Source organism: Mustelus asterias, unplaced genomic scaffold (genome assembly GCF_964213995.1).
Source record: "Mustelus asterias unplaced genomic scaffold, sMusAst1.hap1.1 HAP1_SCAFFOLD_1869, whole genome shotgun sequence".
Classification (NCBI taxonomy): Eukaryota; Metazoa; Chordata; class Chondrichthyes; order Carcharhiniformes; family Triakidae; genus Mustelus; species Mustelus asterias.
This window is the reverse complement of record NW_027591814.1, coordinates 9,222-73,176: the sequence shown is the minus strand read 5'-3', so window position 1 is coordinate 73,176 and position 63,955 is coordinate 9,222. Positions and strand designations below refer to the sequence as shown.

At 50.9% G+C, this 63,955-nt stretch overlaps 1 protein-coding gene across 1 annotated transcript; it reads left to right on the top strand.

Annotated features, from left to right (window-relative positions):
• Window positions 1-3,388: 3,388 nt before the first annotated feature.
• prkcsh (PRKCSH beta subunit of glucosidase II) lies at window positions 3,389-61,374 on the top strand (the record flags this gene model as incomplete). The annotated part of the gene is made up of 9 exons (XM_078206905.1): window positions 3,389-3,484; window positions 6,805-6,862; window positions 8,305-8,422; window positions 16,122-16,251; window positions 44,590-44,674; window positions 47,013-47,091; window positions 50,773-50,859; window positions 53,192-53,377; window positions 61,290-61,374. Coding segments are annotated over 9 exons (924 nt in total), but the record flags the coding sequence as incomplete, so codon positions are not given.
• Between the last annotated feature and the right edge of the window lie 2,581 nt (window positions 61,375-63,955).

The window sequence follows — 63,955 nt, the reverse complement described above, 5'->3', positions numbered from 1 at the left end:
AAGAGCTGACGTTCCGAGTCCAGATGACCCTTTGTCAAAGCTCATCTGTTCCCGAAATGTCAGCACTTTTCTCTCCTTACAGATGCTGCCAGACCTGCTGAGATTTTACAGCACTTTCCCTTTTGATTTCAGATTCCAGCATCCGCAATAATTTGCTTTAACTGCGCTCCCCCCTCCACCCCCCCACACATGGGATTCCCCATCCGCCATGGGATTTCCCTCCATTCCCTGATGCCCCACTACCTCCACAGGACTACCTCCGCCCTTGGGTGCGAACCATAGCCCCGACCCTGCTGGACGCCTTCACCCCCCCCCCCCCGACCCTCACCCCAATTCCAGCCATCGTCTCTGTTCCCTTCCCACAGATGCTGTCAGACCTGCTGAGTTTATCCAGCATTTTCTGTTTTTGTTTCAGATTCCAGCATCCGCAGTATTTTGCTTTTATCTTAGAGTTAATGAGAAAAGTTGCCTCACCTTGAGGAGGGTGAAGCGTTTGACATCACTTTTAACAAGTCACGAGTATTTACGCAAGTGATCCATTATCACTTAAAGTTTTTTTTATTACATCGAGGGACATGGGCGTCACTGGCTGGCCAGAATTTATTGGCCTTCCCTAAACTGTGGCGGTTACTTCTTGTCATGTCCTTTTACATGAGATTTCATATTTTTCAAGCTTTTATTGATTAGTGTCACAGGGCGGCACGGCGGCACAACGGGTTAGCATTGCTGCCTCACAGTGCCAGGGTCCCGGGTTCGATTCCCGGCTTGGATAACTGTCTGTATGGAGTTTGCGCGTTCTCCCCGTGTCTGCACGGGTTTCCTCCGTGTGCTCCGGTTTCCTCCCACAGTCCGAAAGACATGCGGGTTAGGTTGATTGGCCGTGCTAAATTGGCCGTTAGAGGGGTTACTGGGGTAAATATGTGAGGTTACGGGGATAGGGCCTGGGTGGGATTGTTGTCGGTGCAGGCTCGATGGGCCGAATGGCCTCCTTCTGCACTCTAGTGATTCTATAATTAACACTGTAATGAAGTTACTGTGAAAATCCCCCATCATTATGACTGGGATCTTCCCTATCCTTCCTGCAACTCCATGTTTTTTAGGTTATTTATTAGGGTCACAAGTAGGCTTACATTAACACTGCAATGAAGTTGCTGTGAAAATCCCCTCGTTGCCACACTCCGGCGCCTGTTCGGGTACACTGAGGGAGAATTTAGCACGGCCAATGCACCCTAACCAGCACGTCTTTCGGGCTGTGGGAGGAAACCGGAGCACCCGGAGGAAACCCACACAGACACGGGGAGAATGCGCAAACTCCACACAGACAGTGACCCAAGCCGGGAATCGAACCTGGGTCCCTGGCGCTGTGAGGCAGTGGGACTAGCCACTGTGCCACTGTGCCACCATGCCGTGCCCCCCACCCACCCCCCTGATTATGTTTCAAGTGTTCATGGGACAGCACATCATTAAATTATTTGCTCAAATCGCAATTTGTTTCATTCTGACTGAAATCGCTCTGTCCGTTCGCTCCCCCCTCCTCCCCTGCTTCCAGGAAACCTGCTGTCGTGCTGTTACCTTTTGAAGTCTAAATTGAGTAATTATGTTCCGTCCAAAGGGCAGAATGGAGCTTTAATAGGCTGTCGCTGCTTGGAAGAATAGATTTAATTTACCCTCAAGCTTGCAGTTGTATCGATTTTAAACTTAAACACAGTCCGGATGCTCGGGTAGCTGAACTGACAAGTGCAAGTGATTTGTTTTTTTTCCTGACTGGCCTCTTGCCTGGAGCATCATAGAATCCTTATGGTGCAGAAGGAGGCCATTTGGGCCATCGAGCCTGCGCTCACTGCAATCCCACCCAGACCCTATTCCCGTCACGTCACCCCACACATCGCCCTGCTCAGCCCCTGACAATTTTAGCATAGCCAATCAACCTAACTCGCACATCTTTTGGACTGTGGGAGGAAACCGGAGCATCCGGAGGAAACCCACGCAGACACGGGGGAGAACTTGCAGACTCCGCACAGGCAGTGACCCCAAGGCCAGAATTGAACCTGGGACCCTGGCGCTGTGAGGCAGCGGTGCTGACCACTGCGCTGCCCAGTCTCTTGAAGTGCTGGCACTGCACAGCTACAGCGGGCGTCATGGGGAGGAGTTCGACTATGTATCTGTGTTGCTCCGTGGGCCTCATCATTTGGTCGTTCACAATGGATCATCGGTACTCTGCTTAGAATCAGGTGTACTGTGTACTTATGCTGCCACCTACCTGTCAGCCGCCCTAACTTCAGCAACAAGACACGTGCTAATTAATTCGGTTCATCGAATTCCTACAGTGCAAAAGGAGGCCACTCGATCCAAGAAGCCAGCACTGACAACCAACCCAGGGCCTATCCTCGTAACCCTACGTATTTACCCTGTTAATCCCCCTGACATGATGTGGAGATGCCACCATTGGACTGGGGTAAGCACAGTAAGAAGTTTAACAACACCAGGTTAAAGACCAACAGGTTTATTTGTTAGCAAAAGTCATCCCCCTGACACTCGGGGGCAATTTAACATGGCCAATCGACCTAACCTGCACATGTTTTGGACTGTGAGAGGAAACCCACGCCGACACGGGGAGAACGTGCAAACGCCACACAGACGGTGACCCGGGGCGGCCCAGTGGTTTAGCACTGCTGCCTCACAACGCCAGAGACCCGGGTTCGATTCCCGGCTTGGGTCACTGTCTGTGCGGAGTCTGCACGTTCTCCCCGTGTCTGCGTGGGTTTCCTCCGGGTGCTCTGGTTTCCTCCCACAGTCCAAAAGACGAGCTGGTTAGGGTGCGTTGGCCATGCTAAATTCTCCCCCAGTGTACCCGAACAGGTGCCGGAGTGTGGTGACAGGGGATTTTCACAGTAACTTCATTGCAGTGTTAATGTAAGCCGACTTGTGACACTAATAAATAAACTTTTAGAACATAGAACAGCACAGAACAGGCCCTTCGGCCCACGTTGTTGTGCCGAGCTTTGTCTGAAACCCAGATCAAGCTATTTCCTCCCTATCATCCCGAAGTACTCCATGTGCCTATCCAATAGCTTCTTAAATGTTCCTAAAGTTTCTGACTCCACTATCACTGCAGGCAGTCCATTCCACACCCCAACCACTCTCTGAGTAAAAAAAAATTTTAAGCTTTAAATGGCCGCCTCCTGCACTGTAGGGATTCTATGAACAGTGACTACATTTCGAAAGTATTTGATTGATTGTAAAGTGCTTTGGGAGACCCTGAAGCCCTGAAAGATGCTACGTAAATGACGGTCAGCTTGTTTCCTCTGTCTGGCAGGTGCAATGGTTTGCTGTGCTGTATAAATGAAAGTTTTTCCGCTGACTGTCTTGGCTTTCTTTCCCCCCCCAGGAACATCTGCCTGTCCGAATGGTAGCTTCCACTGCACGAACGCTGGCCACAGACCCCAGTACATTCCATCCTCCCGAGTGAATGACGGCATTTGCGGTAAGCGCTGTTGTGAAATGATGGTATTGTGTGGCCAACTGCGATTGGGTCTCTTGATGAAATGGCTGGCTTGCCACATGTGGGGGTTGACTTTGGAGATCTGCTCTTTTTCATCAAGGACAAAGAAGCCCCGGGATATTATCGGTAGACTATTAATCCAGAAACTCAGCTGATATTCTGGGGACATGGATTCGAATCCCGCCACGGCAGATGGTAGAATTTGAATTCAATAAAAAATATCTGGAATTAAGAATCTACTGATGACCATGAAGCCATTGTCGGAAAAACCCATCTGGTTCAATAATATCCCTTCAGAGAAGGAAATCTGCTGTCCTTACCCGGTCTGGCCTACTTGTGACTCCAGAGCCACAGCAATGTGGTTGACTCTCAACTGCCCTCAGGCAACTAGGAATGGGCAATAAATGCTGGCCCAGCCAGCGACGCCCATGTCCCACTCATGAATTTTTAAAAAAGGGTTTTGGCACAGCTGTAAAGCATTGCACAGAGTTTGATTGCTTATTAATTACAATGGTCTTTTGAAGTTGGGCCCTCCCTTTAGCTTGCGTAGTGGAAGGGCCTAGTTCGAGGAGCTGATTCGGTTGGGGAGATTCCGGTCGCTCGTAGGTACAGACATAATTGTATTTGCAAGTTTGGCCTCCCTTTAGACTACAGTCAACACAATTGTGGTCTGGACACAGTGTAGAGGGGCAGATCTTTCCTTTTGTTTTCAGTGTGCAAAAGCATTCTGCCAAGTATTTTTTAAATCATGTTCTCTGCAGTTATAAGCAGCTTTGTTTTTTTTTCATTGTGTCACCGGCTGCCTGGTTAGATGTCTTTTTATTGCTACTTAAATGGGGTTTTGTTTATTTTTAATCTGGGCCTAATGCACTTTCGTGGGGGGGGGGGATGTGGTGGGGGGTGGGGCACTGCAATTGGAATCGGGGGGTCCCTGGAGTGGAAAGCAGCCCCATTCCTGATCACTGTTCAGTGTTGGTGTCTGGATAATCTTCCACCCGTCTGACTCAAACATTTTCAAGGAAGGAGAGGGGAATTAGAAAAAAAAATCCACATCTGACGTGGGAGATGCCAATTTGCCGCTTGATATTAGCTACGCGTGCAATATACAGATCTGTACAATGGCAAGTATGCTAAAAGCTTATATTGATGGGCCATACATAGAGGGTGGCACGGTGGCACAGTGGTTAGCACTGCTGCCTCACAGCTCCAGGGACCCGGGTTCAATTCCCGGCTCGGCACACTGTCTGTGTGGAGTTTGCACGTTCTCCCCCGTGTCTGTGTGGGTTTCCTCTGGGTGCTCCAGTTCCCTCCCACAGTCCAAAGATGTGTGGGAAAAGTTAACTCCACCCTAAATAGTAGGTTTGCTTTAGGCAGAGATAGATACCACCTCCCGCGATAGAGACTGGGCGGGGGGGGGGGGAGAGAGGGGGAGCAGGAAGTACTGCCCAGGAACTTGCACAGGGGAGTTGGCCATGCTAAATTGCCCCTTAGTGTCCCGGGATGCGTAGGTTAGACGAGTCAGATTCATAGAGAGGGGTAAATATGTGGGATGAGGGGCCTGGGTGGGATTGTGGTCGGTGCAGGCTCGATGGGCTGAATGGCCTCCTCCTGCCCTGTAGGGATTCTGTGACACTTCCTCCCAAATGAGGGGAATTGCAGAGCTGTGATTTGTACCGATGAAGTGCGCAGTTACAGGGGTGCCAGGCTGAGCTATCGGCTGCAAAAACCCCTCCACCCACCCAGTCCAGCTCCCTTCAGGCTGTCAGTGGAACAGAGTGATGGGAGGATTGGGCCTGCTATAGCAGTGCTGGAGCTTAATCCTTCAGCAGCTCAGCTACACTTTGACAAATTACCCTCTTAATATCGAGAAAACTAATTTATTAGTGTTGTTTTGACTTCTCATTATTCAGACCCAACTTATTTGATTAAGTGACCAGATGTTCATGTGCCTGCTGCCAAGTTGGGCTGTCACCACATGTGATAATTTATCTCCTTTTCCTATTTTAATATCCGTTGTCTGTCTCAGTCCCTTTCTGAGCTCCCGAGCGATGATCTCCCCTGTGCAAGTTCCTGGCCAGTACTTCCTGCTCCCGCTCTCTCCCCCCCCCAGTCTCTATTACGGAAGGTGGTATCTATCTCTGCCGAAAGCAAACCTACTATTAGGGTAGAGTTAACTTTTCCCACGTTTGTGCTTTAGTCTGAAGCCGTGGGTTTTGCTGGTCTGTGGGGTTTGGTGCTACCCAGCTGGGACAGAAGGTGCATCCGATCTTCTTGTGTGAATTCGCAATGGCCTAGTGGTATTATCGCTGGACTGTTAACCCAGAATCTCAGCTAATTGTTCTGGGGGACCTGGGTTCGAATCCCGCCACGGCAGCTGGTGGAATTTGATTTCAATAAAAAATAACTGGAGTTAAGAATCTACTGATGACCATGAAACCGTTGTCGGAAAAACCCCATCTGGTTCACTAATGTTCCTTTAGGGAAGGAAATCTGCCGTCCTTACCTGGTCTGGCCTACATGTGACTCCAGAGCTACAGCAATGTGGTTGACTCTCAACTGCCCTCCAAGGGCAACTATGGATGGGCAATAAATGCTGGCCCAGCCAGCGACGCCCATGTCCCACGAATGAATTAAACAGTCCTTTTCACGATAGGGGGAACTTAAAAAAAAAAATAAAGCTAATTCATTAGTGTCATAAGTAAGACTTACATTAACACTGCAATGAAATTACTGTGAAAATCCCCTAGTCGCCACACTCCGGCACCTGTTCGGGTCAATGCACCCTAACCAGCACGTCTTTCAGAATCTTAGAAACCCTACAGCACAGAAAGAGGCCATTCGGCCCATCGAGTCTGCACCGACCACAATCCCACCCAGGCCCTACCCCCATATCCCAACATATTTTACCCATTAATCCCTCTAACCTACGCATCCCAGGACACTAAGGGGCAATTTTTAGCATGGCCAATCAGCCTAACCTGCACATCTTTCGGACTGTGGGAGGAAACTGGAGCACCCGGAGGGAAACCCACGCAGAGACGGGGGGAGAATGTGCAGACTCCGCACAGACAGTGACCCAAGCCCGGGAATCGAACCCAGGTCGCTGGCGCTGTGAAGCAGCAGTGCTAACCGCTGTGCTACCGTGCCTCGCCTGCTGGCCTTCTGCGGCTTCAGTCAATTTGATGCATCTTCGCCAGAAAATCATGACAGACTTGAATCCCCCAGAGCTCCCGAGCATTGTCTTGTTTGGAACATTATTCTCATTGCTTCAGCACAGTGTTCCTTTCTTGTCACCTGTGTAGATTGCTGTGATACTACGGATGAATACAACAGCGGTATTTCGTGTGAAAATACCTGCAAGTGAGTATAATCATGATGATCCGTCACTGTCAGCAACAATGTAAAAGACTTGCTTCCGATGGACTACCAGAATGCTGCATTTAGCTGGATTCAGGGAAGTCCATATTTGGACGTTGTCCCAAACACTGTGGACTTTCAACTCGCACCATTTGGAGCCACCTTAATTATTTATTAATTTTTATTTATTAGTGTCACAAGTAAGGCTTACTTTAACATTGCAATAAAGTTACTGTGAAAATCCCCCTAGTCGCCATACTCCGGCGCCTGTTCCGGTACACTGAGGGTGAATTTAGCACGGCCTAACCAGCACCTCTTTCGGACTGTGGGAGGAAACCGGAGCACCCGGAGGAAACCCACGCAGACACGGGGAGAATGTGCCGACTCCACACAGACAGTGACCCAAGCCAGGAATCGAACCCGGGTCCCTGGTACTGTGAGGCAGCAGTGCTGTCCATTTAGAGGTCCCTTTGCTGATTAGTCAGACTCGTAGAAAATAGAAGCAAAGAAAGCCATTTGACCCTTCCAGTCTGATTCACCATTTATTTTGACCATATCTGTATAATAAACTTGACTGCTTGTCAACCCTGCCATTTGCTATGTTCCCGTCTTGGATGTCTGTTGCTTGTTCAGACCAGGATATCACTGCAACTCTTCCATGTTCTGATTTTGCATGATTAAATGCCAGAGAGTTGAAAAAGCTTTCTTCTTTAAATTAGGGGGACGGCACAGTGGGTTAGCACTGCTGCCTCACAGCGCCAGGGACCCGGGTTCAATTCCTGGGCTTGGGTCACTGTCTGTGCGGAGTCCGCACGTTCTCCCCGTGTCTGCGTGGGTTGCCTCTGGGTGTTCTGGTTTTCTCCCACAGTCCCAAGATGTGTTGGTCAGGTGGATTGGCCATGCTAAATTGCCCCTTAGTGTCCAAAGATGTGCAGGTTGGTTGGATTAGTCATGGTAACTTGTCCTTTAGTGTCCCAAATGGTGTAGGTTAGATGGATTGGCCATGGCACATGCATGATGACAGGGATTGGGTGGGTGGGTGGGGAGGGCTGTTCTTTCAGAGAGTCAGTACAGACTCGATGGGCTGAATGGCCTCCTTCTCCATTGTAGGCCTTCTATGGGATAGCTCAGTTAATCAGTGAACTCTTGTAACTATCAGGGGCATTTATAGAAACTCTGTTGAGTCCAGTATTATTGGGGTTGTGTAACCGGACTATGAATGAATGCAGGGATAAACAGGAAAGCACAAACGCAGAAACTGATAGAAACACCTTTCAGGTTTTAGAGAAGATTGTGACTGCGGGCCCTTTGGGGGACGATAGCTCTGTAACTTCTCTGTGCCCCATCTCTGCACGTGAGAATTGTAATCAATGCAGTTGAACTGTTGGCCTCTTGTGTCCTGAGAACCGAATAAATCTTTTGTGCGTTCTTCCGCCACCAAACAGGGAGCAAGGACGCCAAGAGAAGGAAACCTTGCAGAAAATGGCGGAGATCGCCAAAGAAGGATTGCGACTCAAGCAGCAGCTCATCGAAGAAGCAAAGAAAAGCAGGGAAGACAAACAGGTTCGCTCCTTTACTCTGCACTTAACAAGTAACGGGCAGAAACTCTGTGCCCTTGGACTTTGAGATGTGGATGTTGAAATGCTATTTAAGTAGCTGAGTTCCAGAATAAATAAATAACCAGTTGGTGAGCAGAGTAAATTCCTTGTTTCCAACCCTGCAATTTTTTCCCCTCTTTAAAATTCCACACATTCACGTGTGTGTGCCCATATTTGGACGAACATTCATCATAAGCATTTCGTGCAGCTAACGTGCAGGTTCAGTCGGCAGTTAGGAAGGCAAATGCAATGTTAGCATTCGTGTCGAGAGGGCAAGAATACAAGAGCAAGGATGTACTTCTGATGCTGTCTCAGGCTCTGGTCAGACCACATTTGGAGTATCATGAGCAGTTTTGGGCCTCATATCTAAGGAAGGATGTACTGGCCTTGGAGAGGCTCCAGAGGAGGTTCACATGAATGATCCCTGGAATCAAGAGCTTGTCGTATGAGGAATGGTTGAGGACTCTGGGTCTGTACTCGTTGGAGTTTAGAAGGATGAGGGGGGGACCTTATTGAAACTTACAGGATACTGAGAGGCCTGGATAGAGTGGACGTGGAGAGGATGTTTCCACTAGTTGGAAAAACTGGAACCAGAGGGCACAACCTCAGGCTAAAGGGACGATTCTTTAAAACAGAGATGAGGAGGAATTTCTTCAGCCAGAGACTGGTGAATCTGTGGAACTCTTTGCCGCAGAAGGCTGTAGAGGCCGGGTCATTGAGTGTCTTTAAGACAGAGATAGATAGATTCTTGATTAATAAGGGGATCAGAGATTATGGGGAAAAGGCAGGAAAATGGGGATGAGAAAAATATCAGCCATGATTGAATAGTGGAGCAGACTCGATGGGCCCAGTGGCCTAATTCTGCTCCTATGTCTTATGTTCTTCTGCTTCACTTGAAACACAGTAAGAAGTCTCACAACACCAGGTTAAAGTCCAACAGGTTTATTTGGTAGCAAATACCATAAGCTTTCGGAGCAATGCTCCTTCGTCAGATGGAGTGGTCTCTGTTCTCAAACAGGGCACAGACACAGAAATCAAATTACAGAATACCGAATAGAATGCAAATCTCTACAGCCAGCCAGGTCTTAAATGTACAGACAATGTGGGTGGAGGGAGCATTCAACACAGGTTAAAGAGATGTGTATTGTCTCCAGACAGTACAGCTTGTGAGATTGTGCAAGTCCAGGAGGCAAGCTGTGGGAGTTACTGATAATGTGACATAAATCCAACATCCCGGTTTAGACCGTCCTCATGTGTGCGGAACTTGGCTATCAGTTTCTGCTCAGTGACTCTGCGCTGTCGTGTGTCGTGAAGGCCGCCTTGGAGAACGCTTACCTGAAGATCCTAACCCCCACAGCTTGCCTCCTGGACTTGCACAATCTCACAAGCTGTACTGTCTGGAGACAATACACATCTCTTTAACCTGTGTTGAATGCTCCCTCCACCCACATTGTCTGTACATTTAAGACCTGGCTGGCTGTAGAGATTTGCATTCTAATCGGTATTCTGTAATTTGATTTCTGTGTCTGTGCCCTGTTTGAGAACAGAGACCACTCCATCTGACGAAGGAGCATTGCTCCGAAAGCTTATGGTATTTGCTACCAAATAAACCTGTTGGACTTTAACCTGGTGTTGTGAGACTTCTTACTGTGCTTACCCCAGTCCAACGCCGGCATCTCCACATCATCACTTGAAACAGACATAAATGATCATGACCTGTGTCGCAAATGGTTTCTATAAAGTATAGGAGCAGAATTTGGCCCATCGAGTCTGCTCCGCCATTCGATCATGGCTGATGAGTTTCTCATCCCCATTCTCCTGCCTTTTCCCCATAACCTTTGATCCCCTTCCCAATCAAGAACCTATCGATCTCTGTCTTAAAGACACTCAATGACCTGTCCTTCACAGCCTTCTGCGGCAATGAATTCCACACATTCACACCCTCCAGCTGAAGAAATTGCTCCTCATCTCGGTTCTAAAGGGTTGTCCCTTTACTCTGAGGCTGTCCCCTCGGATCCTAGTCTATCCTACTCTCGGAAACATCTTCCTCACGTCCACTCTATCCAGGCCTGGCAGTAGAATACAAAAGCAGGGATGTACTGCTGTAAGTTTCAATGAGTGCCCTCTTCATCCTTCTGAACTCCATTGAGTACAGATCCAGAGTTCTCATATGACAAGCTCTTCATTCCAGGGATCATTCTTGTGAACCTCCTCTGGACCGTCTCCAGGGCCAGTACATCCTTCCTTAGATACGGGGCCCAAAACTGCTCACAGTACTCCAAATGTAGTCTGACCAGAGTCTGATAAAACCTCAGCAGTACATCCCTGCTTTTGTATTCTAGTGATAAAAGATTTGTTAAAAAGTGCTTTGGTTCCCCTCCTGCTCCCCTTGCAGTTCTGGAAAATGAGTCTGTTGAGGAAATTTACCTGTCAGTTAATTATTTTTTGAAATTTTATTCCATATAAATCCTCTCCGCCCGTGCCTACTTTTCTCCCGAGGATGAGAACTCATTATCGTATGTCATTCCATAGGTGTTTGTTAATTTTTAATTTATTAAATTAATTAATACCCCACAGTATGTTACAGAGCCCGACTAGACCCCAACAGGTTCTCTATTTTTGCGTTGGTGTGAGGATAATGTGTTTCACTCCAGGTGTGATTCTATTGACACACTAGGAAGCTTTTATCAAAACAACTTTATATTAACAATACAATTTAACTATAACGAATGAATTAGCTTAACATTTGCTAATTGAAATACTTAAGCATAGAGTCAGAGGTTTACAGCATGGAAACAGGCCCTTCGGCCCAGTCCATGCTGCCCGTTTTTTTTTTAAACCACTAAGCTAGGCCCAATTGCCCACGTTTGGCCCATGTCCCTCTATACACATTTTATCCCTGTAGCTGTCTAAATCCTTCTTAAAAGACAAAATTGTACCCGCCTCTACTGCTACCTCTGGCAGCTCGTTCCAGACACTCACCACCCTGTGGGTGGAAAACATTGCCCCTCTGGACCCTTTTGTATCTCTCCCCTCTCACCGTAAACCTATACCCTCTAGTTTTAGACTCCCCTACCTTTGGGAAAAGATGTTGACTATCTAGCTGACCTATGCCCCTCATTATTTTATAGACCTCTATAAGATCACCCCTCAGCCTCCTACGCTTCAGGGGGAAAAGTCCCAGTCTATCCAACCTCTCCTTATAACTCAAACCATCAAGTCCCGGTAGCATCCTAGTAAATCTTTTCTGCACTCTTTCTAGTTTAATAATATCCTATCTATAATAGGGTGACCAGAACTGTACACACTGTTCCAAGTGTGGCCTTCCTACATGACAAAATACAATTCTTAACTGCTAACCTATCTCTATTAGTTCCAGTTCAAACAATAGGGCGGCACATTGGTGAGCATTGCTGCCTCACAGCGCCAGGGACCCAGGTTCAATTCTCGGCTTGGATCACTGTCTGTGTGGAGTTTGCACATTCTCCCTGTGTCTGGGTGGGTTTCCTCCAAGTGCACCGGTTTCCCCTCTCAGTCCAAAGGTGGATTGGCCACTCTAAATTGTCCCCTAATGTCAGGGAGACTAGCTAGGGTAAATGCATGGGGTTATGGGATAGGGCCCGGGTGGGATTGTGGTCGGTGCAGACTCAATGGGCCGAATGGCCTCCTTCTGTACTGAAGGATTCTATGAATCTTCATAGACTTAAACTCGTCCTCAAACCCAGTTAGTAATGCACTGGCTTATGTGCTTGTACTTGGACTGCTAGTCCTCGAGCTTCCAGAACACTTCTGGAGACAGACAGAGACCTTCTCTCCTAGCAGGACCTAAGCAGTAGCCTGCAGCCTCTTGCTTGTTTCAGAACCCGGCAGTAACAGCCTGCTTTTTAACCTGTAAGCTTAGGTTCGCTCCTTAAGCCCATTACTCCATCAGTCAGTCTAATCAAAACCCTACTCTGAAACCCCAGTGGGGAAAACCAAACAAACAAAAGTGCATTAACTCAGATTAGAACCAACACATTCCCTAGCTAAAATGAATCATTAGCCCGCTTTCTCTGCATGTGAGCTGCCCATTTTGCAGACAAATTGGCACCGTGTAAAACAGAGCTGAATTTTAAACATACCCCCTCACAAGAAACATGATATGAATACATTTCTTAAAGGCACAGTATCGTCACATAGTGCCAACAGACCATATGATCATTGCAACCCCAGTGTTAAGATGCTGCATCAGAAAGAATGACCTTTGGGCTTTTTTCATGAAGGTTGCTCATTGATGGGCTGTTGATGGCATTTTCTTGTCCATGACTACACTCAGACTGCCATATTTAAGTTTAAATAATGAACTTCAGTAGGCTCTGTGTGGTGGACGTGCTGAGTGTTTGGCGGGGGGGGGGGGGGGGGAGGGGGGCGGTTTGCGTGGGGTGGTGGGGGCGTGGAACTGAGGGAGAGGACCCATGATCCTGGTTTTGACGTTTATAGAATCCTACAGTGAAGAAGGAGGCCATTCGGCTCATCGAGTCTGCACCGACCACAATCCCACCCTGACCCTATCCCCATAACCCCATGTATTTACCCCAGCTAGACTCCTGACACTAAGGGACAATTTAGCACGGCCAATCCACCTAACCCGCACATCTTTGGAAACGAAGGGGCAATTTAGCACGGCCAATCCATCGAACCCGCACATCTTTGGACTGTGGGAGGAAACCGGAGCACCCGGAGGAAACCCACACAGACATGGTGGGGAAACGTGCAAACTCCGCACAGACAGTGACCCAAGGCCGGAATTGAACCCAGGTCCCTGGCGCTGTGAGGCAGCAGTGCTAACCACTGTGCCACCGTACCACCTGTTGCATTTGAAAATTCATCTTATGTAATTGACATCTCTTGGATATCCCGAATATCTTGCGTTTTCCATAGAATTTACTGTTTCGAAGTCCTGTCACAGTTTGTTGAATCACAGAATCCCTACAGCACAGAAGGAGGCCATTCGGCCCATCGAGCCTGTACTGACAACAATCCTACCCTGGCCCTATGTAGGGTCCATTCATTCCTTTCAATAGACGTTTTCTGGCATTCATCGCTGGCACGATGAATTTCTTTTATTGGACAAAACTTAAAATCGACATTACAGAAGCGAAAAGAAAGAAGGCAATTGGGATTGGCTTTGACTGCCAGCCCCTGCACAGAAACCATGTACTCGGGTACACAGAACTGGAAAACAAACTGCCAGGCTGAACACACCGTTCCAAACTAATTTCTATCTCATTATTGTGAGTGTCCTTGCAGTCTGACTCTGTCAAGAGAGAACAGGTTTTGCAGCTGTTGTTATCAAAACTTGTTTTGCTTGCTGTGTACTTTTCAAGAACTTTCAGCTAACCCATCGCGCCTTCTGAGATTTAAAATGTAGTCGAGTTTAGCAGTGAGTTTTGTTTTTAAGCTTAGCAGAGTTAGTTACGTAGGCAGAAATATCTTAAAACGAAGTCTTTGCATAGATTGAAGCAAACAGGGCTAAGCATCCATAGGATCTCTCACCCTATCCCCGTAATCTCATCTATTGACTCTGCTAATTCACCTTGCGTGTGTTGTTCTATTGTGGCAGTGTTGGTTGAAGGATTAATGTTTTTTGCTTTGGGGCCAGGAGAGCTCCCCGCCTCTCTCCTGATAGTAATGCAGGGGATCCTTTGCATCCACTTTTTAAAAATCCCTATGGTGCAGAAGAGGCCATTGGGTCTACACTAACTCTCTGAAAGAGCAACTTAACCAGGCCCTCTTTCCCCCATCCTAAACCCGTAACCCCACACATTTCCCAGACCTAATCCATCTAGCCTACACATCTTTGGACACTAAGGGGCAATTTAGCACGGCCGATCCGCACGGCCTACACATCTTTGGACTGTGGGAGGAAGCCGGAGCACCCGGAGGAAACCCACGTAGAAATGGGGAGAATGTGTAAACTCCGCACAGATAGTCACCCGAGGCTGGAATTGAACCCGGGTCCCTGGGGCTGTGAGGTGGAGATGCCGGCGTTGGACTGGGGTAAACACAGTAAGAAGTTTAACAACACCAGGTTAAAGTCCAACAGGTTTATTTGGTAGCAAAAGCCACACAAGCTTTCGAGGCTCTGAGCCCCTTCTTCAGGTGAGTGGGAATTCTGTTCACAAACAGAACTTATAAGACACAGACTCAATTTACATGAATAATGGTTGGAATGCGAATACTTACAACTAATCCAGTCTTTAAGAAACAAAACAATGGGAGTGGAGAGAGCATCAAGACAGGCTAAAAAGATGTGTATTGTCTCCAGACAAGACAGCCAGTGAAACTCTGCAGGTCCACGCAACTGTGGGAGTTACAAATAGTGTGACATAAATTCTGATTCTAGGATCGCATGATAAAGACTCAGGAGGAAAAAAGCAGAAATATTTATGTGAAATAGTGTGACATAAACCCAATATCCCGGTTGAGGCCGTCCTTGTGTGTGCGGAACCTGGCTATCAGTTTCTGCTCAGCGACTCTGCGCTGTCGTGTGTCGCGAAGGCCGCCTTGGAGAACGGTAGCAGTGTGAGGTAGCAGTGCTGACATGTCATGCAAAGGTGTTGGGAATGTGATGAATATTAAGTCAAAGGAGCATTGCTGTAACATAAGAACATAAGAAATAGGAGCAGGAGTAGGCCATCTAGCCCCTCGAGCCTGCCCCGCCATTCAATAAGATCATGGCTGATCTGAAGTGGATCAGTTCCACTTACCCGCCTGATCCCTATAACCCCTAATTCCCTTGCCGATCAGGAATCCATCTATCCGTGATTTAAACATATTCAACGAGGTAGCCTCCACCACTTCAGTGGGCAGAGAATTCCAGAGATTCACCACCCTCTGAGAGAAGAAGTTCCTCCTCAACTCTGTCCTAAACTGACCCCCCTTTATTTTGAGACTGTGCCCTCTAGTTCTAGCTTCCTTTCTAAGTGGAAATAATCTCTCCACCTCTACCCTATCCAGCCCCTTCATTATCTTATAGGTAACTACAGGTAGATGCTAAAAGTGTGTAAGCGTTTGTTGCGGGCTTTGACGTCCACTTTTTAATTGATCACAAATTTACCCTTCAAATAACCAGACCAAGTCACGGAGTTCTCTTAAACACTATTTTAATCAAACTGGAGCTCGGACCCTGCAAACTCACAGGTCGCAGTCTATAACTAGCCAGAGTGCGGAATTTCGAAATCTACAAGCACTTGTAGTTTCAAATTCGATTACAAGTAATTAGCATATACCAATCGTGTTTTAGGGGTTATCTTAGTTACTAAGGTTACATCATTCAGATATTAAAACCAACCACAATCACCTTATGCTTGCTTAATTATAATATCCAATCCTTAGGAAGAGTTAATCCATCATGGTTACAAGTTATCATTGCCCCAGTTTGTGTCGGTGTATCATTCCCTTTTTCCAGTTACAGATTTAATGAATTTTCTTAGACTAATAGCCTTGATGCTTATCTGTGAAGACCCTTTTTTTTCCATTGCAGCTTATGTGAATTTTAAACGTGGGTGGTGATGAACCCATTTCACCGTTCCATTGCGGAACAACAGCATCACTTGACTTCGGTGAAGCAAAAGTTGCCAAATAGAAATTGAGGTGTGCTTTATCTGTTGTGTTGTCAACAGCAAACCCTCACAGACTTACAGACGAAGAAGCAGATCTGGGAAGCGAATGTGGAATCGCTGAAAACGGTGAAGGAAGCAGCAGAGAAACCGGAACAGGAGGCAAAGGAAATTCACAAGAAAGCATGGGAAGGTAATGTATCCTATTTTAGTTAGATTGAATGAATTGGATTAAGCCCTTCTTGTCAGTTAACTGTTCCCTGGTGTATTCTCCATGGTAACATGATCAAAATGAATGGTGGAGCAGGCTCGAAGGGCCGAATGGCCCACTCCTGTTTCTCGTTTCTATGCTTTAATCTCTACCAGTCAGAGTCCATTTGCCAGCTCTCTTCTCGTGCAGTATAAATTATTGTTCTTTTGCAATTGATGTCCTTGCAAATCTAACCTGATAAGTGCAAGATGATCAGCTTTGACACTGTGGGCCATAACTTCTGGTGGGGTGGCAATCAAGTCAGTTTGTAGTCGGGGTCTCCCTGGTGGAGGGGAGGGGGAAGGGAAGGGAGCAAAGAATCCTGCTGGGGAGAGAGGTGGGTGTCAGAGGAGCTGGCTACCATAGTTACCCAGAAGTTATAAATCTTTGATGGAAAACAGTTGGGCAACACGGTGGCGCAGTGGTTAGCACAGCTGCCTCATAGCGCCAGGGACCTGGGTTCGATTCCCGGCTTGGGTCTCTGTCTGTGCGGAGTCTGCACGTTCTCCCCGTGTCTGTGTGGGTTTCCTCCGGTGCTGCGGTTTCCTCCCACTGTCCAAAAGACATGCTTGTTAGGGTGCATTGGCTGTGCTAAATTCTCCCCCTCAGTGTGCCCAAACGGGGGATTTTCACAGTAACTTCATCGCAGTGTTAATGTAAGCCTTACTTGTGACTAATAAATAAACTTTGAAAACCTGAACTATCTAGGGCTTGCGGTTTAGATCGCATTTTGGATGGTTCCTGTTGCAGGACAATTGGCATTCGGAAGCTTGACTTTTCTGGCCAATGGCCATGCAGTCCTTATCTGGGAACCTTTGGCGAGGCTGTGTGTGTGGGGTTGGCGGCGGGGGGGGGGGGGGGGGGGGGGTGTGTGGTTGGCGGGTATGTGTGTGTGTGTGGTTGGCGGGTATGTGTGTGTGTGTGGTTGGCGGGTATGTGTGTGTGTGTGGTTGGCGGGTATGTGTGTGTGTGTGGTTGGCGGGTATGTGTGTGTGTGTGGTTGGCGGGTATGTGTGTGTGTGTGGTTGGCGGGTATGTGTGTGTGTGTGGTTGGCGGGTATGTGTGTGTGTGTGGTTGGCGGGTGTGTGTGTGGTTGGCGGGTGTGTGTGTGGTTGGCGGGTGTGTGTGTGGTTGGCGGGTGTGTGTGTGGTTGGCGGGTGTGTGTGTGGTTGGCGGGTGTGTGTGTGGTTGGCGGGTGTGTGTGTGGTTGGCGGGTGTGTGTGTGGTTGGCGGGTGTGTGTGTGGTTGGCGGGGGGGGTGTGTGGTTGGCGGGGGGGGTGTGTGAGTGGGGCGCTGTGTGTGTGAGTGGGGCTGGCGGGGGGGTGTGAGAGTGGGGTTGGCGGGGGGGGGTGAGAGTGGGGCGCTGTGTGTGTGTGGGGCGCTGTGTGTGTGTGTGGCGCTGTGTGTGTGTGTGTGTGTGTGGCGCTGTGTGTGTGTGTGTGTGGCGCTGTGTGTGTGTGTGTGTGGCGCTGTGTGTGTGTGTGTGGCGCTGTGTGTGTGTGTGTGGCGCTGTGTGTGTGTGTGTGGCGCTGTGTGTGTGTGTGGCGCTGTGTGTGTGTGTGGCGCTGTGTGTGTGTGTGTGTGGCGCTGTGTGTGTGTGTGTGTGGCGCTGTGTGTGTGTGTGTGTGGCGCTGTGTGTGTGTGTGTGTGGCGCTGTGTGTGTGTGTGTGTGTGTGTGTGTGTGGCGCTGTGTGTGTGTGTGTGTGGCGCTGTGTGTGTGTGTGTGGCGCTGTGTGTGTGTGTGTGGCGCTGTGTGTGTGTGTGGGGCGCTGTGTGTGTGTGTGGGGCGCTGTGTGTGTGTGTGGGGCGCTGTGTGTGTGTGTGTGGGGCGCTGTGTGTGTGTGTGTGGGGCGCTGTGTGTGTGTGTGTGGGGCGCTGTGTGTGTGTGTGTGGGGCGCTGTGTGTGTGTGTGTGGGGCGCTGTGTGTGTGTGTGTGGGGCGCTGTGTGTGTGTGTGTGTGGGGCGCTGTGTGTGTGTGTGTGTGGGGCGCTGTGTGTGTGTGTGTGGGGCGCTGTGTGTGTGTGTGTGGGGCGCTGTGTGTGTGTGTGTGGGGCGCTGTGTGTGTGTGTGTGGGGCGCTGTGTGTGTGTGTGGGGCGCTGTGTGTGTGTGTGTGGGGCGCTGTGTGTGTGTGTGTGGGGCGCTGTGTGTGTGTGTGTGGGGCGCTGTGTGTGTGTGTGTGGGGCGCTGTGTGTGTGTGTGTGGGGCGCTGTGTGTGTGTGTGTGGGGCGCTGTGTGTGTGTGTGGGGCGCTGTGTGTGTGTGTGGGGCGCTGTGTGTGTGTGTGGGGCGCTGTGTGTGTGTGTGGGGCGCTGTGTGTGTGTGTGGGGCGCTGTGTGTGTGTGTGGGGCGCTGTGTGTGTGTGTGGGGCGCTGTGTGTGTGTGTGGGGCGCTGTGTGTGTGTGTGGGGCGCTGTGTGTGTGTGTGTGGGGCGCTGTGTGTGTGTGTGGGGCGCTGTGTGTGTGTGTGGGGCGCTGTGTGTGTGTGTGGGGCGCTGTGTGTGTGTGTGGGGCGCTGTGTGTGTGTGTGGGGCGCTGTGTGTGTGTGTGGGGCGCTGTGTGTGTGTGTGGGGCGCTGTGTGTGTGTGTGGGGCGCTGTGTGTGTGTGTGGGGCGCTGTGTGTGTGTGTGGGGCGCTGTGTGTGTGTGTGGGGCGCTGTGTGTGTGTGTGGGGCGCTGTGTGTGTGTGTGGGCGCTGTGTGTGTGTGTGGGGCGCTGTGTGTGTGTGTGTGGGCGCTGTGTGTGTGTGTGTGGGCGCTGTGTGTGTGTGTGGGGCGCTGTGTGTGTGTGTGGGGCGCTGTGTGTGTGTGTGTGGCGCTGTGTGTGTGTGTGTGTGGGCGCTGTGTGTGTGGCGCTGTGTGTGTGCGCTGTGTGTGTGGCGCGTGTGTGTGTGTGGGGCGCTGTGTGTGTGTGTGGGCGCTGTGTGTGTGTGTGGGGCGCTGTGTGTGTGTGTGGGCGCTGTGTGTGTGTGTGTGGGCGCTGTGTGTGTGCGCTGTGTGTGTGGCGCTGTGTGTGTGTGTGGGCGCTGTGTGTGTGGCGCTGTGTGTGTGGCGCTGTGTGTGTGGCGCTGTGTGTGTGGCGCTGTGTGTGTGGCGCTGTGTGTGTGGCGCTGTGTGTGTGGCGCTGTGTGGTGTGGGCGCTGTGTGTGTGGGCGCTGTGTGTGTGCGCTGTGTGTGTGGCGCTGTGTGTGTGGCGCTGTGTGTGTGGCGCTGTGTGTGTGGCGCTGTGTGTGTGGCGCTGTGTGTGTGGCGCTGTGTGTGTGGCGCTGTGTGTGTGGCGCTGTGTGTGTGGCGCTGTGTGTGTGGCGCTGTGTGTGTGTGGCGCTGTGTGTGTGGCGCTGTGTGTGTCGCTGTGTGTGTGGCGCTGTGTGTGTGGCGCTGTGTGTGTGGCGCTGTGTGTGTGGCGCTGTGTGTGTGGCGCTGTGTGTGTGGCGCTGTGTGTGTGGCGCTGTGTGTGTGGCGCTGTGTGTGTGGCGCTGTGTGTGTGGCGCTGTGTGTGTGGCGCTGTGTGTGTGGCGCTGTGTGTGTGGCGCTGTGTGTGTGGCGCTGTGTGTGTGGCGCTGTGTGTGTGGCGCTGTGTGTGTGGCGCTGTGTGTGTGGCGCTGTGTGTGTGGCGCTGTGTGTGTGGCGCTGTGTGTGTGGCGCTGTGTGTGTGGCGCTGTGTGTGTGGCGCTGTGTGTGTGGCGCTGTGTGTGTGTGGCGCTGTGTGTGTGTGGCGCTGTGTGTGTGTGTGGCGCTGTGTGTGGCTGTGTGTGTGGCGCTGTGTGTGTGCGTGTGTGTGTGGCGCTGTGTGTGTGGCGCTGTGTGTGGCGCTGTGTGTGTGTGTGTGTGGGGCGCTGTGTGTGTGGTGTGTGGGGCGCTGTGTGTGTGTGTGTGTGTGGGCGCTGTGTGTGTGTGTGTGTGTGTGGGGCGCTGTGTGTGTGTGTGTGTGGGGCGCTGTGTGTGTGTGTGTGTGGGGCGCTGTGTGTGTGTGTGTGTGGGGCGCTGTGTGTGTGTGTGTGTGGGGCGCTGTGTGTGTGTGTGTGTGGGGCGCTGTGTGTGTGTGTGTGTGTGGGGCGCTGTGTGTGTGGGGCGCTGTGTGTGTGTGTGTGTGTGGCGCTGTGTGTGTGGGCGCTGTGTGTGTGGGGCGCTGTGTGTGGGGGCGCTGTGTGTTGGGGCGCTGTGTGTGTGGGCGCTGTGTGTGTGGGCGCTGTGTGTGTGGGGCGCTGTGTGTGTGTGTGGGGCGCTGTGTGTGTGGGCGCTGTGTGTGTGGTGTGGGGCGCTGTGTGTGTGTGTGTGGGGCGCTGTGTGTGTGTGTGGGCGCTGTGTGTGTGTGTGGGGCGCTGTGTGTGTGTGTGGGGCGCTGTGTGTGTGTGTGTGGGGCGCTGTGTGTGTGTGTGTGGGGCGCTGTGTGTGTGTGTGGGGCGCTGTGTGTGTGTGTGTGGGGCGCTGTGTGTGTGGCGCTGTGTGTGTGTGTGGGGCGCTGTGTGTGTGTGTGTGGGGCGCTGTGTGTGTGTGTGTGGGGCGCTGTGTGTGTGTGTGGGGCGCTGTGTGTGTGTGTGGGGCGCTGTGTGTGTGTGTGGGGCGCTGTGTGTGTGTGTGGGGCGCTGTGTGTGTGTGTGTGGGGCGCTGTGTGTGTGTGTGTGGGGCGCTGTGTGTGTGTGTGTGGGGCGCTGTGTGTGTTGTGTGGGGCGCTGTGTGTGTGTGTGGGGCGCTGTGTGTGTGTGTGTGGGGCGCTGTGTGTGTGTGTGGGGCGCTGTGTGTGTGTGTGGGGCGCTGTGTGTGTGTGTGGGGCGCTGTGTGTGTGTGTGGGGCGCTGTGTGTGTGTGTGGGGCGCTGTGTGTGTGTGTGGGGCGCTGTGTGTGTGTGTGGGGCGCTGTGTGTGTGTGTGGGGCGCTGTGTGTGTGTGTGGGGCGCTGTGTGTGTGTGTGGGCGCTGTGTGTGTGTGTGGGGCGTGTGTGTGTGTGTGGGGCGCTGTGTGTGTGTGTGGGGCGCTGTGTGTGTGTGTGGGGCGCTGTGTGTGTGTGTGGGGCGCTGTGTGTGTGTGTGGGGCGCTGTGTGTGTGTGTGGGGCGCTGTGTGTGTGTGTGGGGCGGCGTGTGTGTGTGTGTGGGGCGCTGTGTGTGTGTGTGGGGCGCTGTGTGTGTGTGTGGGGCGCTGTGTGTGTGTGTGGGGCGCTGTGTGTGTGTGTGGGGCGCTGTGTGTGTGTGTGGGGCGCTGTGTGTGTGTGTGGGGGCGCTGTGTGTGTGTGTGGGGCGCTGTGTGTGTGTGTGGGGCGCTGTGTGTGTGTGTGGGGCGCTGTGTGTGTGTGTGGGGCGCTGTGTGTGTGTGTGGGGCGCTGTGTGTGTGTGTGGGGCGCTGTGTGTGTGTGTGGGGCGCTGTGTGTGTGTGTGGGGCGCTGTGTGTGTGTGTGGGGCGCTGTGTGTGTGTGTGGGGCGCTGTGTGTGTGTGTGGGGCGCTGTGTGTGTGTGTGGGGCGCTGTGTGTGTGTGTGGGGCGCTGTGTGTGTGTGTGGGGCGCTGTGTGTGTGTGTGGGGCGCTGTGTGTGTGTGTGGGGCGCTGTGTGTGTGTGTGTGGGCGCTGTGTGTGTGTGTGGGGCGCTGTGTGTGTGTGTGGGGCGCTGTGTGTGTGTGTGGGGCGCTGTGTGTGTGTGTGGGTGTGGCGCTGTGTGTGTGTGTGGGGCGCTGTGTGTGTGTGTGGGGCGCTGTGTGTGTGTGTGGGGCGCTGTGTGTGTGTGTGGGGCGCTGTGTGTGTGTGTGTGTGGGTGTGGGGCGCTGTGTGTGTGTGTGTGTGGGGCGCTGTGTGTGTGTGTGTGTGTGTGGGGCGCTGTGTGTGTGTGTGTGTGTGGGGCGCTGTGTGTGTGTGTGTGTGGGGCGCTGTGTGTGTGTGTGTGTGGGGCGCTGTGTGTGTGTGTGTGGGGCGCTGTGTGTGTGTGTGGGGCGCTGTGTGTGTGTGTGTGGGGCGCTGTGTGTGTGTGTGTGGGGCGCTGTGTGTGTGTGTGTGGGGCGCTGTGTGTGTGTGGGGCGCTGTGTGTGTGTGTGGGGCGCTGTGTGTGTGTGTGGGGCGCTGTGTGTGTGTGTGGGGCGCTGTGTGTGTGTGTGGGGCGCTGTGTGTGTGTGTGGGGCGCTGTGTGTGTGTGGGGCGCTGTGTGTGTGTGTGTGTGTGGGGCGCTGTGTGTGTGTGTGTGTGGGGCGCTGTGTGTGTGTGTGTGTGTGGGGCGCTGTGTGTGTGTGTGTGGCGCTGTGTGTGTGTGTGTGTGGGGCGCTGTGTGTGTGTGTGTGGGGCGCTGTGTGTGTGTGTGGGGCGCTGTGTGTGTGGGGCGCTGTGTGTGTGTGGGGCGCTGTGTGTGTGTGGGGCGCTGTGTGTGTGTGGGGCGCTGTGTGTGTGTGGGGCGCTGTGTGTGTGTGGGGCGCTGTGTGTGTGTGTGGCGCTGTGTGTGTGTGTGTGGGGCGCTGTGTGTGTGTGTGTGTGGGGCGCTGTGTGTGTGTGTGTGTGGGGCGCTGTGTGTGTGTGTGTGTGGGCGCTGTGTGTGTGTGTGTGTGGGGCGCTGTGTGTGTGTGTGTGTGGGGCGCTGTGTGTGTGTGTGTGTGGGGCGCTGTGTGTGTGTGTGTGTGGGGCGCTGTGTGTGTGTGTGTGGGGCGCTGTGTGTGTGGGGCGCTGTGTGTGTGTGTGTGTGGGGCGCTGTGTGTGTGTGTGTGTGTGGGGCGCTGTGTGTGTGTGTGTGTGGGGCGCTGTGTGTGTGTGTGTGTGGGGCGCTGTGTTGTGTGTGTGTGTGGGGCGCTGTGTGTGTGTGTGTGTGGGGCGCTGTGCGTGTGTGGGGCGCTGTGTGTGTGTGTGTGTGGGGCGCTGTGTGTGTGTGTGTGTGTGGGGCGCTGTGTGTGTGGGGCGCTGTGTGTGTGTGTGGTGTGCGCTGTGTGTGTGGGGCGCTGTGTGTGTGGGGCGCTGTGTGTGTGGGGGCGCTGTGTGTGTGGGGCGCTGTGTGTGTGGGGCGCTGTGTGTGTGGGGCGCTGTGTGTGTGGGGCGCTGTGTGTGTGGGGCGCTGTGTGTGTGGGGCGCTGTGTGTGTGGGGCGGCTGTGTGTGTGGGGCGCTGTGTGTGTGGGGCGCTGTGTGTGTGGGGCGCTGTGTGTGTGGGGCGCTTGGTGTGTGTGTGGGGCGCTGTGTGTGTGGGGCGCTGTGTGTGTGTGTGTGTGGGGCGCTGTGTGTGTGTGTGGGCGCTGTGTGTGTGTGTGTGGGGCGCTGTGTGTGTGTGTGGGGCGCTGTGTGTGTGTGGGGCGCTGTGTGTGTGTGTGTGGGGCGCTGTGTGTGTGTGTGTGGGGCGCTGTATGTGTGTGTGTGGCGCTGTGTGTGTGTGTGTGGCGCTGTGTGTGTGTGTGTGGCGCTGTGTGTGTGTGGGGCGCTGTGTGTGTGTGTGGGGCGCTGTGTGTGTGTGTGGGGCGCTGTGTGTGTGTGTGGGGCGCTGTGTGTGTGTGTGGGGCGCTGTGTGTGTGTGTGGGGCGCTGTGTGTGTGTGTGGGGCGCTGTGTGTGTGTGTGGGGCGCTGTGTGTGTGTGTGGGGCGCTGTGTGTGTGTGTGGGGCGCTGTGTGTGTGTGTGGGGCGCTGTGTGTGTGTGTGGGGCGCTGTGTGTGTGTGTGGGGCGCTGTGTGTGTGTGTGGGGCGCTGTGTGTGTGTGTGGGGCGCTGTGTGTGTGTGTGGGGCGCTGTGTGTGTGTGTGGGGCGCTGTGTGTGTGTGTGGGGCGCTGTGTGTGTGTGTGGGGCGCTGTGTGTGTGTGTGGGGCGCTGTGTGTGTGTGTGGGGCGCTGTGTGTGTGTGTGGGGCGCTGTGTGTGTGTGTGGGGCGCTGTGTGTGTGTGTGGGGCGCTGTGTGTGTGCGTGTGTGGCGCTGTGTGTGTGCGTGTGTGTGTGTGTGGCGCTGTGTGTGTGTGTGGGGCGCTGTGTGTGTGTGGGGCGCTGTGTGTGTGTGGGGCGCTGTGTGTGTGTGGGGCGCTGTGTGTGTGTGGGGCGCTGTGTGTGTGTGGGGCGCTGTGTGTGTGTGGGGCGCTGTGTGTGTGTGGGGCGCTGTGTGTGTGTGGGGCGCTGTGTGTGTGTGTGTGGGGCGCTGTGTGTGTGTGTGTGGGGCGCTGTGTGTGTGTGTGTGTGGGGCGCTGTGTGTGTGTGTGTGTGGGGCGCTGTGTGTGTGTGTGTGTGGGGCGCTGTGTGTGTGTGTGTGTGGGGCGCTGTGTGTGTGTGTGTGTGGGGCGCTGTGTGTGTGTGTGTGTGGGGCGCTGTGTGTGTGTGTGTGTGGGGCGCTGTGTGTGTGTGTGTGTGGGGCGCTGTGTGTGTGTGTGTGTGGGGCGCTGTGTGTGTGTGTGTGGGGCGCTGTGTGTGTGTGTGTGGGGCGCTGTGTGTGTGTGTGTGGGGCGCTGTGTGTGTGTGTGTGGGGCGCTGTGTGTGTGTGTGTGGGGCGCTGTGTGTGTGTGTGTGGGGCGCTGTGTGTGTGTGTGTGGGGCGCTGTGTGTGTGTGTGTGGGGCGCTGTGTGTGTGTGTGTGGGGCGCTGTGTGTGTGTGTGTGGGGCGCTGTGTGTGTGTGTGTGGGGCGCTGTGTGTGTGTGTGTGGGGCGCTGTGTGTGTGTGTGTGGGGCGCTGTGTGTGTGTGTGTGGGGCGCTGTGTGTGTGTGTGTGGGGCGCTGTGTGTGTGTGTGGGGCGCTGTGTGTGTGTGTGTGGCGCTGTGTGTGTGTGGGGCGCTGTGTGTGTGTGGGGCGCTGTGTGTGTGTGGGGCGCTGTGTGTGTGTGGGGCGCTGTGTGTGTGTGGGGCGCTGTGTGTGTGTGGGGCGCTGTGTGTGTGTGGGGCGCTGTGTGTGTGTGGGGCGCTGTGTGTGTGTGTGGCGCTGTGTGTGTGTGTGGCGCTGTGTGTGTGTGTGTGGGGCGCTGTGTGTGTGTGTGTGGGGCGCTGTGTGTGTGTGTGTGGGGCGCTGTGTGTGTGTGTGTGGGGCGCTGTGTGTGTGTGTGTGGGGCGCTGTGTGTGTGTGGGGCGCTGTGTGTGTGGGGCGCTGTGTGTGTGGGGCGCTGTGTGTGTGGGGCGCTGTGTGTGTGGGGCGCTGTGTGTGTGGGGCGCTGTGTGTGTGGGGCGCTGTGTGTGTGGGGCGCTGTGTGTGTGTGTGGGGCGCTGTGTGTGTGTGTGGGGCGCTGTGTGTGTGTGTGGGGCGCTGTGTGTGTGTGTGGGGCGCTGTGTGTGTGTGTGGGGCGCTGTGTGTGTGTGTGGGGCGCTGTGTGTGTGTGTGGGGCGCTGTGTGTGTGTGTGGGGCGCTGTGTGTGTGTGTGGGGCGCTGTGTGTGTGTGTGGGGCGCTGTGTGTGTGTGTGGGGCGCTGTGTGTGTGTGTGGGGCGCTGTGTGTGTGTGTGGGGCGCTGTGTGTGTGTGTGGGGCGCTGTGTGTGTGTGTGGGGCGCTGTGTGTGTGTGTGGGGGGCGCTGTGTGTGTGTGTGTGTGGGGGGCGCTGTGTGTGTGTGGGGGGCGCTGTGTGTGTGTGTGTGTGGGGGGCGCTGTGTGTGTGTGTGTGTGGGGGGCGCTGTGTGTGTGTGGGGCGCTGTGTGTGTGTGTGGGGCGCTGTGTGTGTGTGTGGGGCGCTGTGTGTGTGTGTGGGGCGCTGTGTGTGTGTGGGGCTGGCAGGGAGAGGTGTGTGTGTGTGTCTGGGGTTAGCGGGGAGGGGTGGGTCAGTGCAGTGGTTTGAGGGGTGGTACCATCCAGATACACTGCCTTAAGCTCGGTCATTTTGGGACCTTGTCTCTTTCGTTTCAGCAACATTTGGGTTTTGTACCACCAATCAACTGGAACTCTCCTGATTAATCTATGGCCGATTGACTACTATTAAATAACAGAGAGCATGGACTGGCACAGAACAAATTGTGATTGATCAACGTTTACATTCCATCCCTTTGCTGTCCCAGTTTTTCTTTTACTTCTCCTTCACGAAGATTCGGATCCTGGAAAATTTTAAAGGATCTGTTAACATTGGGGCATTGGGTCGACTGATTTTTAAAAAAATGGACATTGTGAGTTGTTTGTTTTAAAAAGATGCGAATTGTTTCAGAATGTTGCGGGTCATTTCATCTGCTATGGTGGTATTTGTCACGGCTCTGGATATGTGAGCAGAGTTTTCTGAGCAGATTATTGGATGTGAATTGGCTTGATGCCTCCTGTCGCAGCTGCTGTGGTGGAATTTGTCACAGCTTCTCAAAATGTGAGCAGAGTTTTCACAGCAGGTTATTGGGTGAGGATTGGTTTGATGCCTCCTTGAGCGAGATGGAGGCTTTCAGTGAAAAGATTTATTTTTTTAAAAATCAGTATTGTAGTTACAGAGCAACAACTAGATGGGAAAAAGTCTCGAGGAAGAGCTATGTAATTGTAATAATGTTGAGTTAAGAGTATGTGCTGGAGATACTGAGTGCTCTATTCACTTGTTTGCATTACGTTACTATCTTGCGTTGAATTAATTTTGCTGGGGCCTAACATTGGGAGTCATTGCTGTTGTTTTGTGTCTGGTCTACACTTCCGAAATAGCCATTTCTGGCAACTTTTCTGTCACATTTCACCGTCGCTCATAACCTTTTCTTCTATTCATTCGTGGGACGTGAGCATCGCTGGCTGGGCCAGCATTTATTGCCCATCACTAGCTGTCTGAGGGCAGTTGAGAGTCAACCACATTGCTGTGGCTCTGGAGTCACATGTAGGCCAGACCGGGTAAGGACGGCAGATTTCCTTCCCGAAAGGACATTAGTGAACCAGATGGGTTTTTCCGACAATCGACAATGGTTTCACGGTCATCAGTAGATTCTTAATTCCAGATTTTTTTTTTATTGAATTCAAATTCTACCATCTGCCGTGGCGGGATTCGAACCCGGGTCCCCAGAAAATCATAATGCTTTTCACAGTAACTTCATTGCAGTAAGCCTATTTTTGACACTAATCAATAAATGTTAAAATTAATTAGGATGTAGAGATGCCGGCGTTGGACTGGGGTGAACACAGTAAGAGTTTTAACAACACCAGGTTAAAGTTCAACAGGGAGCAAATACCAAATACCATTCGTCAGATGGAGTGGAAATGTGCTCTCAAACAGGGCACAGAGACACAAAAATCAAGTTACAGAATACCGATTAGAATGCGAATCCCTACAGCCAGCCAGGTCTTAAAGATACAGACAATGTAGGTGGAGGGAGCATTAAGCACAGGTTAAAGAGATGTGTATTGTCTCCAGACAGGGCAGCCTGCAAGTCCAGGAGGCAAGCTGTGGGGGTTACTGATAATGTGACATAAATCCAAGATGTTGGATTTAACTTGATTTCTGTGTCTGTGCCCTGTTTGAGAGCACATTTCCACTCCATCTGACAAAGGAGCAGTGCTCCGAAAGCTAATGGTATTTGCTACCAAATAAACCTGTTGGACTTTAACCTGGTGTTGTTAAAACTCTTACAAAATTAATTAGTACAGCACAATAGTCTCAAACTAGTCTTTCTTCATTCTTTCTCTTGTAGGAATGTTAATGGTTGCAGGGCTATAGAATCATGGAAAAGTATAGCATACAAGGCGGCCATTTGGACTATCAAGTTTGCACTTGACCTTTCAAAGAGCCATGCATTTAGTCCCGCTCCCATTGCCTTTCCGGTATTCTGGGTTTTCGTTTCCTCCCAAGTAATTTATTCAATTCACTTATGGAAGCTATATTGAATCAGGCAGTACATACCAAAACCTAACCGCCTGTGTTTTTCAAAAGCGCAACTAAAACATTCCTCATACAATGCTGGGAAAATCTCAGCAGGTCTGACCGCATCTGTGGGGGGAGAATACAGCCAACGTTTCGAGTCTAGGTGACCCTTTGTCAGAGCTGAGAGCAAAGAGAAATCAGCAGAGATTTAAACTTTGAGGAGAAATCAGCAGAGATTTAAACTTTGAGGGTGGGTGGGTGGGGTTTGGAATGGGACAAAGGGAATGTAAATGAGGATATTCGTGGTATTGTCACTGGACTAGTAATCCCGAGACCCAGGGTAATGTTCTGGGAGACACGGGTTCAAATCCCGCCACGGCAGGTGGTGAAATTTGGATTCAATAGAAATCTGGGATTAAGAATCTACTGATGACCATGAAACCATTGTCGATTGTCGGAAAAACCCACCTGGTTCACTAGTGTCCTTTAGGGAAGGAAATCTGCCGACATTGCCCGGTCTGGCCTGCATGTGACTCCAAAGCCACTCTCAACTGCCCTCCAAGGGCAACTATGTATGGGCAACGCCAGTCCCACTGATTGACTCTTTATTGCCTATCACCACGGGCATTTAATGCTGGCCCAGCCAGCGACGCCCACGTCTCATTAACAAATTTTTTTTTTAAATTGCTGATTTTCTTCGCTCTTAGCTCTGACGAAGGGTCACCTAGACTCGAAACGTTGGCTCGATTCTCTCCCCACAGATGCTGTCAGACCTGCTGAGATTTTCCAGCATTTTCTGTTTTTGTTTCAGATTCCAGCGTCCGCAGTGTTTTGCCCTTGTATTAAAACATTCTTCATGTCACTCCTGGTTTCTTTGGCCAGTCACCTGTTATGTCTGTGCCCTCTGGTTATTATCCCTTCACAGTAAGAGTTTTAACAACACCAGGTTAAAGTCCAATAGGTTTATTTGGTAGCAAATGCCATTAGCTACCATCAGCTAATGGAATTTGCTACCAAATAAACCTGTTGGACTTTAACCTGGTGTTGTTAAAACTCTTACTGTGTTTACCCCAGTCCAACGCCGGCATCTCCACATCATTATTATCCCTTCAGCCATTGCAAACAGTTTTTATATTTATATATGCACACACACACGCACGCACACAACCCAAATCCTTAATAGCTCCTTGGGGAAGTGCTGGAGGGCTACTGGCCACCCACTGAATTGTACAGAAACGAGCCCAGTTTGTCCCTGTGTAACTGTCTGGTGACCACAAGCCCTCCACCACTTTCCAAGGAGCTGTTTTCTTCCATAATTCTCAGTTGAATGTACCACAGTAGGAGAGCACTGCAGCACAGTCTGAAACACGCAGATATGTAGCGGTGGCAATCTAATGTGGATAATGGGGCCGTCACGTCCGGCCTCCCCATTGTTGGATATGGGGTGTACCCCAAAGATAAGCTGAGGAATATTTCTCGGGTGAGCATCTGCACGGCAATGGTCCAGAAACCCAACTTCCCCGGGGCAATTGCATTCTGCTGAGAACCATCTGGAAAAAAAAATGATTCAAATAGCCAAGGTTCCACTAATAGTTATTCTGAAAAAGTTAGAGGAAGTAAAACCTCTTCTAACTTCTGCACAACTATGTTAAATATCCAGACCAATCCCCGCACGGAAATCCCATACACTCCTGACTGCCCCCCCGCCCCAATCCCCAGGTCTCCATTCACCTGACTATCTAATCCCGCACCCCCCCCCCCAACATGAGAAAATGCTGGAAAATCTCAGCAGGTCTGGCACCATCTGTAAGGAGAGAAAAGAGCTGATGTTTCGAGTCCAGATGACCCTTTGTCAAAGCTCACCTGGATTCGAAACGTCAGCTCTTCTCTCTCCTTACAGATGCTGCCAGACCTGCTGAGATGTTCCAGCATTTTCTCTCTTGGTTTCAGATCCCCACACACACACACACACACACACACACACACACCTGGGATTCCCCTCCATTCCCTGATGCCCCACTACCTCCACAGGACTACTCCCACCTGTGAGTCCGAACCATAGCCCCGACCTTGCTGGACGCCTTGACCCCCCACAACCCTCACCCCAACCTGGCTGGACGAGCCAACAATGCAACCTGATTGGGCCCATCTCCCTCCCTCCCCCTCCCTGATATTCCTCCACCCCACCCAAATCATATCCATTTGCCTTCGTCACTTGCCTTCCCCCGGTCTGTAAGTTTCAAAGAATTCAACAGGCCCTTCAGCCCACCAAGCCTGTCCTATCTAGACCAACCGCCTATATCTCTCTATTCCCCGTCTGTTCCTGTATCTATCCAGATAAGTCTTAAATGTCGCTCATGTGTCTGCCTCAACCATCTCACTTGGCAGTGCATTCCAGGCCCCCACCACCCTCTGTATAAAAACCTCCCCACACATCTCCACTGAACCTTTCCCCCCTTACCTTGAACTTGTGCCACCTTGTAATTGTCATTTCTGCCCTGGGAAAAAGCTTCCAACTATCCACACCCCTCATAATTTATAAACTTCTATCAGGTCACCCCATAGCCTCCGTTTTTCCAGGGAGAACAATCCCAGTTTATTCAATCTCTCCTCATAGCCAATACCCTCCATACCAGGCAACATCTTGGTAAACCTCCTGTACTCCCTCCAAAGCCACCACACCCTTCTGGTAGTGTGGAAGGGATTTTAGTCTCAATGTCCAAGGTATTAAATTCAGGACATTAATTGTTCCTAGAATCATAGAATCCCTACAATGCAGAAGGTGGCCATTCAGCCCATCGAGCCTGCACTGACCTCAATCCCACCCTATCCCCATAACCCCACATATTTACCCGAGCTCGTCCACCTAAGGGGGAATTTAACATGGCCAATCCACCTAACCTGCACATCTTTGGCGTGTGGGAGGAAACTGGAGCATCCGGAGGAAACCCACACAGACACAGGGAGAACGTGCAGACTCCACACAGACAGTGACCCAAGCCAGGAAGTGCTAACCACTGTGCCACCCATGAGTTTTTCCATGAGTTCCAATTGGATCTTTCAACCTGCCTGCTTTATTGTAGCTAGTCCTCCTTCACTCCAACTGGATGTTAGAATCATAGAATCCCTACAGTGCAGAAGGAGGCCATTTGGCCCATCGAGTCTGCACTGACTACAATCCCACCCAGGCAGGCCCTATTTTTGTAACCCCCCTGACAGTAAGGGGCAATCCCACCCAGACCTGTTCCCTGTAACCCCAAGTATTTATCCCGCTAATCCCCCTAACCTACACATCTTGGGACACTAAGGGGCAATTTAGCATGGCCAATCCCCTAACCTTGCTCAGCCTGAGTTGGAGGGTCGGCCGAAACAGGCACGGAAGGAATTTGGCGCAGGTAAGTGGGGAGGTAGTGGCCATTCCCTGGAAGTTACAACCCCAATTGCCCCCTCTTCCTCCTCGCCTGAGTCACCATTGATTGTTACTCAGCTATGGTCCCAGTTGAGGCGAACTGGCTCAATGTCAGTGTTCTCGCTCAGCATTGTGCCTGAGTGTTTGTGCAGCAGCCTGGGGAAGATTCCATGTCGTCCTTGTTCAGTTTTAAATTTACAGGCTCTCAAAAGTAAAATAAAGGCCTTGGACGTTGAAGAAGTTGGCTGCATTCGAGCAAAATCTCGAGCACTGCCCAACACAGACCAAGAATTGAACTCTGGGCTCTTCTGGTTAATCTGATTTAGTACATTAAGGGCCACCTTTAGCCATGAGGGGCATTTGGGAGTAATCTTTTGTGAGCAATATTTTTACAGTGTGACCCAAAGATATACTGTGGTGTTTGCATACATAAGGGTGGCATGGTGGCACAGTAGCACTGGTACCTCAGTGCCAGGGATCCGGGTTCAATTCCAGCCTTGGGTCACTGTCTGTGTGGAGTCTGCACGTTCTCCCCGTGTCTGTGTAGGTTTCCTCCGGGTGCCCTGGTTTCCTCCCACAGTCCCATAATGTACGGGTTAGGTGGATTAGCCATGCTAAATTGCCCTTATTGTCTAAGGTTGTGCAGGTTAGGTGGCTTGACCATGCTAGATTGCCCCTTAGTGTCCAAAGATGTGCAGGTTAGGTGGATTGGCCATGCTAAATTGCCCCTTAGTGTCCAAAGATGTGCAGGTTAGGTGGATTGGCCATGCTAAATTGCCCCTTAGTGTCCAAAGATGTGCAGGTTAGGTGGATTGGCCATGCTAGATTGCCCGTTAGTGTCCAAAGATGTGCGGGTAAGGTGGATTGGCCATGCTAGATTGCTCCTTAGTGTCCAAAGATGTGCGGGTAAGGTGGATTGGCCATGCTAGATTGCCCCTGAGTAAATTAGGGTGAGTAGTGAGGTAAATATGTGGGATTACAGGAAAGAATCTGGGTGGGATGCTCTGTCAGATTTGATGCGGACACAATGGGCCCAATGGCGGCCTCCTGCACTGTAGGGATTCTATGAACAGAATTTTGAGTCGAATATAACTCTTCTTTGGAAACCTTTCCTTCTCTGGCTCCCCATGTTATGCTTTGAGTGGGCATGGGATGCTTGTTGTTGGAGCGCACAAGACAGACTTTGGTGATAGCGAGCATAACTAGCTTTCTGGTTCTGTCTCGCGCCTGCCAGTGTTCCCCTATACACTTCTATTTTGCTTATATCAAAGGTGCAAGTCACAGATAAGACCTCATGATTTATCTGTTCCTGAATCCTTTTGAAAACAAACTATTTGTCTAAATAGCTACAGTTGTTTACTTCAAAGAGAGATTTCTCGAGGCTTCCTGATTACTGCTTTAGAAATCTTCGACGTGTTCGGTTTATTAACCGTTACCTTTCCATGCTGTTGTTAACAAACCCCTTTGCCTTAACTTGAGTGACCAGCGATAAACTCGTAAAATAATAAAAGCAATTACTGCGGGTGCTGGAATCTGAAACCAAAAGAGAAAACACTGGAAAATCTCAGCAGGTCTGGCAGCATCTGTAAGGAGAGAAAAGAGCTGACGTTTCGAGTCCAGATGACCCTTTGTCAAAGCTCAGTAGATAGTCGATTGGAGACAGAAAGGTCAAGGAGGGGAAGGGAAGTGTCTGAGATGGACCAGGTGAAGGCGATGGGAAACTGGAAGCGAAGTTGATGAATTTTTCGAGGTCTGGACGAGAGCATGAAGCGGCACCAAAATAATCATCGATGTACCGGTAAAGGAGTTGTGGGAGGGGACCTGGGTAGGCCTGGAACAAGGAATGTTCCACATATCCTATAAAAAGACAGTCATAGCTAGGACCCATGCGGCTCCCCATTGCTACTCCTATTTGGAGAAAGTGGGATGAGTTAAAGGAGAAGTTGAGGGAGAGAATGAGTTCAGCCAGGCGGAGGAGAGTGGTGGTGGATGGGAATTGTTCAGACCTCTTTTCAAGAAAGAAGAGCTCTCGGGCCATCCTGGGGTGGGATGGAGGTGTCGAGAGATTGCACATCCATGGTGAATAGGAGGCGGTTAGGGTCTCATGCTTTATTCACCCATGGTCCATGGCATAGGAACATAGGAATTAGGAGCAGAAGGAGGCCATTCAGCCCTTCGAGCCTGCTCCGCCATTCAATCAGATCATGGCTGATCTCTCCCTGGTCTCAAATCCACCTCCCCACCTGTTCCCCATATCCCTTTTAACCCCGTTTTTATCAGAAATATATCTATCTCCTTCTTTAAACCATTCAATGATTCGGACTCCACTGCGCTGTGGGGCAGCGAGTTCCACAAATTCACCACCCTCTGTCTTCTCATCATTTTTTCCTTGCGCAAGGATTTGCAAAATATCGTGGCATATTTACAGAGCAGGAAGAGGAAATTCAACCCAACAGTCCACTGGCCTCCTCTCATCCTTTATCTTACCCCTGTCGAGATAGCCTTCTCTTCATTTCTCCCCCATCGATAGTACTGAGACATCAGAATGTCTCAAGGGGCTGAATGGCCTACTCCTTGAGGAGTTGGCCATTCAGCCCCTTGAGCCATTCAAGAAGACCCATGGCTGATCTGTTTGGTTCAGAACTCCACATTTCTTTTTCTATTCATTCATGGGATGTGGGTGCTGCTTGCCGGGCCTATCCCCGCGGGGCATTGAAGAGTCAACCACATCGCTGTGGCTCTGGAGTCACATGTAGGCATGATTGGGTAAGCATGGCAGATTCCCTTCCCTAAATCGTATCAGTGAAGCAGATAGGCTTTTACAACAATCGACAACTTTGGTTGAATTGAGATTTCGCCATCTGGCATGGTGGGAGTCGAACCCAGATCCCCAGAGCATTACGGGGTATAGAGTATAAAAGTTGGGGTCTGATGATGCAGCTGTATAGAACGCTGGCTAGACCACATTTGGAATACTGTGTCCAGTTCTGGTCGCCGCACTACCAGAAGGATGTGGAGGCTTTAGAGAGAGTGCAGAGAAGGTTTACCAGGATGTTGCCTGGTATGGAGGGTCTTAGCTATGAGGAGAGATTGGGTAAACTGGGGTTGTTCTCCCTGGAAAGACGGAGAATGAGGGGAGATCTAATAGAGGTGTACAAGATTATGAAGGGGATAGATAGGGTGAACGGTGGGAAGCTTTTTCCCAGATCAGGAGTGACGACCACGAGGGGTCACGGGCTCAAGGTGAGAGGGGCGAAGTATAACTCAGATATCAGAGGGACGTTTTTTACACAGAGGGTGGTGGGGGCCTGGAATGCGCTGCCAAGTAGGGTGGTGGAGGCAGGCACGCTGACATCGTTTAAGACTTACCTGGATAGTCACATGAGCAGCCTGGGAATGGAGGGATACAAACGATTGGTCGAGTTGGACCAAGGAGCGGCACAGGCTTGGAGGGCCGAAGGGCCTGTTTCCTGTGCTGTACTGTTCTTTGTATTACCCTGGGCATCTGGAGTACGATTCCACTACGCCACTGCCTCCCCACCTACCTCCAATAATCTTTACTTCTCTTGCCTGATAAGAATCTGTTTGTCTGCGCCTTAAAAATACTCAGTGACCCCGCCAAGCTGTTCTTTCTCCTCTGGCATCCCAAGGCAGTCTTGATTAACATAGAATCATAGTATCCCTACAGTGCAGGAGGAGGCCATTTGGCCCATTGAGTCTGTACCGACTACAATCCCACCCAGGCCCTATCCTCATAACCCCATTTATTTGCCTTGTTAAATCCCTGACACTAAGGACCAATTTAGCATGGCCAATCCACCTAACCCGCACATCTTTGGACTGTGGGAGGAAACCCACGCAGACATGGGGGGAATGTGCAGATTCCACACCGACAGTGACCCAAGCCGCCGGGAATCGAACCCCCGGGTCCCTGGCGCTGTGAGGCAGCAGTGCTGACCACTGTGCCACCGTGCCGCCCTCTTAGTCACAAAAATCAAGGAGGGAGGGTGCCACAATGTCACCAGCAACTTGGGCTCCTGAAAGATGGGGGTACTGTTTTTAAAGGGCAGGTGGTGACAAACCTCTCCTGCCCGCTGGGGGCTGTGTGCTCCCGGCGGGTTCTGTTCTCCGGGGTGGGGGGAAACCTGTTGTAATTCAGCACACCAGCATGAATGGACAGCCTAACGTGCCGGGGGTTGGTGGGAGGAGGTGGGGGGGGAACGAAACTATCATTGGGGAGGCAATGGCCTAGTGATATTATTGCTAGGCTATTAATCCAGAAACTCAGCTAATGTTCTGGGGACCCGGGTTCGAATCCCACCACGGCAGATGGTGGAATTTGAATTCAATAAAAAAAATATCTGGAATTAAGAATCTACTGATGACCATGAAACCATTGCCGATTGTCGGAAAAACCCATCTGGTTCACTAATGTCCTTTAGGGAAGGAAATCTGCCCTACTTACCCGGTCTGGCCTACTTGTGATTCCAGAGCCACAGCAATGTGGTTGACTCTCAACTGCCCTCCAAGGGCAACTAGGGATGGGCAATAAATGCTGACCCAGCCAGCGACACCCATGTCCCATGAATGAAGAAAAAAAATCTACATATTCAAACATGTGTAAAGTGGGACTTCTGAAGTCGGGATTCCTGTGATGTCAATGTTGGCTGATGGGGAGTTGAGTGAGGTGGTCCGGCTGGTGTAGAAGCTGTCTTGGGACTCTCGCTCGATTCTCCGCCGTTCCTGACCACTGAAAACATGGGGCTCAAAATCTCCCCCCTCCCCCTTAACTCCCCAGGGAGTCCAGCATCAAACTCCTCCTCCTTCACAACACCTTGCCCCTTTCTGCTCGAGACTTAATTGCTTTCCGAGTAGGTCCGCAGAGATGGGCCTGTGGCACTGTCCTTGGGTTGTGGGTCTCGATGGCGAAATCTTGGCAACTGCTTCAACCATGGAGGGTGCCATGGCTGATCCCGAGTATTGCCTCAAGTCGCAGTCACTGCATAAGAATCAGGAATGGCCACGGAGCTTGCCCTCTCCCCATGCAACCTCTCAGACCCACTGGACAATCGTCATGGCTCGACTGCTGGTGTCGTGTGTGCCGATGACCAACCCTGTCCCGTTTTAGGGGATTGAATCTGGGGATGCTCCAGTTTATTAAGTTAAAGTTTATTTCTTAGTGTCACAAGTCGGCTTACATTAACACTGCAATGAAATTACTGTGAAAATCCCCTAGTCACCATACTCCGGCGCCTGTTCGGGTAACACTGAGGGAGAATTTAGTATGGCCAACCCAACTAACCTACACATCTTGGGACACGAAGGGGCAATTTAGCATGGCCAATCCACCTAACCCGCACATCTTTGGACACTGAGGGAGAATTTAGCACGGCCAATGCACTGCGGACTGTGGGAGGAAACCGGAGCACCCGAAGGAAACCCACGCAGATGCAAGGCGAACGTGCAGACTCCGCACAGACTGTGACCCGAGGCCGGGAGCGCCGTGAGGCAGCAGTGCCGACCCGCCGTGCCACCTCCAGGCTTGTGTGCTGTGCTTACTCCTGACTGAGCCACCGGGGGAGCCGTCAGCTGCATTTTCTCTAAGCAGACACGTTACACGCCTGCCCACATGGTGGTGCTGAACCCTGCTTTACTTGCACGTCTGACAAAATATTACCGTTCAAAGTATCATCTTCCCTTTCTGTTTGTAATCAGCGATAAAAGTCAGAATGTTTTGTGAACTCGGCTTGAAGATGATGTTGCCTCTATCTTCACAGGATACATAGCAAATGAGTTAGTTTCACTGACATAATCTTGCGGCTTACTTTACTCTTATCTGTGGAGCTGATGTTCAGCTCTGTCCTATTATCTGTGCAAGTTAGATGCAAATGCCTTCTGCAGCCTTATAGATAAAGACCTGCTTGGGTAGAGCTGTTTCAAAGTGCCTTCAACATCCAACAACAAAATAATATCCTCCCCGCCGCGCGCCCCTCCCCCTACCGATTTGGCAAACCATGAACAGATCAGCAAGTGTCTTAGTCTGTCTGCAGTAGGCCATTGCGCTGACTTTTTCTTTTCGTTCATGGGATGTGGGCATCGCTGGCCTGAGCCACCATTTATTGCCCATCCCCGAGGGGCATTTAAGAGTCAACCACATTGCTGTGGCTCTGGAGTCACGTGTAGGCCAGACCGGGTAAGGGCAACAGATTTCCTTCCCGAAAGGACATGTGGGGAGACGATGACCTAGTGGGATTACCGCTAGTCTGTTACTCCAGAAACCTGGCTCATGTTTTGGGGAATCCGGGTTCGAATCCCGCCACGGTGGATGGTAGAATTTGAATTCAATTTTTTAAAATAAAATCCGGAATTAAGCATCTACTGATGACCATGAAACCATTGTCGATTGTCGTAAAAACACATCCGGTTCGCTAATGTCCTTTAGGGAAGGAAATCTGCCGTCCTTACCCGGTCTGGCCTACATGTGACTCCAGAGCCACAGCAATGTGGTTGACTCTCAACTGCCCTCGGACAACTAGGGACGGGCAATAAATGCTGGCCGGCCAGCGACGCCCGTGTCCTATGAATTAAAAGTATGATTGATAGAATCCCTACAGTGCAAAAGGAGGTCATTCGGCCCATCGAGTCTGCACTGACTACAATCCCATCCAGGCCCTATCCCTGTTAGTCCCCCTGACACTAAGGGACAATTTATCATGGCCAATCCACCTAACCCACACATCTTTGGTGTGTAGGAGGAAACCGGAGCACCCGGAGGAAACCCACGCAGACACAGGAAGTACGTGCAAACTCCACACAGTCACCCGAGACCCAAATCAACTCCAGGTCCCCGGTGCCGTGAGGCAGCAGTGCCAACTACTGTGCCACCGTGCACAGTTCATTTTGTAGAATCCTACAGTGCAGAAAGAGATCATTCGGCCCATCGAGTCTGCACCAACCACAATCCCACCCAGGCCCCATCCCCATAAGCCCATGCATTTACCCTAGCTAGTCCCCCTGACACTAAGGGGCAATTTAGCATTGCCAATCCACTTAACCCGCATATCTTTGGACTGTGGGAGGAAACCGGCGGAAACCCACGCAGACACAGGGAGAAAGTGCAGACTCCGCACAGACAGTGAGCTGGGTTCCTGGCGCTGTGAGGCTGCAGTGCTAACCACTGTGCCACCATGCCGCCCTGGTTTCATCCATTATCGATTGTCGGAAAAACCCATCTGATTCACTAATGTCCTTTCGGGAAGAGAATCTGCCGTCCTTACCCGGTCTGGCCTACGTGTGACTCCAGAGCCACAGCAACTAGGGATGGGCAATAAATGCTGGCCAGCCAGCGATGCCCATGCCCCGTGAATGAATTAAAAAACAAAATAATTTGTGAACCAGATGGGTTTTTAATGACAAATCCACAACGGTCTCAAGGTCATTGCTAGACTTTTAATTCCAGATTTTATATCATTGAATTCAAATTTCACCATCTGTCGTGCTGGGATTTGCTCCTGGGACTTGATGGATTGAGTTATAAGGAGAGGCTGGATAGACTGGGACTTTTTTCTCTGGAGCGTAGGAGGCTGAGGGGTGATCTTATAGAGGTCTATAAAATAATTTCGGATTGGAGGCAGGTTGCTAGCGGAGTGCCACAGGGATCAGTGCTTGGTCCTCTGCTCTTTGTGATTTTTATTAATGACTTAGAGGAGGGGGCTGAAGGGTGGATCAGTAAATTTGCTGATGACACCAAGATTGGTGGAGTAGTGGATGAGGTGGAGGGCTTTTGTAGGCTGCAAAGAGACATAGATAGGATGCAAAGCTGGGCTGAAAAATGGCAAATGGAGTTTAACCCTGATAAATGTGAGGTGATTCATTTTGGTAGGACTAATTTAAATGTGGATTACAGGGTCAAAGGTACGGTTCTGAAGACTGTGGAGGAACAGAGAGATCTTGGGGTTCATATCCACAGATCTCTAAAGGTTGCCACTCAAGTGGATAGAGCTGTGAAGAAGGCCTATAGTGTGTTAGCTTTTATTAACAGGGGGTTGGAGTTTAAGAGCCGTGGGGTTATGCTGCAACTGTACAGGACCTTGGTGAGACCACATTTGGAATATTGTGTGCAGTTCTGGTCACCTCACTATAAGAAGGATGTGGAAGCGCTGGAGAGAGTGCAGAGGAGATTTACCAGGATGCTGCCTGGTTTGGAGGGTAGGTCTTATGAGGAAAGGTTGAGGGAGCTAGGGCTGTTCTCTCTGGAGCGGAGGAGGCTGAGGGGAGACTTAATAGAGGTTTATAAAATGATGAAGGGGATAGATAGAGTGAACGTTCAAAGATTATTTCCTCGGGTGGATGGAGCTATTACAAGGGGGCATAACTATAGGGTTCGTGGTGGGAGATACAGGAAGGATATCAGAGGTAGGTTCTTTACGCAGAGAGTGGTTGGGCTGTGGAATGGACTGCCTGCAGTGATAGTGGAGTCAGACACTTTAGGAACATTTAAGCGGTTATTGGATAGGCACATGGAGCACACCAGGATGATAGGGAGTGGGATAGCTTGATCTTGGTTTCAGATAAAGCTCGGCACAACATCGTGGGCCGAAGGGCCTGTTCTGTGCTGTACTGTTCTATGTTCTATAATGAGGGGCACAGATCAGCTAGATAGTCAATATCTTTTCCCAAAGGTAGGGGAGTCTAAAACTAGAGGGCATAGGTTTAAGATGAGAGGGGAGAGATACAAAAGTGTCCAGAGGGGCCATTTTTTCGCAGAGGGTGGTGAGTGTCTGGAACGAGCTGCCAGAGGTAGTAGTACAGGCGGGTACAATTTTATCTTTTAAAAAGCATTTAGATAGTTACAGGGGTGCAATGGGTATAGAGGGATATGGGCCAAATGTGGGTAATTGGGATTAGCTTAGGGGTTTAAAAAAAATGGGCGGCATGGACAAGTTGGGCCGAAGGGCCTGTTTCCATGCTGTAAACCTCTATGACTCTATGTGCGGGTTAAGGGCGTTGATCATGTTAAACTGCCCCTTAGTGTCCATGGATGTGTAGGTTAGGTGGATTAGCTGGGTAAAGGCATAAGGTTATGGGGATAGGGTCTGGGTGGGATTGTGGTGAGTGCAGACCCGATGGGCTGAGTGGCCTCCTTCTGCACTGTAGGGATTCTATGATGAGAGGGTATTGACAAAATCCTGGTAACCCCTTCTGTGCCGCCTTAGCTGGGTATCGATTAAAGACCAATCGGGGGGGTGGGAATGAGTCTAAATTGTTGTATAAAGAGGCAACATAGACCTGATGGACTGAATGGACTCCTCCCATGCTGGAACGGCTCTTGATTTGATTGCAATCTTCCAGGAATTATTTTACAGAGAGGAAAGAAAAGTGAAACCTGTTTGAGGGCTGCCAACTGTGGTAATGTGGACATTCATGTCAGACACGTTGCTCTTTACGTAACTATAAATTAAAAATTTCACCCCATGATACTTTCCATAGGATCCCCACAGTGCAGAAGTGCAGCACGGCGGCACAGTGGTTAGCACTGCTGCCTCGCAGCGCCAGGGACCCGGGTTCGATCCCCGGCTCGGGTCACTGTCTGTGTGGAGTCTGCATGTTCTCCCCGTGTCTGCGTGGGTTTCCTCCCACAGTCCGAAAGACGTGCTGGTTAGGGTGCATTGGCCGTGCTAAATTCTCCCTCAGTGTACCCGAACAGGCGCCAGAGTGTGGCGATGAGGGGGATTATCACAGTAACTTCATTGCAGTGTTAATGTAAGCCAAACTTTCGGCCCGTTGAATCTGCACTGACTCTGTCAGCCTTACCCAGACCCTCAGCTCCACCCTATCCCTGTAAGCCTGCACATTTAACATGGCTCATCCATCTAAGCTGCACATCCATGGACACTAAGGGGTAGTTTAACATGGTTAATGCACTTGACCTGCACATCCAAGGAGTGTGGGAGAAAACTGGAGCACCCGGAGGAAACCTACGCAGGCACGGGGAGAACGTGCAAACTCCACACAGTCACCCGAGACCAGAATCGAATCCGGGTCCCTGGTGCCGTGAGGCAACAGTGCTAACCATTCTGCCACCGATGCACAGTTCATTTCATAGAATCCCTACAGTGCAGAAGGAGGCCATTCGGCCCATCGAGTCTGCACCGACCACAATCCCACCCAGGCCCTATCCCCATAACCCCATGCATTTACCCTGGCTAATCCCCCTGGCACTAAGGGGCAATTTGGCATGGCCAATCCACCTAATCCGCACATTTCTGGACAGTGGGAGCAAACGGGAGCACCCGGAGGAAACCCACGCAGACACGGAGAACATGCAGACTGCACACAGATAGTGACTCGAGGCCGAAATTGAACCCGGGTCCCTGGTGCTGTGTGACCCTGTTCATGTTTAGGCCTCAATGTCTTTTCAGAGCCTCCCAAGGCATTTTCAAGGATTTTCTGCATTACGTTCAAACCCCCCCCCATTGGCCATGGTAAATTGCCCCTTAGTGTCCAAAGATGTGCGGGTTAGGTGGGTTGGTCATGCTAAATTGTCCCTTCGTGTCAGGGGGATTAGCTAGGGTAAATGCATGACGTTATGAGGTTAGGGGCTTGTGGGATTGTGGTCGGGGCAGGCTTGATAGGCCGAATAGCCTCCTTCTCGTAGTAGGGATTCTATGATTGGGCTACAGTGAAAAGTATTGAATAGCCACTGTGCCGTCTTGCTTGCTCTCTGTCTACTTTTCCTTTACTCTCCTTTTCTGTCTTCTCGGAGTCCTCTTCCCCTCTTATCCCCCTCACCCTGGCAACGCCTTTTAAAAAAAATTGTGGTTTCCCTGTTGATCGCCCCTTCAGCCGGGCAACGAGCTTTGCAAACAGCTGGCCACCTCTCTCTCAATGAGCAGCACCGATATTCCAGACAACCGCGACTTGAGCAGGGATGGGGCTTTGGTCGGTAAAGTGCGTCCCTGCGGCTTGGCAGTGACAGGTTGCTGCTGTTTCGGTCTTTGTCATGGGAAGACCTTTACAAATACCAGCGACTGATTTTCTCTCTCTCTCTCTCTATCCCTCTCCCCATCCCCCCCATTTAAGTTAGAAAATGGAAATCACGGCCACTGGTGAGAGGTTCTCTTGCTCTCATCAAATTTAAAAAAAACCTCCAATCCTTGCGTGACACCGGTGTTCCAGAAAACGGCAAGCAGCTTGCCAGCTAATAAATAATTCATGCGAGCAAATTATTTTTAAACTTGTGTCTGAGCCGTCACTCCACAGTGCAGGGAAGATTGGATTCAGCACTGTGGTGTAGCATGTCTCTGCGGAGTGGGTAATAAATACCTGACGAAACACCATTGGCGCAGTAAAATGTGGGGGGGGGCGGTGGGAGGGGGGGGGGGCAACAGTAACAACAACTTCACGCTTTTAAATTAATTAAATGTCCCACGGCGTGACTGACAGGAACATTTACAAAATAAAATATGTCACTGTAATAAGTCCTCAGAGGCAGAAGTCCCTTCACCAAGATCCTTTTATTTACAAGTCTGACAACAGCATACGGAGTGTTTTCGGTGAGCGGTTGACACTAGGAGTGCCAGAGGAACCGACACTCCTGGCTCAGTACAAAGCAAGAGGCTCCCGGACTGGCCCATCCTTTTGGCCTTTAATCAATCAGGGTGTTCGTATTTCTAAACAGGCCCACCTCAATCACCTGATCAAAGCCGTCACTGTTGCCTTCACCTTTCGGGCGGCAGTTGTTGGTAAACTGCCGGAGTGGAGGGTTGAGTTGCCTTTAAAAGCCGGCACCTGAGCCCAAGGCCGCGGGAGATGGCCTTGAACTCCCTCCCCGATCTGCATGGCTTCCTTTTGTAGCATTTTCCAATTCAATTTTGTCGCCCTTTCTCTCTTGTGCTGGCAGCAGCTGTTGCCACGCTGCCTGTCCTTGACGCGGCAGTGTACGGTAAAGAGTGTTCATGCTTTCTAATGTCGACAAAAGACTATTTCATTTAGAGTTTTTTCTATGATGGCTCACTCAGATATATTGTACTCCAAGCTGTGACACAATGTGTTGACCTCCATCGCAATAAAACAGAAGCTTGTAGAATCGTAGAATCCCTACAGTGCAGAAGGAGGCCATTTGGCCCATCGACAACCGTCCGTACCGACAACAATCCCAACCCAGGCCCTATCCCCGCAAACCCACACATTTACTCCGCTAATCCCTCTAACCTACACAACCCGGGACACCAAGGGGCAATTTATCATGGCCAATCAACCTAACCCGCACGCCTTTGGAGTGTGGGAGGAAACCGGAGCACCCGGAGGAAACCCACGCAGACACGAGGAGAATGTGCAAACTCCGCACAGACAGTGACCCAAGCTGGGAATCTAACCCGGGTCCCGGGTGCTGTGAGGCAGCAGTGCTAACCACTTGTCCTTAGAAAACAAACGCGCACACAGTCGGGTAAAAGTGGTCCTGACTTATGCGTGCAGTCGGTGTCGGTAGGCTTGTGGGGCTTGGTCACATATTCCCAAATTTATATGGGGTGGCTCAATGGTTAACACCATTAACTAGCCTTACGGTAGCACAGTAGGGCGGCACAGTAGCACAGTGGTTAGCACTGCTGCTTTACAGCTCCAGGGAGCCGGGTTCGATTCCCGGCTTGGGTCACTGTCTGTGTGGAGTTTGCACATTCTCCTCGTGTCTGCGTGGGTTTCCTCCGGGTGCTCCGGTTTCCTCCCACAGTCCAAAGATGTGCGGGTTAGGTTGATTGGCCATGCTTAAAAATTGCCCCTTAGTGTCCCGGGATGCGTAGGTTAGAGGGATTAGTGGGTAAATATGTAGGGATATGGGGGCAGGGCCTGGGTGGGATTGTGGTCGGTGCAGACTCGATGGGCTGAATGACCTCTTTCTGTACTGTAGGGTTTCTATGATTCCTATGATTCTTACAGTGCCAGGGACCCGGGTTCGATTCCCGGCCTGGGTGACTGTCTGTGCAGAGTTTGCACGTTCTCCCCGTGTCTGCGTGGGTTTCCTCCGGGTGCTCCGGTTTCCTCCCACAGTCCAAAGCCTTGCTGGTTCAGTGCATTGGCCATGCTAAATTCTCCTGCAGTGTATCCGAACAGGAGTGTGGCGACCAGGGGATTTTCGCAGTAACTTCATTGCAGTGTCCATGCAAGCCTATTTGTGACACCAATAAGTAAACTTTAACTTCAGTGTCCCTTTTGTTTTGACAGAGGTCCAAGCGGCACGTAAGCTGGAGAAGGAGAAAGCCAAGGCTGCTGAAACCTTCAAGGAGCTGGATGACGATGAAGACGGCTTGTGAGTGGCTTCCTTTTCCTCTTTGCATTTTATTTTAAAAAGTGCTGCTCAAATGCTTCTGTCGCTCCTGTGTCCTTGTTGAGTTGGTGGCACTGATCTGCTTCCCTGATTTCGCAAGGTTTCCGCTCTGAGTGACGCGCTGCTCCCAAAGTGGCGGCAGTGTTTCTTCCTGCTGAGTGTTTGCGAATTCTCTGTGTAATCTTTATCAGCAAAATCACCAGTCAAAGGTGTCTGGGTCTTCCCCACTGGCTGCCTCAACCTGTCTTCGAATCCCTCGGCTTCATGAACATACTTTTCAAACTTAAATGATGTGGAGTTGCCGGCGTTGGACTGGGGTGGGCATGGTAAGTAGTCTCTCAACACCAGGTTAAGGTCCAACAGGTTTATTTGGTAGCATTAGCTTTCGGAGTGCTGCCCCTTCATCAGGTGAGTGACTGATGAAGGAGCGGTGCTCTGAAAGCCCGTGCTACCAAATAAACCTGTTGGACTTTAACCTGATGTTGTGAGACTACTTACTTTTCAAACTTAGTCAGCCATGATTCTGGCCTTGGGTCACTGTCTGTGTGGAGTTTGTACTTTCTCCCTGTGTCTGTGTGGGTTTCCCCCCACACTCCAAAGATGTGCGGGTTAGGCCATGATCAATGCGCAGAGTTCGGGTTATGGCGGGGAATTGGGTCTAGTTGGAGTGCTGTTTTGAAGAGTTGACGTGGGCTTGACGGGCCGGATGGCCTCTTCAGCCCCTCGAGTCTGTACTGATCACAATCCCACCCAGGCCCTTTTCCTGGAACCCCACACATTTACCCTGCTAATCCCCCTGATGCTAGGGCCAATTTAGCATAGCCAATCCACCTAACCCGCACATCCGTGAGAGGAAACCAAAGCATCCGGAGGAAACCCATGCAGAGATGGTGAGAATGTGCAAACTCCACACAGACAGTGACCTGAACCCGGGTTAGAACAAAGAAAATTACAGCACAGGAACAGGCCCTTCGGCCCTCCAAGCCTGCACCGACCATGCTGCCCGACTGAACTAAAACCCCCTACCCTTCCGGGGACCGTATCCCTCTGTTCCCATCCTATTCATGTATTTGTCAAGACGCCCTTTAAAAGTCACTGTCGTATCTTCTTCCACGACCTCCCCCGGCAACGAGTTTCAGGCACCCACCACCCTTTGTGTAAAAAATCTGCCTCGTACATCTCCTTTAAACCTTGCCCCTTGCATCTTAAACCTATGGCCCCCTAGTAATTGACTCTTCCACCCTGGGAAAAAGCTTCTGAATATCCACTCTGTCCCTGCCTCTCATAATCTTGTAGACTTCTATCAGGTCGCCCCTCAACCTCTGTCGTTCCAGTGAGAACCTCTGTCGTTCCAGTGAGAGTTCCTGGTGCTGTGAGGCAGCAGTGCGGACCATTGTGCCACCCAGGTCAGGATGGTGTGGAGGGGGAGCTTGCAGGTGGTGGTGGTGTTCCCTCATGTGCCTGCTGCCCTTGTCCTCCTGGATCAAAGAGGTTGCGCATTTGGGAGCCACTATTGTTGATGTCAAGTATTCTAGGTTGAAGAGGAACAAGCCCAAATAGCGTATCTCCTGTAAGTCACAATTATCTCTAATTAGAAAGAAAACCTTGAGCAAATTCTAGAGGGGAAAAAGTCTATCATCTGCTGTGCCGCCTATTAAATTTATGACCTTTTGGGTCAAAGACTGGAATCGAAAAAAGAATGATGAGTGGAATTCGAGGACTCTAATTCGAGGGGCAGCGCGGTGGCCCAGTGGGTTAACACTGCTGCCTCACAGTGCCAGGGACCCGGGTTCGATTCCCAGCTTGGGTCTGTGTGGAGTTTGCACGTTCTCCCCCGTGTCTGCGTGGGTTTCCTCCGGGTGCTCCCGTTTCCTCCCACACTCCAAAAATGTGCTGGTTAGGTTGATTGGCCAAGGCTTAATTGCCCCATAGTGTCAGGGGGACTTGCTAGGGTAAATGCGTGGAGTTACGAGGATAGGGTCTGGGTGGGATGAGGGTCAGTGCAGAGACTCGATGGGCCGAATGGCACTGTAGGGATTCTTTGATTCTAACTGAAACGTTTCTACGATTTGCAGAATTGCCCCCAATTAGACGGCGAGGTTAGTATCCAAGGTTAAAGACCATAATCTCATTGGATCAATTTAATTTCGGAGTGCGATTTGGGTGAACTTTCTCTGTCTCTATCGCAATGCAGCTGACGCTGGAGTCCAGGGGTGACGTGCTGCAGGCGCCACAGGTTTCTTCCAGCATTGATTTCAAGGTGAACGTCCCTCCATGAAGGAAAGGAGCAGTAAACAAATTATTTCTGTTTCAATTTCAGCGTCTCAATCAGTGAAATTCAGACTCATCCAGAATTAGACATCGATGGAGATGGCCTGGTATCCGAGCAAGAAGCAGAGGTACGGCATAAATTTGTAGTTTAATCCTCCGCGTCTTCTTACACTGTTGAGTTTAGGCGAGAGGGATGGTGGGGGGGGGGGGTGCGCAGATCTGGACTAAGAGCACCTTGGGTGGCAGAGTGGTTAGCACTGTGGCTTCCTCAGAGCATCAGGGACCCGGGTTCCTTGCCCGGCTTGGGTCACTGTCTGTGTGGAGTTTATATATTAGTGTCACAAGTAAGGCTTACATTAACACTGCAATGACGTTACTGTGAAAATCCCCAAGTTGCCACACTCCGGCGCCTGTTCGGGTAAATACGCCCTACCCAGCACGTCTTTCGGACTGTGGGAGGAAACCGGAGCACCCGGAGGAAACCCACGCAGACGCGGGGAGAACGTGTAAACTCTACACAGACAGTGACCCAAGCCGGGAATCGAACCCAGGTCCCTGGTGCTGTGAGGCAGCAGCGCTAGCCACTGTGCCACCGTGCCACCCTCCGTTCTCCCCGTGTCTGCGTGGGTTTCCTCCGGGTGCTCCGGTTTCCTCCCACAGTCCGAAAGATGTGCTGGTTAGGGTGCATTGGTTGTGTGCCACAGAGACTCTAGCCAACCGTTCGAATGCTGAAAACCAGCGCTCAGGTCTCAGGCATCACATGGGCGGCACGGTGGCACAGTGGTCAGCACAACTGCCTCACAGCGCCAGGGGCCTGGGTTCGATTCCCGGCTTGGGTCACTGTCTGTGTGGAGTTTGCACGTTCTCCCCATGTCTGCGTGGGTTTCCTCCGGGTGCTCCGGTTTTCTCCCCCAGTCCGAAAGACGTGTTGGTTTAGGTGCATTGGCCGTGCTAAATTCTCCCTCAGTGTACCCGAACAGGCGCCGGAGTGTGGCGACTGGGGGATTTTCACAGTAACTTCATTGCAGTGTTAATGTAAGCCTACTTATGACTAATGAATAAACTTTTTTTTAAAAAATCATTAGTATGGTCAGTGGTCTCCCCCCAACCCCACCCCCTCGCAGCTGAGAATTGGTCGTAATCCTTAATTTCCTCGCTCTTATGCCCCCTCTCACTGCTGTGAGAATCACTAACCAGAAATTGTAGGATTGACTGAAATGAGTTGAAATTTAATAAGAAGACGGAAGCCTCATTTTTATTTGAGAAAGCTGATTCTTCCAAACAGGCCTCCTGTCACTGGATTTGCTGAGTTGGTACGCACCTGGATGGCTTTGTGAACCCCCCTCTCTGCTCCAAAAGTCCTTCCTCGGCTGCCCATTTCGTGGTTTATTTTTGTTTTGTCCTCCTATTTTTCCTTTACTTTTTCTCCTTCGTGTGCACTCTTTCATCCCCGCAGTGTAGAAGGAGGCCATTCGGCCCATTGAGTCTGCACCGACCCCAATCCCACCCAGGCCCTATCCCCGTAACCCCATGCATTTACCCTAGCTAGTCCCCCTAACACTAAGGTGCAATTTAGCCTGGCCAATCCACCTAACCAGCACGTCTTTGGAGTGTGGGAGGAAACCGGAGCACCCGGAGGAAACCCACGCAGACACGGGGAGAACGTGCAGACTCTGCACAGACGGTGACCCGAGCCGGGAATCTGACCTGAGCCGGGAATCGAACCCGTGTCCCTGGCGCTGTGAGGCAGCGGTGCTAACCACTGTGCCACCGTGCCGCCCCCACTCCTGACTCCGCCCTAAGTGGCAAACTCTGTGTAGATGTATGCCCGCTCGCCCAGGCCGATATGCATCGGCTGTACCATAAACCAAACAAGGAGCTGTGTCGGGGGAAGCTGCTTCAATATCGGCTGTCATGATGTGGAGATGCCGGCGTTGGACTGGGGTAAACACAGTAAGAAGTTTAACAACACCAGGTTAAAGTCCAACAGGTTTATTTGGTAGCAAAAGCCACACAAGCTTTTGGAGCCCCAAGCCCCTTCTTCAGGTGAGTGGGAATTCTGTTCACAAACAGGGTATATAAAGACACAAACTCAATTGATTGAGTTTGATACATGATTGAGTAAATACATGATTGAGTAAATTGAGTTTGTGTCTTTATATGCCCTGTTTGTGAACAGAATTCCCACTCACCTGAAGAAGGGGCTTGGGGCGCCGAAAGCTTGTGTGGCTTTTGCTACCAAATAAACCTGTTGGACTTTAATCTGGTGTTGTTAAACTTCTTACAGTCAATATCGGCTGGCCAGTGGATTTGCAGATCAGTGGACAATCACTCTGAGCTGAATTTTCTTTTCTGCCCGCAGCTCTCAAAACAAAATACTCAAGTTTGTATCTGCCACGGAATACACTTTGTGTGTATTTTTAATGCTGCGTTCCAAAAGGTGGAATTTGAGGGAACTGGGGCCAGCTGCAAAGCTACCTGTCCTTTTTGCAGACATCTTTCAAGATTGGGAGGAATCAACTCTGTGTGGAGTTTGCACGTTCTCCCCGTGCCTGCGTGGGTTTCCTCCCACAGTCCAAAGATAGAACATAGAAAAGCTACAGCACAAACAGGCCCTTCGGCCCACAAGTTGTGCCGAACACATCCCTACCTTCTAGACCTACCTATAACCCTCCACCCTATTGAGCTCCATGTACTCATCCAGGAGTCTCTTAAAAGACCCTATCGAGTTTGCCTCCACCACCATTGACGGCAGCCGATTCCACTCGCCCACCACCCTCTGCGTGAAAAACTTACCCCTAACATCTCCCCTGTACCTACCCCCCAGCACCCTAAACCTGTGTCCTCTCGAAGCAGACATTTCCACCCTGGGAAAAAGCCTCTGAGAGTCCACCCAATCTATGCCTCTCAACATCTTATACACCTCTATTAGGTCTCCCCTCATCCTACGTCTCTCCAAGGAGAAAAGACCGAGCTCCCTCAGCCTATCCTGATAAGGCATGCCACTCAATCCAGACAACATCCTTGTAAATCTCCTCTGCACCCTTTCAATCTTTTCCACATCCTTCCTGTAATGAGGCGACCAGAACTGAGCACAGTACTCCAAGTGGGGTAGATGTGCGGGTTAGGTGGATTGGCCATGCTAAATTGCCCCTTAGTGTCCAAAGATGTGCAGGTTAGGGGGATTGGCCATGCTAAACTGCTCCTTAGTGTCCAAAGATATGTAGATTAGCAGGGTAAATACATGGGGTTGCGGGAATAGGGCCTAGGTAAGATATTCTGTCAGAGTTGGTGCAGACCCGATGGGCTGAATGGCCACTTTCTGCACTGTAGGCATTCTATGAAAATTTTTTAATTTGTAACTTTTAATATAGAATCCCTGCAGTGCAGGAGGCCACCATTCGGCCCATCGAGCCTGCACCAACAACAATCCCACGCAAGCCCTATCCCCGTAACCCCACGCATTTACCCCACTAAACCCACTGAGGGGCAATTTAGCCTGGCCAATCCATCTAACCCGCACATCTTTCGGACTGTGGGAGGAAACCGGTGCACCCGGAGGAAACCCATGCAGACACGGGGAGAACGTGCAGACTCCACACAGACAAGATAGTCATCCAAGCTGGGAATCAAACCTGGGTCCCTGGAGCTGTGAAGCAACAGTGCTAACCACTGTGGCACTGTCAAAACTTGAGTCCTGAAAAAGAATTAAACAAGCAAAGAGGATATCGACAGAGGGTGAGCAGTTCGTTTTCATGGTGGTTAAATATAATGCGTTAACTGAAAAGAAGTGATTTCTTTTCCAACAGAGTGTGCTGGGAGGTGTCAGTCAGGTTGATGCAAGCAGCTTCCAGGAGACTATCTGGGCAGGTATCCAGGGCAAGTATAAATCTGAGGTGGGTGCCTTTCACTCGATTACAAATTAGATAAAAGATGCTTCTCTTCCAGCTACTGAGCCTACTGAATTTTCTTGTATGTCATGCATATATTAAGCTTCTTTGACGGGACACCCTAGTTTCCCTCTGGTACCCTCGCTCAAATGGCTGTTGGACAACTTGGAGACAAGGTTAGGAAGCAGATTGGAGGCCAACTGCCTCGTGACTATTGGAATGTAACCGGTGACAACTTTGTACTGGATGTAATGTGACCAATGGGAACAAGATGTAAGGGTCAGCTGACCCAGTAAACCGTGGGACCAATTACAGAATGATGTAATAGTCAGCTGACTCACTATAAATAAGGAACTATGTAGAATTGTGGGGAGCTTGGAGTGGCCCAGGGCGAGGCCCCAAGTTTGGAGTAATGATGTTTCCTTATTAAACCCTTTCTTTGATTTATAAGTTGGAGTAAGTTTTGTTGTATTTTCATTAGCTGCATTTTGGAGAGTTCCTTCTAAAGAAACATTGACCACACCTGATTTCTTCCCATCTGACACCAGGACACTGGGAGTGGAAATTCTGATGCAATTTTCTTTTTCAGAGAATCCCTACAGTGCAGAAGGAGGCCATTCGGCCCATTGAGTCTGCACCAATTACAATCCCACCCAGGGCTCTATCCCCATAACCCCATGCATCTACCCTCGCTAGCCCCCCCTGACACTAAGGGGCAATTTAGCACAGCCAATCCACCTATCCCGCACATCTTTGGATTGTGGGAGGAAACCGGAGGAAACTCATGCAGACACGGGGAGAACGTGCAGACTCCACACAGACAGTGACCTAAGCCCGGGAATTTAACCCGGATCCCTGGCACTGTGAAGGATCAGTGTCACCGTGCCACCCCTCACATTTCCTCATTGCATATAGGTACTGAGACTGGTTACCCCTGAGATCAGTCCTGGTGGGCACAGCGGTTAGCACTGCTGCCTCACAGCGCCAGAAATCCGGATTCGATTCCCGGCTTCGGTCACTGTCTGTATGGAGTCTGTATGTTCTCCCCATTTCTGTGTAGGTTTCCTCCGGGTGCTCTGATTTCCTCCCTTAGTCAAAATGATGTGCTGGTTAGGTGCATTGGCTGTGCTAAATTCTCCCTCCATGTACCCGAACAGGCGCCGGACTGTGGCGACTACGGGATTTTCACAGTAACTTCATTGCAGTGTTAATGCAAGCCTATTTGTGACACTAATAAGTAAATTTTAACCTGCACTGTAGGGATTCTATGAAGTTACTACATTTTGAAAGTATTTAATTGACTATAAAGTGCTTTGGGAGACCCTGAGGTCCTAAAAAGTGCTAGAATCGGGGATTTTCACAGTAACTTCATTGCAGTGTTAACGTGACACTGCTTGTGACACCAATAAATAAATCTACAGTGTCACGCTCAGAATATCTTTTTGATTTGATTTATTATTGTCACATGTATTAACATACAGTGAAAAGTATTGTTTCTTGAGCGCTATACAGACAAAGCATACCGTTCATAGAGAAGGAAAGACGAGAGTGCAGAATGTAGTGTTACAGTCATAGCTAGGGTGTAGAGAAAGATCAACTTAATGCAAGGTGGGTCCATTCAAAAGTCTGACAGCAGCAGGGAAGAAGCTGTTCTTGAGTCGGTTGGTACGAGACCTCAGACTTTTGTATCTTTTTCCTGACGGAAGAAGGTGGAAGAGAGAATGTCCGGGGTGCGTGGGGTCCTTAATTATGCTGGCTGCTTTGCCGAGGCAGCGGGAAGTGCAGGCAGAGTCAATGGATGGGAGGCTGGTTTGCCTGATGGTTTTATCCTGCCTCAAATGACTTAATCCCACACTGGATATAAGGTGTCCTTGCCTTTTATGCCATGGTGCTTGTGCATGGAGATTTTGGTTTTGTACGTCTGCATTTTAACCGCATTGTTGGGACCTTTTAGCACCATTCTCAGTCTTTATCATCACCATTTACATTCCCTTTACCATTTTGTCTACGCCATTCGTATCAATTACAGACCCCCACCCTCACAGTATACATCTTGTCTGATCTCCCTGGTCTGAGGAACGGTCATCCAGATTATCATCCGCACTACACTCTGCACCTTTGTTTTTGCAGTTTATACATTCCGATCTCTTAATGGACGCTATTAGCACCATTCTCATTGACTTAATCCAGACTCGAAACGTTGGCTGGATTCTCTCTCCACAGATGCTGTCAGACCTGCTGAGATTTTCCAGCATTTTGGTTTTTTTTGTCCCGTGTTGGTGCCTCGCTTGAACCCATGGCTTTTCTAATCAGACCGTTTCTTCCTCTGCTCTGGCAGGCAGTAGTTGAAAGCCCGACGCCCCCAGACATCCCTGTGGAGGAGGCAGAAGACAGCCACCCTAAGCATGAAGACTGGAAGAAGGATGACCTAGACGAAGATGACGATGATGGTGGCGGTGGCGAGGAACAGGACGATGATGGTGACGAGGATGAGGAGGAGGACGGAGGCGAAGAGGACGACAAGGTAATTAGAGAAAAACGGGATACTTGCTGGTCCGCACAGCAGGATTTAAACGCAGGAAGAATTGGGCATATTGAATTCACTTGGGAATGTTGGACAGTGTGTGAGACCAAAAACAGCAGTGGATAAGACGCTCTTTGTGTGAGATAATGGTCTGGCTAGAGCTAGTTTACCACATGCCACCAGCATTAAAGAGCTATATACTCTCACTTTCAGTCAGCAAGCACTAACTGTAACCATGGCAGCTGCCTTGCAATGACTGCCCCGAAGCATTCACGCCTGTCAACAGCAGAGAAAAGAAACACCTCTTTGGCACCGCGCAGGAGAGCCAGAAAAAGAAAATTGTACTTTCTCCATCATGACTGTCAACTAAATGGCAGTTCGCAAGAATCAGAAAACGATTCCACGCTGAGGGAGGCTATTCAGCCCATCGTGCCTACCTCCTTGCAACAGCTGTCCCAACTATTTGGGTGGCACAGTGGTTAGCACGACTGCCTGACATCACCAGGGACCCGGGTTCGATTCCGGCCTCGGGTGACTGTGTACGTGGAGTTTGCACGTTCTCCCCGTGTCTGCGTGGGTTTCCTCCGGGTGCTCCGGTTTCCTCCCATACTCCAAAGATGTGTAGGTTAGGTGGGACCTTAGTGTCAGGGGGACCATCTAGGGTAAATACATGGGGTTACGGGGATAGGGCCTGGGTGGAATTGTTGTTGGTGCAGACTCGATGAGTTCAATGGCCTCCTTCTCTCCCATACCACCACCAAGCACCACCCCCCTCCCCCCTCCCCCCACCCCACACCCACCTTGGAAAATGAGAATTCCAGCCCACCACAAAAACAAAATGTGCTGGAAAATCTCAGCAGGTCTGACAACATCTGTGGGGGCGGAGAATCGAGCCAACTTTCGTAACGTTGGCTCTATTCTCTCTCCTCAAGATGGTGTCGGGTCTGCTGTGTTTTGCAGCGTTTTCTGTTCTTGTTTCAGATCCCAGCATCCGCAGGATCTTGCTTTTACCTGAGCAGATTCCAGCCCGTCTCCCTCCCCACCCGGAGGTGTTACTTCAGCACCAAACTGCACTGGCAGAGGGTAAATACAGTAAGAAGTTTAACAACACCAGGTTAAAATCCAACAGGTTTATTTGGTAGCAAAAGCCACACAAGCTTTCGGAGCTGCAAGCCCCTTCTTCAGGTGAGTGGGAATTCTGTTCACAAACAGAGCATATAAAGACACAAACTCAATTTACATGAATAATGGTTGGAATGCGAATACTTACAACTAATCAAGTCTTTAAGAAACAAAACAATGTGAGTGGAGAGAGCATCAAGACAGGCTAAAAAGATGTGTATTGTCTCCAGACAAGACAGCCAGTGAAACTCTGTGGGAGTTACAAATAGTGTGACATGAACCCAATATCCCGGTTGAGGCCGTCCTCGTGTGTGCGGAACTTGGCTATCAGTTTCTGCTCAGCGATTCTGCGCTGTCGTGTGTCGCGAAGGCCGCCTTGGAGAACGCTTTAAGCGTTCAAAAATCCCATGTCATTGCTCTGCCCCATCCCAACCCTCGATTTGTGTGGAGAGAAAGTAGAACGTTTGGCCACTTAGAGCAAAGTGCTCGCAGGTAACTTTACATTCCCAGGAGTGATTCTCAAATCATCTCTAAGTTTTAAATTTATTAGCGTCACAAGTAGGCTTACATTAACACTGCAATGAAGTTACTGTAAAAATTCCCTAGTCGCCACACTCCTGTTCGGGTACACTGAGGAAGAATTTAGCACGGCCAATGCACCTGACCAACATGTCTTAAATTCTAAGCCGTGCTAAATTCTCCCTCAGTGGATCCAAGCAGGCGCCGGAATGTGGCGACTGGGCGATTTTTACAGCAACTTCATTGCAGTGTTAGAATCAGAGAATTCCTGCTGTGCAGAAGGAGGCCGTTTGGCCCATCAAGTCTGCACCGACCACATTCCCACCCAGGCCTTGTTCCTGTAACCCCGCACATTTACTCTGCTGATTTCCCCCCTGACACTGGGGTCAATTTAGCATGGCCAACCCACCTTGCCTGCACATCTTTGGAATGTGGGAGGAAACCGGAGCACCCGGTGGGAGAAGGCACGGCCCGGGCGGGGGGGGGGGGGGGGGAGAATCATCATAGAATCATAGAAACCCTACAGCACAGAAAGAGGCCATTCGGCCCATCGAGTCTGCACCGACCACAATCCCACCCAGGCCCTACCCCCATATCCCTATATATTTACCCACTAATCCCTCTAACCTACGCATCTCAGGACACTAAGGGGCAATTTTAACACGGCCAATCAACCTAACCTGCACATCTTTGGATCATGCAGACTCCGCACAGACAGTGACCCGTGCCGGGAATCGATCCCGGGTCCCTGGCGCTGTGAGGCATCAGCGCTAACCACTGCGCCCACCGTGCCGTCCTTTCCTTTGAGGAACCTGCCTATTTTCCTGCAAGCCTGTTAATATTTAATGGTGAGGACTCTGAGATAAAAATGGCCTTTGTGCTTGTTCCTGCTTGATGGTCAGTGCGTGTACGTGGGCACCTCACCGATGATTGCGGCAGTGACTGGCAAAACGGAAAATTCAGAGCCTTTTCTTGCCGACTGTCAAATCCCGCTGCGTGAGTGATGAAGTGGACTCTCTCTCTCTCTCTCTCCCTCTCTCATAAATCTCAATCCCTTGAGTATCTAATTCATTGTGAAATTGTTATAGTTCAATATGAATTGAAAAATCTCCTTGTCTTCACTCCCAGTCAGTGATTTGGCTTTGTATAATCATTCGAATAAACGCCTGAGGGTGTTCCTTTGAAAAGGAGTGGGGGGGGCGGGTGACGATTGGTATGAGCTGCCTGGATATCCATGGGAATTCGCACCATCCCCACTTGTGTTCGGTTTTGTCAACTCAAATTTGGCATCTGGTCCTTCAAAAATAGAAGTAGTTTTTCTTTACCCGCATCCAACCTGAGTGTGATTTCTTGAATTTGAGGCAGCTTGGAGTACCTGTATCCTAGAGTCATAGAATCCCTACGGTGCAGAACGAGGCCATTCAGCCCATCGAGTCTGCACCGACCACAATCCCACCCAGGCCCTATTCCCTGTAAACCCATGCATTTACCCCAGCTAGTCCGCCTGACACTAAGGGGTAATTTAACACGGCCAGTCCACCTAACCCACACATCTTTGGAGTGTGGGAGGAAACCGGAGCGCCCGGAGGAAACCCACGCAGACATGGGGAGAATGTGCAGACTCCACACAGGCAGTGACCCACGCCGGGAATAGAACCCGGGTCCCTGGCGCTGTGAGGCAGCAGTGCTAACCACTGTGCCACCGTGCCGCCCCTTTGCGACTGAAGAAAATGACATTTTGACTCTGAATCCTTGCCTTTTTTCCAAAATCCCCCCCTCCTGCCCCACGCACTGCTGCCCCACCACCATATTCCTCGTTCCCTTTGTTTGAAGCTGCTGACTGAGTCGACATTGTGCAGAAAATGCAAACAAGGACCCAGCCATTCTGTGCAGGAGTGTCTGTCTGTACGCACGTGCCTGGCTGTGTGTCTGTACGCACGTGCCTGGCTGTGTGTCTGTGCGCAGGTGCCTGGCTGCGTGTCTGTGTGCAGGTGCCTGGCTGTGTGTCTGTGCGCAGGTGCCTGGCTGTGTGTCTGTGCGCAGGTGCCTGGCTGTGTGTCTGTGCGCAGGTGCCTGGCTGTGTGTCTGTGCGCAGGTGCCTGGCTGTGTGTCTGTGCGCAGGTGCCTGGCTGTGTGTCTGTGCGCAGGTGCCTGGCTGTGTGTCTGTGCGCAGGTGCCTGGCTGTGTGTCTGTGCGCAGGTGCCTGGCTGTGTGTCTGTGCGCAGGTGCCTGGCTGTGTGTCTGTGCGCAGGTGCCTGGCTGTGTGTCTGTGCGCAGGTGCCTGGCTGTGTGTCTGTGCGCAGGTGCCTGGCTGTGTGTCTGTGCGCAGGTGCCTGGCTGTGTGTCTGTGCGCAGGTGCCTGGCTGTGTGTCTGTGCGCAGGTGCCTGGCTGTGTGTCTGTGCGCAGGTGCCTGGCTGTGTGTCTGTGCGCAGGTGCCTGGCTGTGTGTCTGTGCGCAGGTGCCTGGCTGTGTGTCTGTGCGCAGGTGCCTGGCTGTGTGTCTGTGCGCAGGTGCCTGGCTGTGCGCCTGTGCGCAGGTGCCTGGCTGTGTGTCTGTGCGCAGGTGCCTGGCTGTGTGTCTGTGCGCAGGTGCCTGGCTGTGCGCCTGTGCGCAGGTGCCTGGCTGTGCGCCTGTGCGCAGGTGCCTGGCTGTGTGTCTGTGTGCAGGTGCCTGGCTGTGTGTCTGTGTGCAGGTGCCTGGCTGTGTGTCTGTGTGCAGGTGCCTGGCTGTGTGTCTGTGCGCAGGTGCCTGGCTGTGTGTCTGTGTGCAGGTGCCTGGCTGTGTGTCTGTGTGCAGGTGCCTGGCTGTGTGTCTGTGTGCAGGTGCCTGGCTGTGTGTCTGTGCGCAGGTGCCTGGCTGTGCGCCTGTGCGCAGGTGGCTGGCTGTGCGCCTGTGCGCAGGTGCCTGGCTGTGCGCCTGTGCGCAGGTGCCTGGCTGTGCGCCTGTACGCAGGTGGCTGGCTGTGCGTCTGTGCGCAGGTGCCTGGCTGTGCGCCTGTACGCACGTGGCTGGCTGTGTGTCCGTGTCTCTTTGCCTGCACGTGCCTGTTGCCGTTCATAATGCAGCTCGATTCTGTTCTCAGCAGGCCCCAGCCAGTGCACTTTTCAGCAACGATCCTGAACAGGATTGGAATCTGGCCTCCGCGCCAGTACGCCTCCCCCTGTCTCGCCTCCCACCCCTGACGGGGAAAATGCCAACTGCAGCATCTCGATGACTGTGTCAGTGGAATCCACCAGTTCAGCACTGATTAGTATAAAAGAGCTTCCTACTCTTGTAGGGTGTATCATAGAATCCCTACAGCACAGAAGGAGGCCATTCGGCCCATCGAGTCTGCACTGACCGTAATCCCACCAGGCTCTATTCCTGTCACCCCGCACATTTACCCTGCTAATCCCCTGATGCTCGGGTCAATTTAACATGACAAATTCATCTAAACTCACCTGGCTGTGTGTCTGTGTCTCTCTCTCTACGCACGTGCCTGGCTGTGTGTCTGTGCCTCTCTGTACACATGGGCCTGCAGCTCGATTCTGTTCTCAGCAGGCCCCAGCCAGTGCACTTTTCAGCAACGATCCTGAACAGGATTGGAATCTGGCCTCCGCGCTAGTACGCCTCCCCCTGTCTCGCCTCCCACCCCTGACGGGGAAAATGCCAACTGCCGCATCTCGATGACTGTGTCAGTGGAATCCACCAGTTCAGCACTGATTAGTATAAAAGAGCTTCCTACTCTTGTAGGGTGTATCATAGAATCCCTACAGTACAGTAGGAGGCCGTTCACCCATCGAGTCTGCACCGACCACAATCCCAACCACGCTCTATTCCTGACCCCTACATATTTATCCTGCTAATCCCCCTGACACCAAGGGTCAATTTAACACGACCAATCAAGCTAACCCGCACATTTTTGAACTGTGGGAGGAAACCGGAGCAGCCGGAGGAAACCCACGCAGACACGGGGAGAACGTGTAGACTCCGCACAGACAGCGACCCAAGCTGGGAATCGAACCCGGGCCCCTGGCGGCTGTGAGGCAGCAGTGCTAACCACTGTGCTACCCATAGTGTAGTGGCAAACTCTTAGCTTTATAAAGTAGATCATCAAAGGAACAGTGTCAGGGGGATGAGCTAGGGTAAATATATGGGATTACAGGGATATGGCCTGGGTGGAATTGTGGTCGGTGCTGACCCTGAATGGCCTCCTTCTGCACTGTAGGGATTCTATAACCAACTTGGTCAAGATATTGGCAGACAGCGGGCCCCTGTATGTCACCATGAGTTGGCACCTTTAGAATTGGAGGCCCAAATTAAGAGGGGGAAGGATTCTGTTGAAGAACAGTACGCAAAAGTCGTGGCTCCCTGGAGAATAATATTGAGTGCATGCCATTGTTTTTAGTCCCCTGGTTTCACACTGTTCAATCTTGAATTTATCTGTGGAGCCCAAATGCTTTGCATTAAATTGCGGTGAACCCGATTACTGTGCAGTCTCACTTGAGAAAAAAAATTAAGTTTCATTGGAATAATCATGATCTCGTGCTGCTTTTTAATTAAGAACTCTTGCTGTTATCATTAATTAATCTGGGTGTGTGTGGAAGGTGCTGGCGGTAGTGGTAGCCTTATACTTTTCAACGTTCATTTTCAGTGGCAGCATTGCCAGTTTCTGCTCTGTGAACTTGCCCAGTGAATTAATCCTTGACGTTTAAGACCGCCAGTTTGATTCCCCGTCCTCTTAAGTTAGTTCCTGTGTCCGCATGGGTTTCCTCCAGGTGCTCTGGTTTCCTCCCACACTCCAAAGATGTGCGGGTTAGGTGGATTGGCCGTGCTAAATTGCCCCTTAGTGTCCAAAGATGTGCGGGTTAGGTGGATTGGCCATGCTAAATTGCCCCTTAGTGTCCAAAGATGTGTAGGTTAAATGGATTGGCCATGCTAAATTGCCCCTTAGTGTCCAAAGATGTGTAGGTTAGGTAGATTGGCCATGCTAAATTGCCCCTTCATGTCTCATGATGGATTAGCAGGGTAAAATACATGGGGTTGCAGGGATAAGACGGGGAAGAGGGCCTGGATAAGATGCTCTGTCAGAGAGTTGGTGCAGACTCAATGGGCTGAATGGCCTCCTTCCGCACTGTAGAGATTCTTTGATGGTCAGCTTGTGTGTTGATAAAAAATCAATTTGGCCTCAGTGATGCTTATGGAAGTGCTGTCTCTTAGGTCTGCATAGCTACCTACCTTGGTTTTTTTCCCCTTCAATCTCAGTACATCAGGTACATGTACCAGGCTAATACACTGCCAGATATTGGAAGACCAAGTTTAGTTTATTCAAGAGACATGTTAAATTCATAAGAACAAAATCGGATTATGTTTTCTTTGTATTTTTGAAAACCCACTGTTTTTCTGGGGCAGCACGGTAGCACAGTGGTTAGCACTGCTGCCTCACAGCACCAGGGACCCGGGTTCGATTCCCGGTTTGGGTCACTGTCTGTGCGGAGTCTGCACCTTCTCCCCGTGTCTGCGTGGGTTTCCTCTCAGTGCTCCGGTTTCCTCCCACAATCCAAAAGACGTGCTGGTTAGGGTGCATTGGCCGTACTAAATTCTCCCTCAGTGTACCCGAACAGGCGCCGGAGTGTGGCGACTGGGGGATTTTCACAGTAACTTCATTGCAGCGTTAATGTAAGCCTACTTGTGACATTAATAAATAAACTTTAAACTTTTTAAAAAGTGTTTAATTTATTTGCTGTTTAAATACATATAAATAACATCTACTGGACTTCCCAATCATTGAGACCTAACTCGAGTCTTCATTGGGTGCCATTCAGCCTCTGACCAAATTCTGGCCTCATAAATATAACCTAGTTATTGAACTTTGCCCAGATCTAACATATGGGCCGGCACGGTGGCACAGTGGTTGGCACGGCTGCCTCACAGCGCCAGGGACCCGGGTTTGATTCCCGGTTTGGGTCACTGTCTGTGCGGAGTCTGCACATTCTCCCCGTGTCTGCGTGGGTTTCCTCCGGATGCTCCGGTTTGCTCCCACAGTCCAAAGATGTGCGGGTTAGGTGGATTGGCCATGCTAAATTGCCCCGTAGTGTCAGGGGGACTAGCTAGGGTAAATGCATAGGGTTATGGAGATAGGGCCTGGGTGGGATTGTGGTTGGTGCAGACTCAATGGGCCGAATGGCCTCCTTCTGCACTGTAGGGATTCTATGACCTTTGATCTATGCTGTTCCAGTTCATCTCCTGGACAAGTAATGAGCCTCTTTCTGTTCTATTTTTTGGGGCCAGCCATCCACCTATTTTCCAGAAAAGCACGATGAAGGGGAAGACAAAATGCCAGCCTATGATGAAGAAACACAAGTACTGATTGATGGTATGATTTTTATCTTGCCTTTTTACTTGTCTAAACAACTTCAAACTGAGACGAAGACCTTCCAAAAGATGTGAGGATAACAGAAATATGCGGGTTAGGTGGATTGGCCATGCTAAATTGGCCCTTATGTCAGGGGGAGATTAGCAGGGTAAATATGTGGGGGGTAGGATCTGGATGGGATTGTTTAAACAGAAAGAGAGGTGGCACAGTGGTGAGCACTGCTGCCTCACGGGACCCGGGTTCAATTCCAGCCTTGGGTAACACTCTCTGTGTGGAGTTTGCACGTACTCCTCGTGTCTGCGTGGGTTGCCTCCCGGGTGCTCCGGTTTGTTCTCGCGCTCCATGGATACGCAGGTTAGGTTGATTAGCTGCGATAAATTGCCGCTTAGGTGTCTGGGGGATTAGCAGGGTAAATACGTGGGGTAAGAGGGATAGGGCCTGGGTGGGAATGTGGTCGGTGCAAACTCGATGGGCCGAATGCTGCCCTCCTGCACTGTAGGGATTCTATTGTTTCCTCTTAAGCACTCTCCTTCGTGCCTCTTCCGCCCCCTTCCATCCCCCCCCAACAGCCCTCTCTCTACAAGAAGACAAAATCTCTCCATTTCTTTGAGAGAGTACAGATTTCAAGCCTCGCTGTCTCTATGTGAAGAGTTTGTTATTGACCTTGTGAAGAGAGTGTGTTCTGCAGATTGACCTTGTGTTCAAGTAATACAGCAGCTGCTAACTCTGAGGCTTAGATCGTCCACCCTGGTGGCCTTAGGACTTTAATCTAACGAACGTCTGATTAGAAATCCTTGATTTGATTTGATTTATTATTGTCACATGTATTTGTATGCAGTGAAAACTATTGCTTCTTGCGCGCTATACAGACAAAGCATACCGTTCATAGAGAAGGAAAGGAGAGGGTGCAGAATGTAGAGTTACAGTCATAGCTAGGGTGTAGAGAAAGATCAACTTAATGCGAGGTAAGTCTATTCAAAAGTCTGACAGCAGCAGGGAAGAAGCTGTTCTTGAGTCGGTTGGTGCGTGACCTCAGACTTTTGTATCTTTTTCCTGATGGAAGAAGGTGGAAGAGAGAATGTCTGGGGTGCGTGGGGTCCTTGATTACGCTGGCTGCTTTTCCGAGGCAGCAGGAAGTGTAGACCGAGTCAATGGATGGGAGGCTGGTTTGTGTGATGGATTGGGCTACATTCACAACCCTTTGTAGTTCCTTGCGGTCTTGGGCAGAGCAGGAGCCATACCAAGCTGTGATACAACCAGAAAGGATGCTTTCTATGGTGCATCTGTAAAAGTTGGTGAGAGTCAGAGTGGGCATGTCAAATTTCCTTAGCCTCCTGAGAAAGTTGGTGGGGCTTTCTTAACTATAGTGTTGGGGTGTGGGGGGGGAAACCAGGACAGGTTGTTGGTGATCTGGACACCTAAAAACGTGAACCTCTCGACCATTTCCACTTCGTCCCCATGTATGTGTGTGTATATATATATATAATATGTGTGTGTATAATATACACCGTTTGAGATCTCTGTGCTCCTTCAATTCTGGCCTCTTGAGCCAACCTGATTTTAAATGTGCATTAGCCTTCAGGACAGTAGGTTACCTGGGCTAATGAGTGGCCCTCCTTCACCTCAGTTGGCCGCAAGATTGAAATGGGGCGTGTTCACTAACTGTGACCCCCTGAATAAGATTAAATACATTTAATACACGCTGAATATTTCATAACGAGTTGTAGAAAATGCTTCACCATTTATATATTAATAGAACTCTCATCAACTCCAAATGGTTAAAAACAGAAGAAATATTGATGCTTTGGACACAGAGGGAGCGCACGGCTCTCACAGTCAGTGTTGTGAGCAATCAGCACACACCTCACTTCACTCACCCTCGCTTTACGTGCGAATCGCTTCAGTCACACTGGTGCTTTATAAATGCAAGTCGCTTATTACCTTCCTCCTTTGATTTGAGCCTTGCCTTATTCATGGTCCGATGCTATGATAACTGAGAGGATTGACAGGAACCGTCGGAAAACGTTTCCCTTCTGGACCGCAAGGTAGAAGTTGAAGTCTGCATATGGGGTTGTCTTTGATCAACCTCTGAAGTGGTGAGAGTGCATTTAGTGCAGAACACGAGGTGCTGTATTTAACAGGATTGTTGGTAAATCGTAGCTCAGCACAGGGCAGGTGAAGGTCAGCACTGCTGCCTCACAGCACCAGCGACCCGGGTTCGATTCCCGGCTCGGGTCACTGTCTGTGCGGAGTCTGCACGTTCTCCCCGTTCCTACTAAGGTTTCTTCTGGGTGCTCCGGTTTCCTCCCACAGTCTGAAAGACATGTGGGTTAGGGTGCATTGGCCATGCTAAATTCTCCCTCAGTGTGCTCGAATAGGAGTGTGGTGACTCGGGGATTTTCACAGTAACTTCACTGCAGTGTTAATGTAAGCCTACTTGTGACACAAATAAGCTTTATTTTTATTGGTATCTTTCGGTACTTCAATTCGAATCGTAAAAACCAATTCAAATTAAGTCCAACCGTGGTCCCCACATGAGGGACAAACCAGATCCAAGGTAGAAGTTGAAGTCTGCATGCGG